Source organism: Phaseolus vulgaris, chromosome 2 (genome assembly GCF_000499845.2).
Source record: "Phaseolus vulgaris cultivar G19833 chromosome 2, P. vulgaris v2.0, whole genome shotgun sequence".
Taxonomy (NCBI): domain Eukaryota; kingdom Viridiplantae; phylum Streptophyta; class Magnoliopsida; order Fabales; family Fabaceae; genus Phaseolus; species Phaseolus vulgaris.
In genome coordinates, this window is record NC_023758.2 from 25,290,322 (window position 1) to 25,362,410 (window position 72,089).

The 72,089-nt window shown below is 33.3% G+C and overlaps 1 protein-coding gene and 1 long non-coding RNA gene across 2 annotated transcripts; one reads left to right on the forward strand and one right to left on the reverse strand.

The window, feature by feature from the left end:
• Nucleotides 1–5,764: 5,764 nt before the first annotated feature.
• On the reverse strand, nt 5,765–12,774 carry LOC137811055 (uncharacterized). The gene is made up of 2 exons (XR_011081019.1): nt 12,504–12,774; nt 5,765–10,731 (listed from the first exon to the last, which is right to left on the reverse strand). It is a non-coding gene; the product is annotated as an uncharacterized lncRNA (long non-coding RNA).
• Nucleotides 12,775–24,886: 12,112 nt separating this feature from the next.
• Nucleotides 24,887–26,104, forward strand: LOC137809258 (uncharacterized). The gene has a single exon (XM_068610393.1). The coding sequence runs from the start codon at nt 24,887–24,889 to the stop codon at nt 26,102–26,104; it is 1,218 nt and encodes a 405-aa protein (XP_068466494.1).
• Nucleotides 26,105–72,089: the final 45,985 nt, after the last annotated feature.

Genomic DNA, 72,089 nt, shown 5'->3' on the forward strand with positions numbered 1-72,089 from the left:
GTCCACTTTTCGTGGCCCATGATAACGTTCAGACCGTCGATGTCCGATCTCTCCCTCTGTTTGGCGAGGTCTGATGTCGATCTCCAACGTCGGGGTCTATGGTACCGATGTCCGAAGACTGACTATTCCTCTGATAGGTGCGTCTGGGGCCCACCTTACGTGACCCCCTTCCACTATCAGGCACCGGTGTGCGATGTCTGAGGTTAGTCACTGGGGTCAATGACCGAGGACTGATCGGGACACAAGCCCCCCAGTCTCGAGCTGTAACTTGTTTCAGCGAAGAGACTAAGTGGTTGCGCTGGGCGACCTTCGTGGCACTGGGTAACGGGACGTGAACAGTACACCGAAGTGACATCTCACCATACTTTTTAACTCAGCGTACACGTGGCAAGATCAACGGTTGGGACTTGTTGGCGCTTGAACTTCTTCGTGCACTGTTCAAACCTTTAAACCCTTACGCTCTCTTCACTGTTTCATTACTTTCACTTACGCGGACCTTCTCTTAAGAATTTATCCGAAACGTTCTCTCTTCTTCCTTTCGAAACTTCAAACCTTCAAACCTCAACTCATTCAAAAGTATGATTTTTACTCACCGATTGTTCTTGCCTATGATTCTGCTGCTCATAACATGCTATAACTGCCTGGGACGGTTTATGTTTTCTGCACTTTAGGTTTTATGCACATTCATTTCCCCTATTTTGCGCTTCGCGACTATATTTTTCTAGGTTTTCTAGGTCGCGTCTTCGTCTTCTTCTGAACCCTTGTTTTCTTCCTTTCTCTTTTCTCTTTAAGCTTTCCACGAGATGGCCAGAACGAAAACGAAACCAAACCCTCCTCCCCCCATTAACTACAAAGCCCTTTACCACTGGGCCCTTGAAGCCCTTCTGGCTGAGACTTCTCAGTTGAACTCCCATGAGGACATAGATAAGTACAAACAAAGCGAATCTCAGGACAAATTTCATGTCTTCGGGAAGGAGCTTGACACGTACCTGAAGGTCCTTCCTTGCAAGAGGGGAGTCCTTGTATGTGCGGATGATCGGGTGGACCCTATCGAGCCCTTCTTCTTCATGTACACCACAGTTTTTAAGCGGCTCAAACTCCGCCTTCCTTTCATGGGGCTTGAGCACGCCCTACTCACCGAGGTCAACGTGGCCCCGACCCAACTGCATCCCAACAGTTGGCCATTTGTGCGAACCTTCGCCATCCTCTGCAATTACCTGGGCCATCCTCCCTCAGTAGATGTCTTCCTCTACTTCTTCGAGGCCAAGAACCTAGGGAAGAAACTATGGCTAAGCTTCAACGGGCTGGCGGGGAGGCCCCTCTTGACCCTTTTCCAGTAGTCCTACAAGGGTTTCAAGAAGAAGTTCTTGAAGTTTTGTTGTAGCATCCATGACCCCACCCTCCTGGATGGTTTCCCCCTTTATTGGGTGGAGAAGCATGGGTTAAAGAAGCCAAGGAGTCTGGAGGACTTAACCCCGCCAGATCGCGAAATGTGCCAACTGCTCTTAGGCTTGGGGGTGGTGTTTGACACCGCCAAGTTGATTAAGCTTGAGTTCGCTGCCAAAGCTCTCAAGAGCTATATTGGTACTGTTTTTATTTCTGCTTTATTGCTTATACCTTTGCTTGCTTTATTGTTGTTAACTGCATGTCTTGACCCTTTACTTGTTGCTTTTGTGCAGACATGGCCATCGACGAAGACAAGAAAAAGAAACTGCCCGAGTTACTCGCCAAGCGGAGGGTCAGTGCTGCTGGCGAGGGAACTTCAAATGCACCTCCCCCTACCACTTCTGCCCCCGATTCAACTGAACCAGCCCCATCAACAAACGAAAGGGGGTGGTAGTGGAGACTGGCTGCGAGGACGAGGAGACCGGATCCGACCTTGTCTTCAAAAGGCACATGCCGGATGATGTCGCGGCACCCTCGCATTCTGCGTCTGGTGGTGCCACTCCCACCTTCAGACCGCCGATGTCCGATCTTTCCCTCTGTTTGGCGAGGTCTGATGTCGATCTCCAACGTCGGGGTCTATGGTATCGATGTCCGAAGACTGACTATTCCTCTGATAGGTGCATCTGAGGCCCACCTTACATGACCCCCCATTTCCACTATCAAGCACCGATGTGCGATGTTTGAGGTCAGTCACTGGGATCGATGACCTATAACTGATTGAGACACAACATTTTAATTATCATTTGAAAAAAATTATTTTCTCTTAAATCAAACACTCTTCCTATCTTAAAATAGACAAATATTTTTTATGTGTTTTGAATAAATAAAAATGATTTTTTATATTTTAATCAAATAACATACACTTATTTTATTTTATTTAAAAGTTTAATATTCACAAAACTTAACAAAACATTAAATAATTTAATAAAGTGAGATACAATTGTTTCTAACGAATCTGTTTTTATTCTATTAGGTCAAATACTAATTTTATTTGGTTTTATTTAGGATATTGTAGTTATTGTTATTCGGTGAGTTTTCACATAATAGTGCGATTTAAAAAATTAAATACAAAATTTTAATTACATATTAAAAATCAAAAACAGAATCTCAGTTACATATATGTTTGTTAAAACAATATAAAAAATTAATTTGCAACATAAATAATATTTAATAAAAAATAAAACAGTAAACTGGAAAAATATAAACATAAAAACAGTAAAATATCAAAAATTAATTTGCAACATAAATAATATTTAATAAAAAATAAAACAGTAAACTGGAAAAAAATAAACATGAAAACAGTAAATCCTAAATCAAAATAAATTGTTTTATGTATATTTTAAAAAAATTATCACGCGTAAACCTTAAACACAAACGTTTAATCAAACAGTGAACATGAAAAAAAAAAAAAAAACTGTAAATATGGATGAACCTACCTCTAGGAAAACCAATGAATAACAAGAAAGAAAAAGAGAAAGAGTAGCACTTAATCACAACCATTCAAAAAAAGCGAAGAAGAACAAGATAGAACTGTCACTAAAACTAGATAAAAATAATTATTATACCTAATTAATTTAATAATAATAAAATCTCATAATTAATTATACTGCATTAGCTTTTAATTTAAAAAATAAAATCTTCATACATTTTTATATATTTCCAAAAAAGTTATTGATGAATTACAAAAATCCTATAAAATACGCACAACATAAAATAACATTTAGCCATCTTACTTTTTCATCTCCAAAACTAAGTTCTTTAGAATGAAACAAATAACAAATATCTAAGAAAATGCATATAATATATGAATCTACATATTAAAATTGTTATATCCTATTGCAAGCTCTCCTCACATGTACAGCATATAAAAATATGTTACTTCAAATGTAGTTTTAATCTATACCTATATATAAAGGAGATTTCCCACTTTAACTGCTCTAAATTGTTTTCCTACTTTATCCTTGCTTAATATTTTGTTTTATCAATTTATTTTAATTATTTGGACATTTTGGATTCTCCACTTTAACTGCTCTAAATTGTTTTCCTATTTTATCCTTACTTAATATTTTGTTTTATCAATTTCCTACTTTATCCTTGTTTAATATTTTGTTTTATCAATTTATTTTGGTTATTTGGACATTTTGGATTCTTCACTTTAACTGCTCTAAATTGTTTTCCTATTTTATCCTTACTTAATATTTTGTTTTATCAATTTATTTTGGTTATTTAGACATTTTATAATTTTAGAAGTTAATAAAACAATTTTTTAATTTTATTTTATTTGTTCTCACTACTTAACTGACAGGAAAGTGGAGAGAAATGAGTTACTTTTCTGTTTTAAACTAATATTCTTCTTTATTAAATAAGCGTTTTTTAATTTTAAAATTTTATTTTATTTGTTCTCATGGGGGAGAAATTTGTTACTTTTCTGTTTTAAAACTAATATTCTTCTTTATTAAATAAGCGTTTTTTAATTTTAAAATTTTATTTTATTTGTTCTCACTTAATGGGCAGGAGAGTGGAGAGATTGATACGTTTTATTAGAGAAGAGTGGAGAGAGAGGGGTGAAATGTGGGTTTATGCACGGTTACTTTTTTTTTAGGCAAAAAAAATTATATATAAGAAAACTATGAGAGAGGAAGAATATAGAAACATCTTAAAAACTATTGTCTGATGCTATTTGATATTCTTTCTACAGCGCAAATTCAATTTTGGTATTCTCTCAACAAATTCAATTTTTCTGCGTTTTCTTTCATATTTCTCAAGCACAAGAGGAAGAAGGAGATAGAGAAGAAAAAATCGAGAAGTTCCAAGCTGTGATGCTCAGCGTGAGCAAACGCCTTCATTATTGACCCTACCAACATCTAAATGCAAGCACACACAATTTTCCTTGGCTGCCACTATGCCTCCCGCCTTCTCAAAATTCTAATTTTGAGATTATGAAACAGTGTATTACTGTTCCTGATTTTAAGTACTTGATTAAATGATACGCAATTAATTTAATAATAATCGAATTAAATGATTAGTGATCATTACATAAAAATAACGTTTTTTCCCATGTTTCACATAGTCATGCTTCATGCTTCTCATGTTTATCAATTTATGCATGCTTCTCATCATCATGCTCATCATGTTTTCAAATTTTTTTAGAATTTGTGAAGTTATTCAAAATGAAAAGGATTTGAAAATTAAATCTTCAATAAAAAAAAAATTCATGTGTCTAATATGATTATAATAAATTTGTATCATTCATATCATAATTATTATCATTCTCTTTCAAAAAAATTGCCTAATTTTTTTATGTGCATAGTATGATTATGATGTATATCATTCATATAATAATTATTGTCATCATCTTTTAAACCTAAAATTTAATATATATATATATATATATATTCTTGGTTTAGTATTATTGTATTGATTTAAATAAATAAAAAAGACACTTATCTATATAAGTCATTGTGTGATAAAAAGAAAACGTTTATTTACAAGTCATTATAAAAAAATAAAATAATATATATATATATATATATATATGGGATTTCAAATTAGGTAAGTTTAAATTTTGTGAAATGTTAATTTTTGTTTAAATAGTTTGTTTGAATTCTTTTGGTAAAATGTGATTTTAACAACTTAAAATATTAAACACAGTCCTATTAAGGAAATAATGATTATCAAATTTTACACACACAATTATTATACTTAATTATTGTACTTTATTATACGCAATTAATTTGATAATGATAGAATCTAGTGATTACATAAAAAGAACGTTTTGTCTCATGCTTAGTATTCATGTGTCATACATTTTTGTTTGAATAGTTTGTTTGAATTCTCTTGGTAAAATTTTATTTTAACTACATTAAATATAAACACAATCATATTAAGTAAATAATGATTATCAAATTATACGCAATAATTGTACGTAATTATTGTACTCAATTATACGCGATTATACGCAATTGATTTGATAATGATAGAATCAGTGATCACTACATAAAAAGAATGTTTTTTCATGTTTCGCATCATGCTTCACATAATCATGCTTCTCAATTTCATGCTCATCATGTTTTTAAAAAAATTTGGGAATTTTTGAAGTTATTCAAAATGAAAAGGATTTGAAAATTAAAGGATTTTTCATGTGTCTAGTATGATTATGATGTATTTATATCATCATATCATAATTATTATCATTCTCTTTCAAACTTAAAAATTAATATATATATATATATATATATATATATATATTGGTTTAGTATTATTTTAATCGTGTAAATAAATAAAAAAGACACTTATCTATATAAGTCATTGTGTGATAAAAAAAGGAAACGTTTATTTATAAGTCATTGTGAACATATATAAGGGTATCCTAAAGTCGGTTCCCAAGAATCCTAAGGTTCCTAACAATCAAATTAACATCCATGGACCCAAATTTATTAGGGGACCAGATCTTGCCACCTGATCTTAATTTTTCTAGGATTTTTTTATGAGAATATATTTTTAAAGAATCTGTGCATATATTTTTTTTTATGAAACTAACAATTCTGAGCAAGGTCCAACAAAGATCAGTACAAAAGAAGATGAGCAAAATATATCTTTTTGAAGAACCTGGAAAACTGTATAGAAAATCAACCGGTTGATTATGCGAAACTAACGATTGAAAATCTGCAGATCAATCAGGGTGTGTCTACTAGAAGGATTGTAGTAAACTTCTGCAATCATACAACGTTTGTCTTGAAGATTGAACCAAAGAAAATCAATGGTGCACTCAAAGATGAACATTGAACTACTGCTATGCATGAGGAGCTTAACCAAATTGTAAGGAATGATGTATGGTTTTTGGTTCCTAGAACAACTCAAATGAATGTCATAGTAACAAAATGGGTTTTCATAAACAAATCAGATGATTCAGGGGTCATCACAAGGAATAAGGCAAGACTTGTTGCTAAGGGATACAACCAAGAAGAAGGGAATGGTGAGACTTTAACACCAGTAACAAGGTTAGAAGCTGTGAGACTCTTACTAGCCTTTGCTTGCATGAATGGATTCAAGCTCTTTCAGATGACGTGAATAGCGCTTTCCTAAATGGAATAGTGAATGAAGAAATCTTTGTATCACAACCACCCGAGTTTGAAGCCCACCTACATCCTAATCATGCATACAAGCTGAAGAAAGCCTTGTATGGTCTTAAGCAAGCACCAAGGAAGTGGTATGAAAGGTTAAGTAGTTTTCTTCTATCTCACCACTATGAAAGAGGAAAGATTGACACAACTCTTTTCATTAAAAAGTCTAATTCTACTGTAATCTTAGTCCAAATATATGTTGATAACATTATTTTTTACTTTTCTAATGATAAACTATGTGAAGAATTTGTAACAACAACGCAAGGGGAGTTTGAGATGTCAATGATGGGGGAACTCTCCTTCTTTCTTGGCTTGCAGATCAAGCAATCCAAAGAAGGCATCTTCTTATGTCAATCTAAGTATTGTAAAGACATTCTCAAAAAGTTTGAGATGGAAAGCTGTAAAGGTGCAACAACACCAATGTCTACAAACTATTACTTGAGTGCTGATGAAGCTGGAACAACAATGGACCAAACTAAGTACAGGGGGTTGATTGGTTCCTTACTACATCTTACTGCAAGTAGACCTGATATTATGTTTGTTGTTTGCCTTTGTGCAAGGTTTCAATCCAGTCCAAGAGAATCTCATCTTAAAGCTGCCAAGAGAATCCAAAAATATCTTAAAGGAACAACATCTGTGGGTTTATGGTATCCTTCACACTCTCCTATTCATTTAGTTGGATACTCTGATTCTGATTTTGCAGGATGTAAATTGGATAGAAAGAGCACAAGTGGGACATGCCATCTACTTGGTTCAAGCCTTATATCATGGCACAACAAAAAGAAAGCTTGTGTAGCCTTGTCAACTACTGAAGCTGAGTACATAGTTGCAGGGAGCTGTTGTGCATAAATCTTATGAATTAAGCAACAGTCATAGGACTTTGGGTTGAAGTCAGCAAGGTCCCTTTATTTTGTGACAACACAAATGCAATAAATCTAAAAAAAAAAATCAGATTCAGCATTCTAGAACCAAATACATTGAGATTCGACATCACTTTATTCGTGATCATGTCAGTAATGGTGATAGTGAGATTCAATTTGTTGCCACTGAAAGACAACTTGCAGACATCTTCACAAAACCCTTATCCAAAGACATGTTTTATTCATTAAGAAATGAATTGGGAATAATTGATCTACAAGCCTTACCTTGAATCTATGTTTTTTTTAACTCTTTCTATCATTTTATTTGTGAAGACAAATAGGGGGAGAAGTGAGCTTTGGGTTGTAATGTTCCTATATCTGCATCTGTTTTGTTTTTCACATTTGATTGAACATTGCTCTAACTAGTTTTTTGACTTGTTATAAACTCTGATACATATTTTAACTGGTTATTCCTGTGAAATAAGCAATTGTTTTTCTGGTACTGCACCTATGCATGCTTGGCTGGTTTCTCACATTGATTTGACTGATGTTCCTCTTTGGAAATCACATAGTGAAAACTAGTTTATAGTGCCTGATTAATCTAGAATAGATTATCCCGTATTTCTATTTTTGCTTGTGAATGCAGGTTAAGCAAGATTCTAAACAGGACATTCCAAAACACATCTCAGGGATTTGTCTTCATCAAATATGGGAAGATTGTAGAACATGAAAGCTTTGATGAACCAAATCTGTGATGAGGGCTCAATGCTTTGTTGCTTTGATTGAAGCTTAGTTCTAGGGTGTTTAGAATTATTGTAAAGTTCATTCTTAATCCTATGCACAAACTGAATCAATATGTTTTAAAAGAGAAAAATGTTTTTAAGCAAAGAGAAAAACAACCGGTTGAATTCACGATATAATCGGTTGTTTTACACTTAGCTTGTTTGAAGGTTTTCAAAACTGTTTTTGACTTGGTTGACTAACTGTCGATTAAAATGACATTTCAACCGGTTGATTGTCACATTCCTTAACAACTTCTCAAAAACCTATTAAATTTGTTTTCAGTTGAATTAAAAACTGTTTTGGCTCGTGATTAACTGCCTAAAACGGCTAGATTTAAGAGTTATAAATATGGTTTCTCTTTGTATTAAAATATACACAAAAAGTGAGATTGAAAACGTTTTTGACAAGAGATTTGATTCAAAGTTTTGCAAGATTGCTTAGAGGCTGTGCATGTGCATTGGTTCAAGAACTGGTCTTAGGAACTCTATGATTCCTGAAATACCAGGTGTAATCTGTTCCTTTTTTATTCTTGTAATTGTTTTTTTTCTATACTTGTAAAGTTTGTTAACCTGTAAGGTCAGAGGGTGTTCTGACTGTGGTTGTGTGGAAAGCAAAGAGGGTGAGTGTTCTTATGTGGTCAAGATCACCTCTTTGTGGTGATTGAGTGTGTGTAATCTGTGATTGATTACTAGTGGAATACCCAATGGTTGTTCTGGGGACTGGATGTAGCTCAGGGTTGAGTGAACCAGTATAAATTGATTGTGTAATCTCTCACTCTCTCTCACTCATTATAAACTGTTTGATTTGATTTTTGTCTTTGTTGTTATAAACGAAATTTCAACCGATTGTTTTTCTGCAAACAATTTTAATTGCTTTGATTGTTTGGTTTCCTTGATTGCTCCTTCTGTGATTGTTGATAAAACTTCATTCTTATTCAATCTTTGCGAAAATCTTTTGTCAAACAATTCACTCCTCTTCTCAGCCTCCAGGGCCACCACTCTATCATTCGTATTGTCAGCTTCAAAACTGACTTGGCGTACTTTCTCTTCCAGCAACCCCATCGCCTCAAGGGTCGTCTTCAACGAGCTGGAGGACTTGTCCAGTTCTGCTTTTAACTTCGCCACCTCTCCAGCTCATCCCCAAGCATCTAACTCACCACGAGCGAGCGACTCAGCATCTCGATTAGTCCCGAAACAAGTCACTCATGGGAGCAACCATAAGGATACTTTCCTCCTCATACGTCATCGCCACTTGAACACCTCAGGCAAGTTGGAGGCGTTTTCATGGCACCGAGGCGAATACGAAGACGATCCCGCCTCCAAACGAGATCGGGGTCGAGGCCCTTTAGTTGGACGCCCCCTCTTCTTTGAATTTACGGGTTGTTCGACCGAGGGGACTAGGTCAATGATTGGCGCAAATGTTCCAACACCTATCAACTCAATAGACCCCTTTTGTCTTTAGGCGGTGTGTCGCTTCAATTGCTTCAGTACATTGTTAGATTTTGGGTACATGTGCGACATAATTTTTGCAAAGTCAGAGAAAATTAAGCACATGGTAAACATGGAGAAAGAAAATAAGTATATTAAAATGAAACATACCAGCTAAATCGACCCATCTTTGGGATGACTCGTATAAGGTCATAAGTTTCTGAGTAGGGAGCCTATTCGAAAGCTGATCAAGTATGTGAAAGACTTCTTTGTCTTGCAAAGTCATGGTGGACCTCGGCCAAGATGAATAATGAATTGACGATTGTGTCCAATGAAAGGGGATTTTGGGTTTCCCCTTTAAGTCATAAAAGTATGGCCTACCATCCGGCTTGATGAACATTTTAAAATACCTCTCCTTGAAATGTTTATAAGATGAGGTGAAGTGTGTGAAAAGAATACTGCCCGGACGGCTACATAAAGATAACCAATCCACAGGGTGAGTCGGTCGAAATTATAATAAAACAAAAAAGATTGAGGGGACAACTTCAACCTAAAGGCATCACAAATTAGCCTAAAGGCCTGGAGGGCCACCCATGCATTTGGGTGCAATTGGGTAAGAGCAACGTTAAAGATCCTAAGGACCCCCCATGCTAGAGAACCTAGAAAAGGAAGCAATTACTAACCTCTTGATGCAAAAGCCCAAAAAATACAATGGAAAGAAGGTTGACAAAGCACTCGACAGTTGGACAACTATTGATAAACTCAACAATACTGAAACTGAAAGCAAAAGCAAACGTAATAATGTTCAACAAACATCTCTATTTATAGAGAAGAAGAGAAGAGAGAATGAAATATCCTCTTTTTTGCAATCTTAAGATCCTCATCCATCCAAGGGTGTACAGTGCTCGACATTTGAAACAACATGGTCTCACCACCATTAGATCTAATTCATCAAACAGTAAAACGCTCAAACAACATGCTGACAAGATGTGCGTCAAGTTTCTGACAAAGCATTTAATTTGTCTGTCACTTCTCACCTCAAGATACCCAACAGTCATATCTCAACTCTTCAGAAGTAAACATTCCTTGAGTCTGGGGACAAGTGTATTGGTCAACACTAGATGAGCCACATCACTCGGTCTCGGTGACCGACCGACCAGTTCAAGACAAATTTAAAACACTTACAATAAATAACAGTTAAGACAATTGCAAGAACTCCTTGAAAATTAAGGATATATCCCACCAAATTCGAGTAACACTTCGAGAAATTAGGGAACCTCCCTAAAATAAAGCTAACATTGATACGATAGATTCGACCCATTACAACAGATAACGCATGACTAAACACTATAAATAAACCTTACAGAACTGTACAACCAATTCCAGATACTATCTAGCCTACTTTGTCTATACAAGTAAAAAAAAATGTTATCTTCCCATACATCAATTACACTTTCACACTTTTATTCGGATTTGAGTTTAATTTAAGATAGGAAGAAATTGACTAATAGTAACCTCTAATGTACATAATGTTTGATTATGGTGAAGACTATACCTAAAGTTTATTTTCCCTAGAACATAATTGATTTTGATCATTTACCCATTGTTATGGTTGATGCCCTAAAGAATTGATATTGACTCTAGGAACCCTTTTACAGTATTATAAAAGTATCATAATAAAATTTTACATAAATAATGTTTACGGATAAAAATAAATATAATATATTGATAGGTGAATATTCCATTTTCTGTATGCATCTTTCGCGTTATTTTTTTGCAATTAAATTTCTGCTGCCATTTGATGTTATCTTTTGCAGTGAAATTCATACTAGTATATACTTGAAGACTAATTTGGTGAAATCTTTGGCTGTGAAGGAAAAGTATATAGTTGCTTGTATGGATCTTTGGAAAAGATGGTTTGGAAAATGACTTACTTATTTGGAGTTCGAATTTAATCACTATTTGGTATGTATGGTTTGTTCGAAAATTAAATGCCTTATTTAGATATTGAATGAATTTTCTATATTAAGCACTTATTTGTCTTTTTAATAGGTCAAAATAATTCATAGACATTGGATCGTTTTGACAGATCTATCGCTGAGTATGCTTGGAAAAGATGTCATCATTCCCTCTCAAGCTAAACTATTTGTTATTTTTTACCTATGAAATATCAACACTAGATCTGATACTCTAAACTCCAAATCAAACAAGCAGTAACAAAGGAAAACAGTCTAGATTGAACCTTGAAAGAAAAGCGATATCTCTTTTCACAAGAGAAATTATAAGATCTAATATGTTGAATCTCAACAACAACAAAAAACAGAACACCCAGCTGTTTTAAGAAATAGCGAAAGAATAATACGCTTACAACGCCCTGAGCAATCCCCCAAATGATTTTAACTGGAATCCCTCACAGTATAGCGAAATCCCCCAAATGATTTTAACTGGAATCCCTCAAAGTATAATAAAAATCGCAGACATGTTAACCAAGGGTGCTGGCTCCAGCAATAATCCCCAAAGGGTTTTAATTTGAGGTGAAAATAAAAAATCCCTCTTACATAGACTAAACCTTAAATCAATAAACAAGATATCTTTAACTAATTCGCGATAAGCCTAAAGAATATTTGTAATGGAAACAAAAAGTTGTACATAAACTTTACAGCGAATTCAATTAGTTGAAAAAAGACCAATCACAGTTCCCTCTTCCATCCAAATTAAAGGAGACAAACCCTAAGACTGCAGACTATAATTTTCCTTTTTTAGCATAAACTCAAATGTCATGTCAGCAAAATTGAGATTCCACCGAAAACAAAGAAATATCTGATTGAATAAAAGATAAGGATAATAAGAATCGAAATTCATACCTCGTGATTTACGTTTTGTTTTGCAAGATGGATTAAACCCCGGTAAAATAAACCCACAAATTGACATCATTTTGCATGAATGATCAGAAACGTCTTCCACAAATTAAAACTAATAATGGTGGAGCAACAAAAACGGTTCAGATCATTGCACGCAAAATGATGATAATTGAATGGGTTGCAAAGGGGAGAGAACCCTCCGTTGAGTAATTAGGGCAAATGAAATTGAAAGAAACTGTGGAATAAGAAAGAATCAATCACTTGAAACAATATTATAGATCTGACAAACAGATAAAGGCTGCGTTTAGCTCTTTGTGGGCTCTCTAGAAACTGAATAAACGTTGTTTCTTCACGCAACTCCATCGATTCTATATACACCCAATAGATCAAGTGAAAAGACCATTTGTTCCTTAAAAAAAATACAATCATTAACTTTTTTTTTTTTAAGAAAATACATTCAAGATTACAAAATTTGGAAGGTATTTATGGATCCATAAATACTATGGATTCCATAATCCATATTTTTTTTAAAGAAACGCATTCTGATTATAGAATCTAGAATTTTCAATCCAATAATGCATTCTGAATTCTATAATTAAGAGTTTTTCGGATAACCCATTCTAAAATAAAATAAAAATTAATAAAATAAAGAATATTATTTATATTTTAAAAAATATGGAAGTGTTACAAGAAATTACGGAGGTGGGTGAAGAAACAATCCTGAATAAAAGTTTTGGAATTCTCTTTAGACAGGCCCAATGCTATCACAACATTAGATTCGTTTCAATATGGGTTAATCATTGGAGGCTTTTGCTTCCGTGCACTATATTATTTTACAACCTACATCATACCACAAAACTAAAATGACATAAATACTCTCATAAGTTCTTTAAAAACTCTTTTTAAAACTCAAATTCGTGATGGCAATCAGTCCGTCCCACATATGTTCATTTTGTATTTGGTCCGTCCCATATAAAAAAAATACGGGTTGGTTTTCTTGGTCTATCCCGCAGGTTGATTAGTTTGCGAACCAACATGCATAAGATTCTTTTTTTTAAATTAATAAAAATAAAACTTGTAAATATAAATTTTGAATAATTTTTTTTTAAGTTATTTTTTTCTTATTTAATGAATTAATTAAATTATCTTATAATATTATTCTCACGACACCTGTGTAACAAGATATGAGTAAAACGAAATTATAATGATATTTTGAATTTAAATGAAATTTGAGTTTCAACCGTACTAATAAATTGAATAATAAAATATTTCATTAAATATATAATTTTTTTTAAGGTAATACATGTAGACACATGATTACTATTCTAATTTAAAAAATAATATAAAATATTATATATATATATTATTATATATATATAATAATACAATATTTAAATTTTATTATAGAAAAGATTAAGGTATGAGTATTGCATTTAGCATTTGATGAGTATTGAAACCTAAATAATTTATGCATTTTAGAAAAAAAACAGGAAAACACTATTAAATATTAAAAAATCATTATCGAATTTCATGAAAGTATTATGAATTAGGATTGAGGGTAGTTTCTTCCTGTACCTCCATGCCTTTCTTTTTACACCCCATACTTAAAAAAAAAAACTCAAATTACCTTTTGATATTTTTCATTGAATGTTTTTTCTGTAATTCCAAAATATGGAATTTAGAGACTTCCTGGGTTATAAAATATAGAAGTTAAAATTTGAGTTTCGGATTCTATAATATTTTAGATTGCACAATCCAAAATACAAATTTGTATTCTATATTGTAAAATTTGGAATGAATAATTTTAGATTTTTCGAGAATATGAGACTACAAGAAGAAATTATGAAAGTGCAGAAAGAAATTTATAAATTTTTAAAATATGTTTGTGTGGACTAAGAATTATATAGAATAAGTCTAAACAAATTAACGAGTTGAAATAGACAAATTTTTTTTTTTTTTTAGTAAACTGTAGACCGCCCCCACATTGCTTTGTCATCTCTTCTTTGATAATTCATATTCTGAAATTTATAACTAACTTTTCGGATTTCACTTTCTAAAATACGTTTTCCATTTTAAAATCATCTCCAGATTCTCATTTCCAAAAATCAAAATACACACAAATATTTCAAGATTGTTTATTTTGGAAGGTCTTTCCAAAACTCAATTTTCAGAACTAAGCTTCATACTCATCTATTTCAAATAAAAAATTCCACCAAAGGTATTTTTGGAAAAAAATGTACAGTATAAATCTCAAAGGATATAATGCAGAAAACAAAAGCCATGAGTTGATTGCAACAATCTCATTCACATAGGTGAAGTATCTTCCTTAATATGCAAGAAAAATAAAAATAAAACACTTGAATACAGGCATGAAAATCATAACCTATTTTATGTATAAAGTGAATATATAAATAACATGACACAAATCCATCATCAACTTCTCTTACTATCATTTTAGCTACGAAATTGTTACTGAAGTTAAGCTCCAGAGAAAATGCTTAACCCAACTAATATAATTTAGTCTGAATGTAAGAAGTCATAAAAAGGTAGAATGTATGGTATTCGATCATCAATATTCAGAACCACACAAAACAACACCTCTTTCTTATATTTCTTTTGGACAGAAAATTATTTAGTTAATTCTATTGGTCATTCGTTTATTTCTAACTACCTAACTTTTGTTGTTATTTGATATCCCTGACTTCTTGGATAAACCAACCAAACATATGTATCTGTTTAGGGAATGAAGCCTTACGTCAGAACTAATCCAGAGTTCATGTATAAGACATGTTAGTTAAAGATTCCATTTAAAGAAAGCTAAGAAATTTTTCTTATAAACTATGTGATTTTAGTTAAGTTTTCTCTCTCTTTTTAAATGTGATGTTGTTAGTATTCAGATATTAGAAAAAAATATTTTAATTTAATATATAATTTGACACACTTTATTTTCACGGCAAGAAAATCATTAAATTAAATAGAAACTAATTTTAAAGACCAAAATAATTAATCACTATATTAATTACATTAGAAACCATTTTATAAACTAAAAAATTATCGGTATCTAAAATATTTTTTATTATTAATAAAAAATTATAAATAATTTTTAAATTGATATCTAACTATTAGCTACCAAGGTTTTAACTACTAACTACTTATGTTCTAAATTAGTCTTTATTAGTCTTTTAGAGACTAATTTAGAATATATGTAACATCCCTAATTTTTACCCATATATATAATAAAATAAAAGTAAAACAAACAATATCTAATTAACATATGAATATATACAACTATCTCATAATTGTATCTCAAAAAGATATCCCTCTTCATAGGGATTTTAATATATACACAAAAGTTTTAAAACAAAACAAATCACTCAAATTAAAAGCATCTTCTCCTCTGGTTGATGAACTCTATTACTTGCAACCTCATATGCTCCCGTGTAATTATACTATTAAAGAAAGCAAACACAAACAAAGGACACGGTAAGCTAGTTATATAAAAATTTCTATATAATTTCAATTTCAAATTAATGAACATATTTCATCAAGTGTTTATTAAAATTTATAATTCATCTTTCACATGTCAGACTTCTACTTACTTACAGCACATAGATACTTGACTCTACTTCCGGAAGACTCATGTATTGAAATTAACATTCAGAGACCTCCACCTATCATACTACTCGCTGTGAAATCCACACAGCCATGCGCATAAACATCTTAATATCTCATAATCTCATATGATAGGGTAAATCCATTTGATCTACTCTGATAAGTTTTTTCAAACCTCAGACTTAGCCAAATGAATATATACCCTAACAACAATCTCAACACAGTATTTCCTTTCCTAAAGATACTATGTCTTGATCACACTATCACGCCATTTCATATCTCATGCAACACATCAATGCACCATTCAATCACATCATATTTTAGACTTTTCAAAACAATCTAAATATATCTCAAAATTCACTGAAACACAGAACTAAGTTCCTTTAGTTATATTTTTAAATAAGATTCAGTCACTTAAAAAGAACAAACAATAATACATTAGGCTTTCAAAAGCAAAAATAAAAATTTATTTTTTTTTGTATAAAGATTCTAGCTTGAGCGAGAATGGGTCTCGCTCAAGTGAAAATTTTCTCGCTTGAGCAAAATTCAACCCGAGAGCACCCAAAATTTCATCCTAGGTCTCGCTTGAGCAAGAATTTACTCGCTTGAGCGAGAAGGGACCGAGAGCACCTCCTTTTTCCATTCTATTCTCGCTTGAGCGAGAATTAGCTCGCCTAAGCGAGATATGCAAAGAAATCTGCATAATACTATTATGCCTGTTAAATTCTAAACCAACAATTCATTCAATTCATAAATTTATAAATCTACACATTACATTGACAATTTTTGCTCAGAATGACACAAACACTCTCATTGAATCATTGAGCTATTATGTCCATCTATACATATATATGATTTCTAAATCCAAAATCATTTAAAATCAAACAACCAATTCTCAATCACAACACTTTCAATTTCAATCAAATTACAATCTACTCAAAACAAAAAATCCTACAAGAAAATTTGGAACTGGTCAACCCCACATCCAGATCTAATAGATAATAAATGTGTATAAAACTAAATATTAAAAAAAAAATCTAAAAGAGATCAAAATTACAATTTTTGACTTGTTTATATTAAACAACCGATGTATCATATTAATTCTAGTTGTTCAAATTAAAACAATTATGTATTTTTTCACAATTTTGAGTTTTCTATGTTTTTATTTTTACTATAATTGTTTATTTTAGTGGAAGGGGTTGTGTCGTATGAGATTCAAACACTCTTCTTAAATAGCGTGTCCGTGTCAGACACATGTATAGGATATCGACACTTGTACGACACTTGTAGGACACGTATCACATATCAATGAAGTGTCTAGTTCAAAAAATATTTGTTAAATTTATGACAATTCTAACACGGTTCTAACACAATTTTAAAAAGGAGAAATACATTAATTTTCTAAAAACTCAAACTTATTGTATAAAAATTTATTATGATTATAAAAATAAGGAACAAATCCTTTTGAATCAATCATGAAAAACATCTTTATGCTCCAAAAAGAATCTGAAACATACTTGTGCACATAAATCTTTATTGTCAATTTATATAATTCATAATTATATAATATATAGATATGTGTCTTCGTGTCCTACATTTTAGAAATTAGATGTATCTTTATGTCCATATCTGTATCGTATCAGTGTCTGTGCTACCTAGGTTGTGTCTCATAATATGAAGAGTCATAATTCAAAGTTGTATATCAAGATATATGCATGAGTTTTTTTAACAACTTCTGAATTATCTCATATTTTTGTCTTGTAAGAAGAAGATTTTGTGAGAGAAAAGATAACATCTCAATCAGAAACATATAAATACTTTCTGACTATAAAACTCCTAAATACTCTTTAGTTGCTGGTATCTCATAAAATTTCTCCATATATTATTTCAATGATAAAATACAATCTCTTAGAAATGTTAAAAGACTAGTACGATGACCTGTGCAACGCACGAGAATTTTTCTAATATTTTATATGTAAATATTAATATTAGAAATAATAATTTTATTTAGATATATAAATTATTAAGTTGATGAAATTAAATTAAATGTATTGCAATAGTATAAGTTTACATACTTTTATATTAATGAATTTAATATAACATAAATAATTAAAAATTTATGAATATATTTAACCCGTGCAACGCACAAAATTTTTTACAACATTTTATTATATATAAATATTAATATTATAATTAAAAAAATATTATTCTTTTACATATGAAAATTGTAAAATTAAGAAATGAAATTAAAATGTTAAAAAATTTAACTTAACTTATTATAAATTTGTAATATATATTAGTAGCTATGAAGCTCAGACACTCCTTTTAAATGGCGTGTCGGTGTCCGATATTCGTATCGGACACTAACACTCGTATGACACATGTAAGCCACGTATCCGTGAAGTGTCCAATTCAAAAAGTATTTGTTAGATTTCTGACAATTCTAGTACGATTTTAATACAATTTTAAAAAGGAAAAATACATTAATTTTCTAAAAATACAAACTTTATTGTATAAATTGTTATTATGATTATAAAAATAAGAAACAAATCCTTGTGAACCAGTCATGAAAAGCATCTTTCTGCTCCAAAAAATAATCTGGAACATAATATGTGCACATAAATCTTTATTGTCAATTTATATAATTCATAATTATATAATATATAGATTCGTGTCCCGTGTCCCCGTGTCCCTGTGTCCCCGTGTCAGTGTCTATGCTACATAGATTAGTAGTCCACAAATTAATTATAAATAAAAATGAATGAATAATTTTTTGCCATAACAAATACATTACAATAGAAAAAAATAATTTGAACAAATTTACATTATATAAATAATTATCTAATATTATTTTCGCATAAGATATTCACGAAGAAAATGAAGTACTGTTCACGGACTTCATGCTAAGTTAATATGCAAAAATCTTCCAGAATAATTATTGTAATTAAAAAATTAATTCATTATATTATACCAAGTACAGTTATAGTAAAAGTAATAAAAAATGTGTGGGTTTTTCCAGAAACATATTGTAGGCGAAAATCATATTAAATTATGAAGTCACATTTTGTCATATAAATTAATACTTGTGCACATAAATGTTTATTGTCAATTTATATAATTTATAATTATATAATATATAGATCCGTGTCCCCGTGTCCCCGTGTCCCGTGTTCCCGTGTCCCCGTGTCAGTGTCTATGCTACATAGATTAGTAGTCCATAAATTAATTATAAATAAAAAGGAATGAATAAATATTTGCCATAACAAATACATTACAATAGAAAAAAATAATTTGAATAAATTTACATTATATAAATAATTATCTAATATTATGTTCCCATAAGATATTTACGAAGAAAATGAAGTACTGTTCACCAACTTCATGCTATGTTAATATGCAAAAATCTCTCAGAATAATTATTGCAATTAAAAAATTAATTCATTATATTATACCAAGTACAATTATAGTAAAAAGTAATAAAAAATGTGTGTTTCTTCCAGAAACATATTGTAGGCGAAAATCATATTAAATTATGAAGTCACATTTTGTCATATAAATTAATACTTGTGCACATAAATGTTTATTGTCAATTTATATAATTTATAATTATATAATATATAGATCTGTGTCCCTGTGTTCCCGTGTCCTCGTGTCCAACAAATAAACTAATTTTATGTATCATATTTAAATTATAATAATAATATCATAAAATAAGTTTAATAAAAAATACCACATAAATTTGGTAAGTAAAAATAAACACTTATGTAAAAAAATGATTCATCCTAAAAGATGTATAGCTCGAATGTAATAATTTGGTATGTTAACACCTACTTCAAAAATAATCTTATCACATTCTTTTAAGTCATTTAACATATATATTTTCTTTCATCCCACTTTAAGTTTTGTTGACTTATTTAGCGCGATTTTGTATAAAAATATAATTATATAATTAAATATATATATATATATAAATGTAAATGTGAATAAGAAAATAAAAAAATACAAATCAAATATTAATATATAAGAAATAAACATTAGCATGTATGAACAAATAAAAAAACTAAACATACTAAAATTAATATAAACAATGTTTAAAGATATGTTATAAGAGGATTCATCCTAAAAGGTGAATAACTTGAATTTAATTATTTGGCATGTTAACCTGTGCTTCAAAAACAATTTTATTATTTTCTTTGAAATCATTTAACCTACAAAAATTGTTCCATCCCGCTCCAAATTTTGTTGATTTAATTGACACGTTTTCATTTACTATTATAAATAAAAATATAATATATATAATAAATATTATATATATATGCCTAATTGTAAATGAAAAAATAAAAAAAAATACAAATATATGAGAAATAATCATTAGCAAATAAAAAAAACTAAACATACTAACATTAATATAAACAATCCATGAAAATAAATAATACACATAAATAAATAATTTAAGTATAACAAACTGACAAAACTTTTGAGGAAAGTAACTAACAATAAACAGTTATGTAAAACAGGAGTCATCCTACAAGCCCAATAATCCAAATTTCATTATTTTGTATGTTAACCTTTGCCTAAAAACAATCTTATTGTCATTTAATATAAAATTATTTCATCCCGCTCAAAGTTTTGTTGATTTATTCAGTGTATTTTCTTTCAGTTTTTTTTATAAAAATATAATTTATATATACATATATACATATATATATATAATAAGAAAATAAGAATATAAAAATAAAATTAATGTAAATATTAATATTAATATATAAGAAACAAACCTGAGCAAATAGAATAATTAATTTTAGAAATTTTATTTATTTGAGATTATTATTTAAGTAGGGAATAAAATAATTTAGGATTCGTATTTATTTAATATCTTAGAAAACGTAAAAATTTATTGATTTTAGATTTTTATCAAAGAATGATGTCAAATAATGTAGAATGTGGATTTATTTAGAATTTTGATTAATTTAGAAATTTTATTCATTTTCGATTTTTATCTAAGAATAACATTACAAATTTTTGGATTTTTATTTATTTAGGATTTTGAAAACTTTAAAATTTTTATAATTTTTTTATTTATTTAGAATTTTGAAAACTTGAAAATTTTATTTATTTTATATTTTTATCTAAGTAAGAAATAAAATAATTTCTGATATTGTATTTATTTAGGATTTTTAAAATTTTTTGAAATTTTATTTATGACATAAAATAATTTGTGATTTGTATTTATTTAGGATTTTAGATATATAAGAAATTTTATTTATTTAAAATTTTCATTTAAATAGGAATTAAATAATTTAGAATTATTATTTATTAATATTTTGAATAATTTCATAATTTTATTTATTTTATATATTTTATTTAAGTAAGACATTAAATAATTTAGAATTTTTATTTATTTAAAATTTTAAATAATTTAGAAAATTTATTTATTGTAAATTTTTATTTAAGTATGACATTCAATAATTTAGGACTTGTATTTATTTCATATATATATATATATAAATGTCAATGACAAAATAAATTAAAAAAATAAAAAATATATAAGAAATAATCATTAGATATGTAAATAAAAATAAATAAACATATAATATATGAACATAAACAATACAGATAAATAAATAATTTAAGTTTAACAAACTGACAAATTTTTTTTAAAAAAGTAAGTAACAATAAACAGTTATGTAAAACCAGACTCATCCTAACCCAATTTCATTATTTGGTATGTTAACCTCTGGTTCAAAAACCATACTATTGTCTTCTTCGAAGTCATTTAGCATAAAATTATTTCATTCCGCTCCAAGTTTTGTTGATTTATTTGACGCTTTTTTTTCTTCACTTTCTTTTGTATAAAAATATAATTCACATAATTACATATTTGTAAATAAGAAAAAACTAAAATAAAAATAAAATTATAATGAAAATATTAATATATAAGAAACAAACATCAACCTATACGAATAAGTAATTTTAAAATTTTTATTTATTTGAGATTATTATTTAAATATGGAATAAAATAATTTAGGATTTGTATTTATTTAGGATTTAAGAAAGCGTAAAAATTTATTAATTTTTATTTAATAATGACATAAAATAGTGTAGGATATGGATTTATTTAGAATTTTTATGAATTTAGAAATTTTATTAATTTTCAATATCTATCTATGAATGACATAACAAATTTTTGGATTTTTATTTATTTAAGATTTTTGAAAACTTTTAAATTTTATTTATTTTATATTTTATTTAAGTAGAAAATAAAATAATTTACGATTTTGTATTTATTTAGGATTTGTAAAAAAATTTGAAATTTTATTTATGTATGACATAAAATAACTTATGATTTGTATTTATTTAGGATTTTAGATATTTTAAAAAATTTATTTAATTCAAATTTTTATTTAAGTAGGGTCTTAAATAATTTAGAATGATTATTTATTAATATTTTGAATAATTTTAGAATTTTATTTATTTTAGATATTTTATTTAAGTAGGACATTAAATAATTTAGGATTTTTATTTATTTAAAATTTTAAATAATTTAGAAATTTTATATGTTGTAAATTTTTATTTAAGTATCACATTCACTAATTTAGTATTTGTATTTATTATATATATATATATATATATAAATAAATATAAATGTAAATGACAAAAAAAATACAAATATATAAGAAATAATCATTAGCATATGCGAATAAAAAAAAATAAACTGACTAAACTAATATAAACAATACATGAACATAAATAATACACATAGATAAATAATTCATGTATAACAAATTGACAGAATTTCTTAAGAGAGTAAATAACAATGAACCGTTATATGTAAAGAAGGACTCATCTTAAAAAGCAAAATAACCCAAATTTCATTATTTGGTATGAAATAATCCTATTGTATTCTTTGAAATCATTTAACATAAAATTGTTTCATCCCGCTCCAAATTATTTAAGTAGGAGATAAAATAATTTAGGGTTTATATTTCTTTAGGATTTTAGAAAACGTAAAAATTTATTAATTTTAGATTTCTATCTAAGAATGAAATTAAATAATTTAGGATATGAATTTATTTAGAATTTTGATTAATTTATAAATTTTAATTATTTTTTAATTTTATCTAAGAATGATATTACAAATATTTGGATATTTATTTATTTATTTAAGATTTTCAACAACTTAAATTTTGATTTAAGTAGGAAGTAAAATAATTTATGATTTAGTATTTATTTAGGATATTTAAAAACTTTTGAAGTTTTATTTATGTATGACATAAAATAAGTTATGATTTGTGTTTATTTAGGATTTTGGATATTTAGAAATTTTATTTATTTCAAATTTTCATTTAAATAGGGATTAAATAATTTATAATAATTATTATTATTTTGATATTTAGAATTGAACTGGTAGGCTAAAACTGAGAGGTTAAGCCGAGAGCTAGATACAAGACATAATCGAGAGTTTATGTATAAAAGAATAAAACAAAATATAAATGTTATTATAATAAGGCCCAATTAAATAAAAACCTGCATTAGGGGGTGCGTAAATAATAAAACGGTGTATAAAGAAAGTCCAAAGGTAAAAGCATAAGTCCATTATGGAAATTGTATAAATAGGAGGTCAACATAAGAAGCAGGTAAGAATGATTTTTGTGTGATGAACATACATCTATTTCTGACTTTGGCATCAGAGCGCCTTGCAGGTACACCCCCCATCTGTGTGAAGGAGAAGCCGAGAGCACCCAACGTGAAGAGAAGCTGAGAGCACCCAGCGTGAGGAGAAGCCGAGAGGATCCAGCCCAAGAAGAAACCAAGAGAGTCCAGCCCAAGATTGGAAGATTTGTACAAGAGTTAATCTTTTCAACCTGATTCTAGTGTTCTTGGTCCTTGTTGTAAGAACATTTTGGCGCCCACCATGGGGCCGAGAAGTAGCTGAAAAAGGTTGAAAACAAGATGAATCAAAGAGAAGAACAAGGTGGAGAGCAGACAGACAATATTAACATGCTAATGGCAATGTTGGTACAACTACAAACAGAATTTGATATGTTAAAAAATAATAATGAGGAAGAATTAAGTATGTTGAGAGCCGAAAATGCACATATGAGGAGAAAGTTACAAGAGGAAACAGTTTTGAATTCATCCTTTGAAATCGTTCAGCCTAGAGCACAGGTGAATGAAAGGATTCATCACAATGAAAGTTCCCAAACCAAAAGAAGATTGCTTGAAAACTCTGAGGTTTTTGCAGGAACATCTTCCAGAAAGCATCCGTTCTATGATGTTATAGTTGATACTCCATTACCTGACAATTGGAAAAATTTGACCATTGACAAATATGATGGAAGTACAGACCTTGATGAACATATTGCAATATATACCACTCAGATCAGTTTATATACGTGGAATGATGCTGTTATGTGCAGGGTGTTCCCTACGACGCTGAAAGGAGCAACATTGAGTTGGTTCACGCGCCTCCCACCTTTGAGCGTTGATTGTTTCAATACATTGGTGGAAAAGTTTGGTGCTCAGTTTGCAACTAGTCGCCCTCATCATTTAACATCGATTGCCTTGGTAAATATAAGACAAGAGAAGGGGGAGTCGTTAAGAATGTTCATGGAACGCTTTGGAAAGGTCGCCTTAGGTATTCGAAATCTCAGCCCGTTACCATGCATCATATGATAACAACATTAAAACCGGGACCATTTGCCGACAACCTTTGCAAAAAACCCGCGACTAATTTGGATGAATTAAGGCAGCGAGCGTCAAAATTTATGCAAATGGAAGAACTAAGAGAGTTCCGAAGCCAGGTGAGGGTTGATGGAGGTGAAAAAAAGGTGATGGAAAGAGAAAGTGGACCTATGGTCAGAAGGGCCCGAGAAGAGTTTAGAAGTCGAAAATTCCAACAATACACACCTTTGAATACAAACAGAGCAAGAGTTTTACAGGAAGCCATGGTAGCAGAAATAATACCACCACCAAGAAAAGCAAGAACACTAGAGAGAGCAAATCACACTAGGCATTGTGAGTATCATAAAAATCATGGTCATCATACAAAAGAATGCATTGGGTTGAAAGATAGAATAGAAGAATTGATCCAAGCGGGGCAGTTGAAACGTTTCACCCGAGGAGGAAATACAAGAATGAGGTTAAGTTCGAAGAAAGGTTTGAAAGGGGGAGAGGTAGGAGAGAGAAGAGTGGAAAGATTTGAAAGAAGAGAAGATAGAAGAGTGGAAAAGAGAGATGATAAAAGGGGTGGAAGGCCAGAGAGAAGAGGTGATAGAGTTTATCAAAACACCCAATCAGTAAGGCGAAGTAGGGAACAAAGTCTGAGAAGGCCAGTCAGAGGGTTTATAAATACAATTTCAGGTGGGTTCTCTGGAAAAGAATCCTTGTCAACAAGAAAACAACATTGGAGAAGTATCAGAACCATTAATCATATTTTTAAAAGAAGAACTCTGCCACCGATGCTTTTCACAGATGAAGATTTTCAAGAAATTGATCCTGACCATTATGATCCTATGGTGATAACGGTAGAAATAGCCGAATATGCTGTCATGAAAACCTTGGTTGATCAGGGGAGTTCAGTTGATATTCTATTTTGGGATACTTTCAAAAGGTTACACTTGAGAGAAGAAGATATAGTACCCTTCCGAGAGCAAATCATTGGCTTCTCGAGTGAAAGAGTTAGCACCAAAGGATATGTTGATCTAATGACAACATTTGGAAGAGGCAGCAAAACTAAAAAGATTAAAATCAGGTATTTGGTGGTAGATGCCTCCACGTCATATAATGTGTTATTGGGACGGTCTTCTTTAAACAAGTTGGGGGCAATAGTATCAACACCACACCTAGCCATGAAGTTCCTGACAGAGAATGGGGAGATAACAACAGTTTATGTCAATAAAAAAGATGCTCGGGAATGTTATGCGACAGGTTTGAAGATGAATTTGAAGACGAATAAAGATACTGAAAGAATTGTGGCAATGGTGGATTAGGACCCCAGATTAAATGATGAGAGGTTAGAACCAAAAGAAGAGACAACAATTGTGGTATTGGGCCGGGACGAGAGGCAATGTACTTATATAGGTGGAAGTTTGCGTGAACAAACTCATCACGGTGTTATGTAACAAAAAAGATTTATTTGCTTGGAAACCATATGATATTTCTGGAATTGATCCGGAGGTAATTTGTCACAAGTTGTCTGTTTGCCGAGAAGCAAGATCGGTATCTCAAAAACGAAGAAAATTGGGAGAAGAAAGACGAAAGGAAGCAATTGAGGAAACCGAAAAGATGCAAGCTGGTTTCATTCGAGAGGCTCAGTATACGACATGGTTATCCAATGTGGTGCTTGTTAAGAAACCGAATGGAAAATGGAGAATGTGCACAAATTATACAGGCCTGAATAAAGCTTGCCCGAAAGACACATATCCATTATCCAACATAGACTGATTGGTAGATGAAGCGTCTGGTCAAGAGATAATGAGCTTTCTTGATGCCTATTCAGGGTATAATCAAATACAAATGTATGAACCGGATATCCCAAAAACAGCTTTCACCACAAATACTGCAAATTATTGTTATAAAGTCATGCCTTTCGGTTTGAAGAACGCTGGAGCAACATATCAAAGGTTGATGGACAAGGTGTTCAAAAAACAAATTGGAAAGAACATGGAAGTTTATGTTGATGATATGATTGTAAAATCAAGAGAAGTAGAGAAACATTTAGAAGACCTTGAGGAGATGTTTGCACGAATAAGAAAGTACAATATTCGTCTCAATCCAGAAAAGTGTGTTTTTGGTGTAAGAGGAGGAAAAATTTTGGGGTTCATGTTAACAAATAGATATTGAGGCAAACCCTGATAAATGTGAAGCAATAATGAAGATGGGAAGTCCAAAAAACTTGAAGGAAGTACAAAGACTAGTGGGAAAGCTGAACTCATTGTCAAGATTCTTACCAATATTGGTCGAGAGAACTAAACCGATAGTAAACTTGTTGAAAAAATCTGAAACCTTTGAGTGGAATGAGCGATGTGAACAAGCCTTTTCTCAAATCAAAAGTATAGTAGCCGAACCACCAATCTTAGTTAAACCTGTGTCAACCCAACCTATCATAGTTTACCTAGCAACTTCACATGAAGCTATAGGAGCTGCCTTAGTCCAAGAAAGCCCAGATCAAAAACCAATATATTTTGTGAGTAGGTCCCTTCAAAATGCCGAAACCAGATATCCCAAGGTTGAAAAAGTCGCCCTAACACTGGTGTATGCCGCAAAACGTCTTCGACCATATTTTCAGAATCATCAGATAATTTGTAAGAATAGACTATCCAATATCTAAAATTTTGAGAAAACCAGAACTTGTAGGTAGAATGGTGACATGGACGATGGAGCTCTCAGAATATGGAATCAAATACGAACCAAGAGGACCAATCAAAGCCCAATCCCTTGCGGATTTCATTATTCAAATGCCGACAACAACACAACAGGAGCAGTGGACATTATATGTAGATGGCGCGTCAAGCAAAAAAGGAAGTGGAGCAGGGATAGTACTTGAAGGACGAGATAACTTCCAAGTAGAGATGATGTTAAGATTTGAGTTCAGAACATCCAACAACCAAGCTGAATATGAAGCTCTTATTGCAGGATTGCTGTTAGCTAGGGACATGGGAGTCAAAAAATGTCATTTGCAAAAGTGACTCTCAGCTTTCGGTAGGACATGTGCAAGGGGAGTATCAGGTAAAAGATCCATTATTAATGAAATATTATCATAAAGTATTAAATATTATGTAGTGCTTTAATAAGGCCGAAATAAAATTTATTCCAAGAGAATTAAATATGAAAGCAGACTCATTGTCTAAGTTAGCAAGCCAACAACGACAAGTGCAACATAATTCAGTCATACAACAAACCCTCAGCCATCCGACAGTTAGTTTAGAAGAATGCCTCAATATTACAACATCAAAAGATGAATGGATAAACACATATATAGAAGTTATAAAGAGCCAAGAACAAGGTGTTGAACTAGATACAAAAATGGCAAAGAAAGTGGCTAGTTTTGTTTTAATTGGTGATGAACTTTACAAAAGAGGATATTCTATGCCTTTGCTAAAGTGTCTCTCAAGAGAGCAAGCTCAATAAGTAGTTAAAGAACTTCATGAAGGAATTTGTGGATTACACTGTGGAGCTCGAACAATGGCAACAAAAGTTTGCAGAGTCGGATACTACTGGCCAACAATTCGAGAAGATTGTGAGATCTATGTTAAAGCATGTAAAAATGTCAAGAGTTTGGAAGTTTAAACCATATACCAGCACAAGAGTTGCAAGGAATTATTTTTCCATGGCCATTTGCAAAGTGGGGAATTGATATACTTGGTCCATTTCCACTTGGACGAGGACAAACCAAGTTCATGATAGTAGCTGTGGACTACTTTACAAAATGGATAGAAGCAGAAACATTTACTAAGATAACGACTCAGCAAGTTCAAACGTTTGTATGGAAAAATATAATATGTCGATTTGGAATCGCACACACCATTATAACTGACAATGGCCGACAGTTCATTGACAAAAAACTTATGGAATTTTTTGCAGATTTGGGGATCAAGTCTACAAACACTTCAGTTGAACATCCGCAAACGAATGGACAAGCTGAAGTTGCAAACAAAGTTATTCTCGGACAATTAAAGAAGAGGTTAGGAAGCACTAAAGGTTTATGGGCAGAGAAGTTGCCAGAGGTATTATGGGCATATAGGTGCACACCACAAACTTCAACTGGTGAAACACCATTCAACCTCACATATGGAATAGACGCAATGCTACCAGTGGAAGTTAATGAACCAACATTACGAAGGAAAATGGAGGATTGGAATATCAACAATGAATGTTTGAGGATTGACCTTGATCTTATTGAAGAACTTAGAGAACAAGCAAAGATAAAGGAAGCAGCAGTAAAGAGAAGAGCAATGAAGAGGTTTAATGCAAAAGTAAAGTTAAGAGATTTTAAAGAAGGGGATTTGGTCTGGAGAATGCGAACTGATGCTCGAAAAGATCCACGACATGGAAAACTAGCATCCAATTGGGAAGGTCCTTTCAGGGTACTGGAAAATTTGAAAAATGGAGCCTACAAATTAGAGACTTTGGAAGAAAAAGTGATACCAAGAACCTGGAATGAAAGCCATTTGAAGTTTTATTTTAGTTAAGGCAGAAGATGTAAAAAAGAAGACTTTGATGTACATATTTGTCGTTTAATGAAGAAGAAGCAATATTGAATGACAAAAATAATCTCATTTACTTTCATTTTTCGGTCATGGATGATTTCATTCCAGGTGAAACCCAACTGAAAGAATTCTTTGGTCTTGGAAGATTTCATCATAATTAAAACCCTGCCAAAGAAGACAAATAAAAAAACAATTCGGGCTTGGATGCTTTCACTCTAAGTGAAAACCCTCCCGATATCACATATAGTGAAATGCAAAGCAAAAAACTCTTAAATTTTTGCATACTTAAAATATAAAATCATAAGGTCCAACCAAACGTTGGCATTACGAAACCGAGAGCTAAGTCGGTATTACTAAAAAACCGAAAGGTGGTTAATAATTGTCTACTTCAAAACCGAAAGGTCCAAGTTAACAAAGTGATTAATAGTTTTATGCCTTCAAAACCGCAAGGTCCAGAGCAACAATTTCATAATTCAAAACCGAAAGGTAGTTAATAATTTTTTACTTCAAAACTGAAAGATCCAGGTTGCGAAGTGATCAATAATTTTACTTAAAAATCGAAAGGTCCAAGTTGCAAAGTGGTCAATAATTTTATTTTTCATAACCGAAAAGTCTAATTAAAGATATATCAAACCAACTATTTTCCAAAGAATATTATGTATAGTTCTCATGTATGTTATATTAGATTCATTAAACTAATATATATTTTGAGCATACTATAAACCGAGAGGTCTCAAATTTTTTGCATAGCAGAAAGCAAAAATCGAGAGGTCTTATCGAAAAACCGAAAGGTTTTAATACAAAACCGAGAGGTCTTAAGGCAAAACCGAGAGGTCTAACCAAACATTGGCGTATCAGTATCAAGTCCAAAAGTTCAAACCTATAAAAATAGTCAAAATTGGTCTCTAACTAGAAAAACCGAGAACTTTAATTAGGAAGTTCATAAAACAACTGTTTATAGTTCAACCTCAAAAACCGAAAGGTCCAGGTTGCAAAGTAATTAAATAATTTTATACTTCAAAACCGAAAGGTTCAGGTTACAAGGTGATTAATAATTTTATGCTTTAACAATCGAAAGGTCTAATTGAAGATGTATTAAATCAACTCTTTTCCAAAGAATAGTGTAGATCTCATCGTCATTGAAGCCAAAAAGGTAAGATGAATTTATCTTAGGTTGGAAAAATAAATCAAAGTTAAACTCGAGAATGTTATTTTATTTTTATTTTGGTTAACTAAAACCGAATACTAAAATCGAAAAGGTGGAACCGGATAAGTTGATTATATTAGATCATCTAACTTTATCTTTCTTGCATACCTATGTTAAATAAGATTATTCACTAGCAAGCAATTATGTTACGTGCGAAGTAAGTAAAATATTATATATAGTTTGATTCTATACATCCAAAATAACCTCTTGATGATTTCATGTCAATAATAAATAAATAATAATTTATAATTGAAAGATAACATTTAAAGCATTTAAGTTAGATAACCGAAAGGTTAGCACCGAAAGATTAGCACCGAGAAATTAGGACCAAGAAGTCTATGATAGCATTTGCTCGTAACCGAAAAACAAAATTAATCAATTAGATCACATAACCGAAAGATCAAGATTGAGAATTCTGTGATAATATTTATGGATAACCGAAAAATAACATTAAATATTCCAAATAAATAACCAATTGGTTCGGCCGAGAGGTCTAAAATGATATTTAAATGGTAACAAAAAAATGGCTCAAATTAAAAGAAAACAATAAACTTTATAAATTCAAACCGGTAAGTTCCAAAAGCGATTACATTAAGAATGCAAGAATCAATACATTGCTCAGATATCATGACATTCCAAAACAAATTCACTTCTCGATAAGCAAACCGAGAGCTACAAACAAAAATTATAACCTATATTCATCTAGTTCACGACGTTCACATCTTCAGCATCCTCTTTGGGAATCTCACTAACAGAAATTAATTCACCATTGTAAAAATCCTTCTTAAGAACAAAATTGCCTTCATCGATAGGAATCTTATAAAAATACTTTGCTTGTAGAAGAGCCTTGTCAAAGCCTAATTTATGTTGCTCCAAGATAATTTTCTCGGCTTCAAAAACATTTACCTTCAACTGCTCTATCTCTTTCTTCATAACCGTGATGGTGCTTGTGTTAGATTCCTTTACAGAAGATAATTCCAATATCTTCTCATCCAAAAGTTGATTTTCACTACGAAGTCGAATGTTATCTTCATCAATCTTCAAGTTCTCGGCCTTTAACTCAGAGATATGCTTTACAATATTTCCTTTTCTATCTCTTGTTGATTTTTCTGCATGTTCATTTTTTCTAGTTGCAAAGTTAACGAACTCATTTTCTCATTAGTCTCGGCAAGTTCACTCTTCAACTTTTCAAACTCAGCAAGAGACACACAATTCCCATTCTTCGCTTTCATTATCTTCCCAATCAAAAGAGTTCTACTCGAAAGCTCGAAAATAGAATCAGCCAGAGAAGCAACATCAGTGGCTTTCAACATATTATAAGATGATTCACTAAAAGAGGTTTGAACGAACTTCACATATTTCGTTGAATAACCAAAAATTGTTTCAGGAAGAGGTTCAATTGAACCACCTTCAGCGTGACGATGGCGCCGAGAAGAAGAGTGAGATCTCTTGCTACTTCTATCTCGTTTCTTAGACTTCTTCGAAGGACCAACAACATGAGCATCATTTGTAGGTTCAGCTGCTTCAACGCGTGAAACAGGTTCTATAGTCTCCACTTCCACCACAAGATTGACCACATTCTCACGTCGAGGGGTTACATCGCCTGCTTTGTTGAAAAGTCTTGTGAAATAAGATTGAGCTTTTGGATTGGTGCTTGCCATCAAAGCTGAAAATCAATAAAAAATTTAGCAAAGTTAAAAATTTCATCCTATAAAGCGAGAAAATGTGAAACAACCACATACCAATAAGATATACTCGGGGTCTTGTTGAAGTGTACAATTATAGCAAGGCGCGAGTGGGAATCCGGTAAGAGAGGTGACTAAAAGCTTCAATAACATGACGATCGGCAACATCCATTGAGTGAAAAGACATTGAGTTAAACTTCAAAGGATCTTTCGTCCAATATAGAGGAAACTTTGGAGAATCTCCATTAAAAAAATACTCTCTTCCTCTTGGCTCTATTAGAATTTTGAAAAATCCTCCCTTAAAATCCTTATATGAAGAGGTAAAAGGTTTAAGAAAACAAATATCGGGTTTACTAATAAGGGACAACCAACCTGGTCGTTTACCAGGCCGAGAGCTATAATAATACAAGAAAGATGTGGGGCTAGGAGAAAGTGATAATAATTTACATAAAATACTAAAAGCTTGCATTGAAGCCCAACCATTGGGATGTAGTTGGGTATGAGCAATATTAAGAAAATTAAGAACGCCCATTTGAAAATTGTTCAAAGGCAATCGAATATGAAGGTCTCTAAAAAAACAAGCATAAAAATAAAAAAATTCATAGTTATCACCCTCTCGGCCATGGCAAACGTTATCAACATTCCCAACACGCCGAAAAGAAATTATGTCATTCTCAATATCAGAATAATAAATCTGAGAATGGGAAAGGAAACTACGAAGTTCACTGGCAGAACGGTACCGAGAAAAGAACTCTCGGACCTTAGGATTAACCCACTGATAACCTGGACGCAGATTTTTCGGAGGCATAATTCTTTCGAATATTGGAGGAGCGTCAACAGTAGGAGTTCCATTCGAATCCTTCATACAAGAAGGAGTAGCAGAAGAAGACTTTTATTCAAGATGCTCTTATTCTCGAACCACTCGGCCAGTAGATTCACCACCCGCGCTTGAAAAACCACTCAAATCATCAGTAGCAGAAGAAGAACTCGAAATAGACATATTACCTTTAAAGACACAAATGAAGCTTGAAAACGAAGTTCCTTTCAGAAAGCAACGAAACTCACATAAAACCATAATAGGTTGAATGAGAGACCTATTTATAACCCAAAACAAACCCTAGAACTTGAAACGTTACAACAACTTGAAACCGTTAAAAAATACATCATCTAACGGTTAAAACAACAAATTCACGTCAAATCACTTAGTCTGAACAAAATAAATCACGAGAAACGAGGCATTTAATATCAAATCAAATCACATTTCAAAACTATTATATTATATTCACACATAAAATACTTTTCTTAAAACTTAAATAAAAATCTTTATGTCTCGGGGGCCAGTGTACTGGTAGGCTAAAACTGAGAGGTTAAGCCGAGAGCTAGATACAAGACATAACCGAGAGGTTATGTATAAAAGAATAAAACAAAATATAAATGTTATTATAATAAGGCCCAATTAAATAAAAGCCTGTATTAGGGGGTGTGTAAATAATAAAACGGTGTAGAAAGAAAGTCCAAAGGTAAAAGCATAAGCCCATTAAGAAAATTGTATAAACAGGAGGTCAACATAAGAAGCAGGTAAAAGTGATTTTTGTCTGATGAACATAAATATATTTCTGACTTTGGCATCGGAGCGCCTTGCAGGTACACCCCCCCATCTGTGTTAAGGAGAAGCCGAGAGCACCCAGCGTGAGGAGAAGCCGAGAGTATCCAGCTTGAGGAGAAGCCGAGAGCATCCAGCCGTAGTTGAAACCAATAACATCTAGCCCTAGTTGAAGTCGAGAGGATCCAACCCAAGAGGAAACCAAGAGAGTCTAGCCTAAAATTGGAAGATTTGTACAAGAGTTAATCTTTTCAACCTGATTCTAGTGTTCTTGGTCCTTGTTGGAACAAGAATAATTAAAAAAATATATATTTATTTAAATATTTTATTTATATAGGACATTAAATAATTTAGAATTTTTATGTGTTTAAAATTTTAAATTATTTAAAAATCTTATTATTATAAATTTTTTATCCAAATATGACATTCAATAATTTAGGATTTGTATTTATTTATATTTGTAAATAATTTAAGAATTTTATTTATTATAAATTTTTATTTAAGTATGATATTCAATAATTAGAATTTGTATTTATTTCTAATTTTAAATAATTTATGTATTTTATTTATTGCAATTTTTTTAAGTACTACATTTATTAATTTAAGATTTGTATTTGTTTAGAATTTTAAATAATTTAGGATTTTTTTATTTCCTTTAAATTAAGTATGACATCTTTTATTTCCATTTAGGATTTTGCATAATTTAGGAATTTAATTTATCTAAAAAATATATTTTGTAACAACGTGCTTTTTTTTAAAAAACCAACATAAACATTCTTCCCACCACAATACCCTTTTTCTTTGATTTCTCTTCTTTCTCTCTCTCTCCATATTCTCTTCTCTCCCCCTCTCCTAATTTTTCTCTCCCAAACTTCATCTATTTTAGAATCTGATCATACCACGCTGTAGCTGAGGAGTTAAGGAACATTTCTACCTTATCATATTTTTAAACATTGTAAGTTCATTTTTACTCTAAATATCCTTTGTTCTCCGTTTTTCCTTAGGATTTAATCATCAATCTTGGTGGGGTCAGTTGAGAAGTTTAATCCTCTCAACTTATTCTACTATATACTGAATTTTTTTTTTATGTTTGGATAACTTGCATTAGGCCCGTAAATCTTGAAGCTTATCCAGACTGTGGGGAATAAAATTCTAAAATTTGCTTGGAAAGCAAGCAATTGAGGTAAGGGAAGCTAAATTTAATTTTTAATAGTACCCTAAGATAGAAGATCTGAATGCGGAAGGGACGTGGTCCCAATATTCAATTTTTCTTGCAGGGACGTTGTGTGTTATATATATTGGGTTGTTTGTTTATATTATTTAAATTTGTGGAAATATTAGGTTTTGATGATTTAGTATTAAAGTGTTATTTTTTTTTATGTCAAATAGACTTTTGAATATTGTGGATCACTTTTTGAATGATATTGTATGAAGGAATGGTATGGAATTAAATTCATACATTTGGGATAATGTATGGACTGATGTTTGCTGTGTATTAAGTATTGATGCCTATGTGGTAACAAAGATCTCCGAGCTTCACTGATGATCTAAGTCACGTAAACTAAGATATCAGGTGGTGAGAAGCTGATGGGGGAGTTCATGCACACCGTGACATATGAGATGCACGGCTTGGGTTGTATTGAGCTTACCCTGATCCTTTCTGTTGGATTCGCTGGTAATCTTTGGATCAGGTGTTAGTCTCTGGTAGGACTTACTTAATACGGGTCTTCCGAAAGATGTTGTTTGTTGAATATTCTGGATGTATAGATCCATGTGAGATCTATGTGATTGTTTTATTGTTGAGATTTGAAGAAAATTGAATAATTTGAGAAATTGATCATGTAATTTGGTTTTCTCTTTGGATTTAAGTGTGTATATTATAAAATTCTATTTTCACTAGCTTACCCTTGCTTTTCTTGCTGTGTTTGAACTACAATGATTGTACTATGTACACGAGCAGATGACCATACAGGTGCAGGAGAGCCTTAGAGGTTTCAGAGTCTTATTTTGAGTTGTGGATATGTAAATATTTGTATTTCTATAAATCCTAATTATGTATTAGGAATGTTTTTAGAAACTCCAAGTTTGTATAGAAGCTGGTAGAACTATTATTGTAATAGTTATATGTAAATTATGGGGCGTTACATTTAATGGTATAAGAGCGGTTCATCCTTATGATAACCTGAGGGTATTGGGTTTATTTTGTTTCTCCTGTGTGTAGATTTTTGTTTAAGTCTAGCCTCAAGACTTAGTTAAAAGTTTCTAATAAGATGTTTGAAAAAGTTGTTTTTCTTGAAATCTTGTTTGTGTTCGAGTCAAGTTAATTGTTATGAATAAAGATGAAAGTATTAAGAATGAAAAGAATCTTGATAGAGTGGTGAGGGTGCACACTCATGACTAGATCAAGATTATTTTCTATCTTAATTCTAAGTAGCTAGAATACATTTTAGAGATAAGTCTTGATTGGTCTTGTATCTATTTTGTGTGATTATTTCTTTTAAGTTAATTTGTCTTAAAGATGTAGCTGCAAATTTTTAGTAATTTCTAATCCAATTCTTTATGTGCTTAGTAGATGGCACGTAGACCACCTACTCCTCCTCCACTAGTAGATATGCCCAACTTAGCTCGGGCAATAGAGATGATGGCAACAACCTTGCAACAACAGAGTGCTACTATGGCACAACAGCATCAGGCCGCCCTTCATCAATTAGAAACTACAAGATTAACAGCTGAAGCATCTTAGCTTCATCAACAACCCCATACCTTTAGTCTGGAGGATTTTCTGAGACACAATCCACCCAAGTTTAATGGGAAGGTAAATCCAGATGAAGCAAACCAGTGGGTAAGAGACATAGAAAGAATCTTTGAAGCTACTCAATGCCCTGAAGAGAGAAAGTTATCTTATGCCATCTATATGCTTAATGAAGAAACTGAGTTTTGGTGGATAGGCATGAAGCAAATGATTGAAGACAAAGGAGAAGATGCCACTTGGGAGAACTTCAAAGTAAGATTCCTGGAGGAGTATTTTCCTGACAGTGTTAGGTATGCAAAAGAAATTGAATTCATGCAGCTGGAACAAAGAAATCTTTCAGTCACTGAATATGCTACTAGGTTCAAACACGTAGCTAGATTCTACACCCAAACCATGACTGAGGCTTGGAAATGTAGAAAATTTGAGTTTGGATTGAAGCAAGAACTTAAAGAAGTGGTGATTCCTATGTCCATTAGAGATTTCCTTGCTCTAGTGGAGAAAGCAAAAGTAGTGGAGAGTTTGAAAATTAGTAGCAGACTTGCTAAGCCTCAAGTGGGAGGGCATTCTAAAAGCATGCCTAAATATGAAGATAGAAAGAAACCTTATTTCAGACCAAAATCTTATAGCAGCGGAAGACCCAGTCCTCAATCACCACCTAGTTTCAGATGTTTTAGATGCGGTGGACCACATGTTGTTAGATTTTGCCCTCATCCAGTGTCAAATGTGACATGTGATAGATGTCACAGGTATGGTCATGCAACATAAGACTGTCGTGTCCAATTGGGAGCTCCAAATTCTGGCGGAGTGCAGCAAGTACAACAAAATAATAATAAAAAACCCAAAGCGGCTGCCAGAGTTTTTGCTATTAGTGGAGCTGAAGCTTCACACTCTGATAGCCTTGTTAGAGGTATTTGTTCTATCCTTGGAACACAGTTATCTATATTGTTTGATTCTGGGGCAACCCATTCTTTTATATCTTTTGATTGTGCTAAGAAACTTAAGTTGCCAGTTCGAGAATTAGAATTTGAGTTGGTGGTATCTACACCAACAAAAGGTATTATAGTAACTTCTTCCATGTGTACTGAGTGTCCAGTAATTATAGATGGGCAGAGATACAAGATCAACATGATTTGTATACCTCTAAAAGATTTGGAGGTTATTTTGGGAATGGATTGGTTGTCTGCTAATCATATCCTTATAGATTGTGCTCGGAAAAAGTTAATTTTCCCTAAATTAGAAGGAATGCAGGTTATCTCAGCTCATCAGTTTGAGAGAGAGATACAAGAAGGTGCAAAATGTTTTATGCTCTTGGCTTGTTCTATAGTTACTGATAAAGTACAAAAAGATATATTTGTAGTTCAGGAGTTTATGGATGTATTTCCTGATGAGATTCCTGGACTTCCACCTAAAAGAGAGGTAGAGTTTGCAATAGACTTGATTCCTGGAGCAGGCCCAGTGTCAATTTCTCCATACCGAATGGCACCAGCAACAGAGTTAGCTGAATTGAAGAAACAACTAGAAGACTTATTGGAGAAGCAATTCATTCGACCTAGTGTTTCTCCATGGGGAACTCCAGTGCTATTAGTGAAGAAGAAGGACGGTTCATCACGTCTATGCATAGATTATAGACAATTAAACAAGTTAACAATAAAGAATAAATATCATCTTCCTAGAATTGATGATCTGATGGATCAGTTGCATGGGGCAGTTGTCTTTTCTAAAATAGATCTGCGCTCAGGTTATCACCAAATTTCAGTGAAAGCAGAAGATGTTTAGAAGACTTCTTTTAGATCAAGGTATGGTCACTATGAATTTTTGGTCATGCCATTTGGTGTGACTAATGCTCCAGCTACTTTCATGGATTATATGAGTCGAATATTCAAATCTTTTCTTGATAAGTTTGTGGTAGTGTTCATAGATGACATCTTGATCTATTCTCGTACAAGGGAAGAACATGTAAAGCATCTTAGAACCGTCCTGAACATTTTGAGAGAAAAACAATTATATGCTAAACTTTCAAAATATGACTTATGGATGTCAGAAATACAATTTTTAGGACATGTCATCTCTGCACAGGGAATATCAGTAGATCCTTCTAAAGTGGAGGTTGTACTTCAGTGGGAGCGTCCTAAAACAGTTACAGAAATTAGAAGCTTTGTCGGATTAGCAGGATATTACAAGAGATTTATAGAAGGCTTTTCTAAAATAGTGGCTCCTTTGACCAATTGACTAGAAAGGATCATCCTTTTGCATGGACTGAACAATGTGAGAGAAGCTTTGAAGAGTTGAAAAGAAGGTTGACTAATGCTCCTGTATTGACAATCCCTAATACCAATCAATCTTTGGAAGTTTTTTGTGATGCTTCCTATTAGGGATTGGGTTGTGTTTTGATGCAGAATAAGAAAGTTGTTGCCTACACTTCTCGTCAGTTAAAGGTGCATGAAAGAAATTATCCAACTCATGATCTAGAATTGGCAGCAGTTGTCTTTGCTTTAAAAATATGGAGACATTTTCTTTACGGAGTTAGTTTTAATGTGTTCAATGATCATAAAAGCTTGAAGTATTTGATTGAACAGAAGGAGTTAAATATGAGGCAGAGGAGATGGATTGAATTTTTAAAAGACTATGATTTCCAGCTAATATATCATCGTGGGAAGGTAAATGTTGTTGCAAATGCGTTGAGTCGTAAAAAGATACAAATGTCGTCGCTTATGATTAGAGAGCTAGCATTGATTGAAGATTTCAGGAGTATGAATTTGGAGGTTTCCATGTCTTCAAATTGCATTAGTTGTAATACAGTTGTTATAACTATTGAATTTCTGGAGAAGGTGAAGGAGAAGCAATTGGAAGATTCAAAATTGAAGAACTTCATGGACTTATTAAATACTGACAAAGCTAAAGACTTCTCTTTAGGAGTGGATGGTATTTTGAGATTCAAAAATAGAATATGTATACCAGAGGATAATGAACTAAAGCAAACAGTGTTATCTGAAGGTCATAAAAGCAAACTCAGTTTACATCAAGGAATGACCAAGATGTATCAAGATCTCAAGAAGTCTTATTGGTGGCATGGCATGAAGAATGATGTAGCTAAGTTTGTAGCTGCTTGCTTGACTTTTAAGAAATCAAAGATTGAACGTCAACGGCCTGGAGGCATGTTAACTCAGTTAGACATTCCAGTGTGGAAGTGGGATAGTATCTCAATGGATTTTGTTACCCACTTACCACATACTTTGAGGAAACATGACTCTGTTTGGGTCATAGTGGACAGGTTGACAAAGACGACACACTTCCTACCTATAGACTTGAGAATCTCTATGCGGAAATTGGCCCAGATTTACATAGATGAAATAGTCAGATTGCATGGTGTACCCTCCAGCATAGTTTCAGATAGAGATCCCAAATTTACCTCCAGATTTTGGCAAACACTTCAAGAAGCCTTGGGGACTAAACTCAGACTTAGTTCAGCATATCATCCTCACACTGATGGACAATTAGAGAGAACTATTAAGACCTTAGAGGATTTGCTTAGGACTTGTGTGTTAGATCATTTGGGCAGTTGGGATGAAATTCTACCACTGGTAGAGTTCACTTACAATAATAGTTACCAAGCTAGCATAGGAATGGCTCTTTTTGAGGAATTGTATGGAAGAAAGTGCAGGACACCTCTGTGCTGGTTTCAAGATGGTGAGAGTGTGTTAATTGGACCTGAATTAATACAACAAACCAATGAGAAAGTAAAAATGATTCAGGAAAGATTGAAAACATCTCTCAGCAGGCAAAAATCTTATGCAGATCAAAGAAGAAGACCTTTAGAATTCTCTGCGGGTGAGCATGTCTTTTTGAGAGTTACACCATTCACTGGTGTAGGAAGAGCACTCAAATCCGAGAAATTGACTCCTAAGTTCATAAGACCTTATCAAATTCTCCGAAGAATAGGCCCCGTGGCTTATGAAATTGCTTTGCCTCCTCCTTTAGCTAACCTTCACAATATTTTCCATGTGTCCCAGCGAAGAAAGTACGTACCTGATCCAAGTCACATTCTAGAGTCTAATTCCTTCCTGGTGAAAGAAAATTTGTCGTTTGAAGTGAAGTCAATCAGAATTTTAGATTCACAAGTGAAACAACTTCGTGGAAGGAGTATTCCCATGGTGAAAGTATTGTGGGATCTCATATCTGAAGACTCCACTTGGGAAATTGAAGAGGAGATACGAGCATCATACCCTAATCTCTATATTGGTAAGTTCATTTTCGAGGACGAAATTTTTTGTAGTTGGAGATAATGTAACAACGTGCCTTTTTTAAAAAAACCAATAGAAACATTCTTCCCACAACAGTACCATTTTTCTTTGATTTCTCTTCTTTTTTTTTCTCTCTCTCTCTCCATATTCTCTTTTTTCCCTCTCTCCTAATTTTTCTCTCCCAAACTTCATCTATTTTAGAATCTGATCATACCACGCTGTAGCTGAGGAGTTAAGGAACATTTCTACCCGATCTGACTTTTAAACAGAGTAAGTTCATTTTTATTCTAAATATCTTTTGTTCTATGTTTTTCCTTAGGATTTAATCATCAATCTTGGTGGGGTTAGTTGAAAAGTTTAATCCTCTCAACTTATTCTACTATATACTGAATTTTTGTTATGTTTGGATAACTTGCATTAGGCCCGTAAATCTTGAAGCTTATCCAGACTGTGGGGAATAAAATTCTAAAAGTTGCTTGGAAAGCAAGCAATTGAGGTAAGGGAAGCTAAATTTAATTTTTAATAGCACCCTAGGATAGAAGATCTGAATGCGGAAGGGACGTGGTCCCAATATTCAATTTTTCTTGCTGGGATGTTGTGTGTTATATATATTGGGTTGTTTGTTTATATTATTTAAATTTGTGGAAATATTAGGTTTTGATGATTTAGTATTAAAGTGTTATTTTTTTTTATGTCAAATAGACTTTTGAATATTGTGGATCACTTTTTGAATGATATTGTATGACGGAATGGTATGGAATTGAATTCATACATTTGGGATAATGTATGGACTGATGTTTGTTGTGTATTAAGTATTGATGCCTATGTGGTAATAGAGATCTCCGAGCTTCACTGATGATCTAAGTCACATAAACTAATATATCAGATGATGAGAAGTTGATGGGGGAGTTCATGCACACCGTGACATATGAGATGCACGACTTGGGTTGTATTGAGCTTATCCTAATCCTTTCTGTTGGATTCGCTGGTAATCTTTGGATCAGGTGTTAGTCTCTGGTAGGACTTACTTAATTCGGGTCTTCCGGAAGATGTTGTTTGTTGAATATTCTGGATGTGTAGATCCATGTGAGATCTATGTGATTGCTTTATTGTTGAGATTTGAAGAAAATTGAATAATTTGATAAATTGATCATGTAATTTGGTTTTCTCTTTGGATTTAATTGTGTATATTATAAAATTCTATTTTCACTAGCTTACCCTTGCTTTTCTTGTTGTGTTTGAACTGCGATGACTGTACTACGTATACGAGCACCATACAGGTGCAGGAGAGCCTTAGAGGTTTCAGAGTCTTATTTTGAGTTGTGGATATGTAAGTATTTGTATTTCTATAAATCCTAATCATGTATTAGGAATGTTTTGAGAAACTCCAAGTTTGTATAGAATCTGGTAGAACATTTATTGTAATAGTTATACGTAAATTATGGGGTGTTACATATTTGTTTAAAACATTAAATCATTTAGATTTTGTATTTATTTACGATTTTAAAAAATTTATAAATGTTATTTATTATTTAGGATTTGTATTCATTTAGAAATTTGAATAACATAGAAATTTAATTAATTTAGATTTTCATTTAAGAATGACATTAAATAATTTAGAAATTTTATTGATTTTCAATTTTTTTTAAGAATGAGATTAAATGATTTAGGAATTGTATTGATTTTGAATTTTTATTTAAGAATGACATTAAATATTTTTGGACTTATATTTATTTATGATTTTGAAAAACCTATAAATTTCCTTTATTTTTGTTTTTTATTTAAGTTGAAAATAAAATAATTTAATATTTTTTTTATTATTGAGGATTTTGAAAACTTAGAAATGTTTTATTTATTTCAGAATTTTATTTAAGAATCACATTAAATTATTTAGGATATGTATTTATTTAGAATTTTGAATAATTTAGTAACTTTATTGATATTCGATTTTTATTTAAGAATAACATTAAAATTGAGTGAATTTATATTTATTTAGGATGTTGAAAAATTTATAAATTTTATATTTTTATTTAAGTAGAAAATAAATAATAGGACGAGAAATAGTAAGAAAACATAATGAAAGTATTATCCGACAAATAAACTATTCCAATTTTGTAATTAGAATTAGTTTTATCTAAGCATAAACATGACTTTAGTTAAAAAAAAATTCCATAACACAAAAAAATATAGAAATTAAACTGGATGAAGAATAATTGATGTTTGATTTACATAAAATATACATGCATTATACAAAATATACATAAAAACAAAAGATCCATCACTTAAGGTTCCTGAAAAAGAAAACATTTTTTAAAGAATCAAAACCTAAAAGGGTCTAATACAGTTTTGGGAAAATACATTAAGCGTAAGAGTGTCAGAAAAAGAAGATAAAACATAACCAATATTGAGTTTTGCAATTTTGATTGAATGAGAAACCACATTGAGTTAAAAAAACATATAAAAGTAAACATTAATAATGTAAAAAAATCTTAACTTTTAAACCGTGCAAATAAATTTGTTTTTCCATTCCAAAGAACATGGTTTTACTTTAAGCATTACCATTAATGAAATTTTTGTTTGACTTTAGACATAGAAACCTAACTTTAGAAAGAGAAACCTACAGGGAAATATAGTTGTCAGGTTGTAAACATAAGAGATTTGAACAAACATCTCTCTATAAACAATCACCTTAAACAATTGAAGGTCCAAACAATGTGTCAAAAAGATGAAATAAAGCATTTTAAAAATTGATAGAATGATCAACCTCAGTATGTCAGAAAATTGGAACTTTACGTAGACAAACATCTCTCTATAAACAATCACCTTAAATAATTGAAGGTCCAAACAATGTGTCAAAAAGATGAAATAAAGCATTTTAAAAATTGATAGAATGATCAACCTCAGTATGTCAGAAAATTGGAACTTTACGTAGGTTTGTTTTGCAGAATTGCAAAAGAGCCTTTTTGTTTAACAAAAAAAAAAGGAACCCTTGCATTGGAAAGTTATGGAATAATACAGAGATTGCAAGAATACAAGTTTTACCTAATAAGATTGACTTTTCAAATTTAGAATCAATGACAAACCCTGATGACTACGAAAATGTATTAAAACAAACACTACCCATACCAAAAATACAAATAGAAATAAGAATAAACATAAGTTTAATTTAGTGTAAAAAATGTGGAACACAGATTTCCAGAATACACAGATGCAGAACATAGACAGAAAAAGGTGGAAATCCTAACAGAGAAATCTTACCAATTTCATATAACCATAGACTCTTGTTTTTCCATGCGGACGAAAGAAGGAAAAAATCTTTCCTTGGTGCTTGATATACTGGGAATCAGTTTGAAAACCTGAAAATCAAGAAACAAAGCTATAAAAGTAGCGGTGCCGTTCACAGATTACTAAAACCGTAAAGAAATCAAAGAGGAGAAAAAGTGAGATAATGACTTAACATTATAAGATAATCAGGTAATAAAAACAAAAGAACCAAATGAAAGAAAGTCGGTAGAAGTATAAAATCAAATCTCTACAAAATGATATTTGAAAAAATGAAAACTTTTTAATACTTACTTTGCAAAACAGGAAAATGAATATACAAACCTCTGAAAGTAGCTGTGGGGTTGACAGATTCATGAAAAAGGAAAAGAAATAAAAGAAGAGAAAAAGTTGGATACAAAGAGCACAAAACAACATTAATGACTTAAGGCAAGAAGGTAATAGAAACAAAAAAAACCTAATGCAACGCACGCGGGTAAAGGTTTAAAATCATATCTAAGTTTATTGAAAATGAAAACTTTATCAACACATCCTATGCAAACATGAGAATGAAGAAACAAATGAATGTTTGACTTGAATCTATCTATAATACAAACTTTCTGAACACTTTCTCTGGAAAAAGACAAAAAGATGAAAACTTTATCCCCTTTCAGCCTCATTGTTAACCAGACACCTGTGATCCAACCTTGACTATTAAGAAAACAAACCAAAACAAAAATAAAGGTCTTATGGTGTAGAGGATGAACATAAAAACTGGTTCTTTATCCAACAAAAAGAATCACTTCCATTCAATGTACTCTTTTAGGGTTTAGGATTTACTATTTTGAGGAAATAAAAATTAGAATTAATGAACTTCACATGGAGCTGAAAGAAACAATCAAAGGAGTATAGGGAAACCACAATCATGAGTTGAAAAATCTAAATGACTGAAAACTTCCTTTATTTAATGGTATTTGATATTTATAAATTTTCAATTAACTTTTATAAACTAAAATAACTTTTATTTGTGTAAAATATTAATTCATTTAATTTTTGTATTTATTTAAGAATTTGATTGAAATGCTAAATAATAGTAATCTTGGACATTTTATATGAATCAGAAAGGTAATTAATGTTGTTAAAATTTTAAAATTTGAAATTCTGAAAAATTAAATATTTTGAACATTTGTAATAATAATAATAATCTTGGAATTGGAAATAGTGTGTAGCAGAAGAAGTCAGAAAAAAAGATATCAATCATAAAGGTAATTAATGTTATTAATGTTGTTGAAATTTTAAAATTTGAAAATCTGAAAAATTAAATATTTGAAGATTACTAGTAATAATAATAATCTTGGAATTATAAGTGTGCAAAAGAAGTTAGAAAAAGAAGATATGAATCAAAAAGGTAATTAATGATCTTGGAATTGTAAAATTTGAAAATATGAAAAATTAAATATTTGAAGATTAATAATAATAATAATAATAATAATAATAATAATAATAATAATAATAATAATAATAATAATAATCTGGGAATTGGAAATAAGTGTGTAGCAGCAGAGAAGTCAGAAAAAGAAGACATGAATCAGAAAGGTAATTAATGATCTTGGAATTAAAAAATTTGAAAATATGAAAAATTAAATATTTGAAGATTAATAATAATAGTAATAATAATAATAATCTTGGAATTCGAAATAAGTGGGCAACGTTAAAGTTTGTCTGAAGAATACATTAACGCGAATAATAGAATTAAATACATTAATGAGAAAAAAAAATAACACACATTCATGTCTCTTTTCAAAGTAAACTATACAAAATAACATTTCATAAGAATATTTAATATTAGCTTACAAAATTTGACCGTGTATTTAAACAAAATTTGATAACTAAAATAACGTAAACAATTAATTTAATTTTCTATACTGGACATTACAACAATTTGCAAATTACATCTATCTATAATAGTAATTGAATCTCTATAATCAGAACATTGTCCTTGAAAAATTAAATTCAGAATACAATCTTGAATTTTCACAGCACTAAAAACACTATCATATGAATTGAGGTTAGTCCACTATCAAAGATCAATTTGTGGTCTTGAGAGAGTGCATGGACATAACAAAATTCCCTCCATCCACAACCAAATTTAACAAAAGCTTTGGTGGCCTTATCAGAATTTTGCAATTTACTTCACTATTATGTCGATGAAAGACAACATACTTTAACCTGTTTTCCGGAATATAATTTGCAAAAGCAAAATGAAGATCCTAAAAGAAAATAAACACATGTATGAGAGTTATCAAATAAACTAACTAAACTTAAAAGAGTCATCAAATAAGGGACATAATAAGTAGCCATTCCACTACCGGTTTCTGCACATCTTTGAGAGGAAGTCCAAACCCGAAGTAGCACAAAAAATCTCCATTAACGATTTTATCAGCAAAAAAAATGAATAATGAAAACAACAATGAGAACAAAGGAAGGAAAAGATTTCACCTTGATGCTGAAACAAAAGATGGATATGAACGAAAATCTCATTCCACTTGCACTACAGGTTGCTGCAGAAACTGAAATGTAGATGAAAAAAGGTGTTCAAAATTTAACAAAGAAAGTTTAACAACAAAAAAGAGATCTCTTTGAGTGGAAGTCCAAACCCTAAGTAGCTCAAAAAAAATCCATTAACGATTAATCACCAAAAAAATGAACAATGAAAACAACCATGAGGACAGACGAATAGAAGAAGGAAAAGATCTCACCTTGGTGCTTGAACATAAGATGGATATGAACGAAAATCCATTTCACTTCCACTACCGATTGCTGCAGAAATTGAAATGTAGATGGAAAAACTCCAAAATAGATTAAATCAGCAAAAAAGTGAAAAATGAAAAAAAAAAACCATGAGGACAGACGAAAAGAAGAAGAAAAAGATCTCACCTTGGTGCTTGAACATAAGATGGATATGAACGAAAATCCATTCCACTTCCACTACTGGTTGCTGCAGAAACTGAAATGTAGATGAATATCATTTTTATGCTGTCAAAAGTAACAAAAAAACACAAAATCAACCATGTGAACAACAAAGAAGCAAAGAAACGGTGGAAACATGAAAAGAACGAAACTTTGATAAGAAAAACCAAAAAAGTTTTCATTTTTATATTGTGGAACAAAGAAATCGTAAATGAGATGAACATAATCCACATAACAGAAGCAATAATCACCTCGAGAAGGAGAAGGCAGAAATGAAATGAAGAAGCCAAAAATGAAGAACCATACAAGAAACCTAGAGAAGAAGAAACCAAAAGGCAACGGAAAAGAAAGAGAAACCGGGGAAGTTGAGTAATAAGAGAAAGAAACGCTGAAAGTGTATATAAAGAAATTGAGTATTTAAAGAAATGGGGTTTTGCACACGTGTAAGTCATACAGAGTGTCACTTGTCACTCCCAGAATGAGTTTCAGCTTGCTATTTTTAGTTAAAATTTCAAAAAATTTATTTTTGAATTATTTTTAGAACTTACCTTTTATTTTGAATTATTTATAGACTTCCTACAATACGGAAAGCTAACTTGTGCAATAATTTATATAAATATAATTATTTAATATTTGCTTAGGGCATGTCTAAATAAATAATTTTTAAACTTTTGAAAATAGAAAAATAGAAAAATAAATTAAATTTTACCATTAGTTAAATTAATTTGAGTATAATTTAAAAAATTAAAAAATTAAAAATGATATAAGTATTTTTTACAAATTAGTAGTTTGTGTATAAGTTAATTTTAATATTTAAAAAAAATTATCTTCTAAAAGTTAATATGAAGAAATGTATGAGTGAATTATAATAGACATATAATTATTGTTTTTAATATAAATTATTAGACGTCACTGTACCATAAAACTTATAATCTTTAAGATAAAAAAAACTAGTATAAAAAATTATATATTTAGAAAAATCTCTACATTCATAAAATGTTCCTAAGATATTTTAATGACATGTTTATGAATTATATCTGTGTTAATTATTAACATATTTAATTAACTATTTCTTAAAAAAATACTATAAACTATAATAAATAATATTTTAAACAAACCACAAATTTTCCTAGAGACCAACATTAAACTAATAAAGAGAGAAGAGGGACACATGTAAACAAATAAGCCATGTAAATGTTAATATACACATTTATACCACTTGTTCTAAGTTAACTTACTTTAAAAAATACAAAAATATTATTCACACTTTATTTAATGTAATTTAATTTCATAATAATTTGTATAATATGAACTCATAAAATAAGGATGTATAGACTTATATATTTTTCTATAATAAATAAAGTGATTTATATTAGTTTGAGTTCATTGCTATTGCTAAGATAATGCTATAATTACTAAATAAATTTGAATCAAATTGAGGATGAGGACTTCCTTAAATAATTTTGGGATATTATTTATAAAATAAATATAAACAATAAAATTCTTCATTAACACAGCTAACACAATCCAACTTTACATGAGTTAAATCTAAAATATTATTATGCATATTTAAATAACAATAATATTTCTATTATTATTATTATTGTTATTATTGAGGAAAGCAAAGAAGTTATAATGACTGTATATCTGTTCATTTTTTTACTGTAATAAAAAATAGTTATAAAATATAAGAACAATTATTATAATTAAAAATAGTTCTTACTATATTAAGATAAAATAGTGATAAATATTAGAAAAACAACTCTAAAAATATGCTGTCTTTTAGTTTTTAAATTATTATTATTTGTAATTCAGATAGTTTATATTGTTTTCTTTTTCAAATGTGTATATGTGTTTTAAAATGTTTTCTTTGTAATTTCATAATGTAAGGTAACAATTTTCTCTCATTATAAACTTAAAAATTGACAAAAACAATAAGTGATTCCTACATTTTATTGGTTATATGCTAAGCATGGTTGAACATCTTCATAAAAAGATAAAGTTCAAAAGTTCCCAGGATAACAAGAATTATTTTAAGACACTTAAATGAGTCTACTTATTCTCACAGATTAAGATACGTAAAGTCATCACAAGTCATTTTCACCGTTTAAAATTATTTAATATCTATATAATTACGAGTCGTTTTCACCGATTAAAATTATTTAATCATCAATTAGAATTATTTTATTTAGGATTTAGGTATATATATGTAGGACTAACAAAGTAGGTTGAATATTTTAGTTCACCAATTTGTTTAGATTTATCTTGTATAATTTATAATCTGTGTGGATAAACTCATGAGGTGTGCCATAAATATGTGAAACATTAAAACACAATTATTATTGTAACATTTGGATGTAGATTTTTTTTTAAAGATTTTTATATATGTGGATTGACCTGCAAGTCAATCATTATGCGAGGAAAGTCAATATAAAGCAAGATTAGAATCTTGGAGTGTCATTTTGCTAACATGGGCATGTTGTAGATATCACCTTATTTAGAAGCAACTTTTACTTACCTTATTAGTATAAAAGAAAAACTTACTTACCTTGATTTTTAAGATATTAAAAATTAAATTTCACCATTCCTTTTTATAGTGAAAGAATAAAGTTAATGTTACGATGATAAACATGTTGTAATCTAGAAAGTTGATACCTATAATCAATTTAGTGTATGATGGAGACAAGTTGATACTTTAAGAGTACTTAAATAGCAAATTCTGTAACTTATATAATGAGATTCAAAGATAATCATAAAATATTTTAATTTACAAGAGATTATTCAAATGAAGATTAAAAGTGCTTTCTTTACATTGGAACATCTCAGTACCATATTTAGTTTTCCTTTATATATTTCAGCTTGTTTTGAAAAAGACCAATAAATCATTGTAATTAAAAGAAAGTAAGAATCTTCCTATTTTAATCCCGATTTGTTAAAAAAGTTTTTGTTCACTATACATAATGTCTGATGAATCATTTTGTACTTTGGAATTATAGTTTAATTGTGTGATTTGGATTTTTGAATTATACTTTAAATGTGTGGTTTAGATTTCGTTCTTATAAGATTGGGTTTCTCATATAATGACTTCTATATCTTCTGTTTCTGGTTTTCTTTATCTTCAGGTTTAGTGATCTTTTAAATTTTTTAGTCTTTAATCCTTCTGTTTTTACCGAATGATTGTGGAAAGAACCTGCAAAGATCCTTGATGTTTAAGTTAGTATGAGTAGAATTTGTAAGTGTGAGAATTAAAAAGTTATTTATGACACTTGATTGTCTATGCTATTTATACATTTTGTTTCGATTCTTACTCTTATGAGCCCACTCGGAAAGATTTTTAAGAATTTTGTTTGGATTTAAGTGGATTGAGTGTTGATCATTCGGTCATTCCTAAGCACATATTTAAATACTGTGATTCACAACATAATTCTGTTTTCATGACACACTATTCATCCAGATAAAAAAGAAAATCACGAAAAGATCAATAAAAAAGAAGCTTAGGAAACAAAAATTCAACAAAGAAAAAGCTCAACAGAGAAAACGAGCCGGGAAAAAACTAAAGGAAAAATAAACATGAAAAAAATGAATAATAGAAAAGAGAAACAATAAAAGAATACACAAAACAAAAAATAAGAAAACTTAGAAGAACCGTAAATACTTTTGCACTTTAGGATAATATTTTACATATAATTCTTTTTCATATTTTACATCTTTTATATTGAAAGCATTAATGTTGGGAACCTGTTTTTATATTTTTTTATTAATACTAATATTTTATATATGCTATTCTTTATTTATTCACTTTTCTATAAAAATCTATATTATTTAAGGTTTGTTATTTGATTTCTTAATAAAAAAATAATTATTTTTGTACTGGACCAGGCTTAGTTCTCGGTGATCAGACATCGACACCTGTGTCAAACAGGTAAACTCGGTGGTCTGGTCGTGATAATGAGCCACGTAAGTGGGCCTAAGGTAAGTGTGAGTTGAGGTTCCTTCGTATACTCAACGTGTATAAGGCCTGGTCAGCAAAAAAGTGTGAGTGGTGTGTTTAGTACATTCGAGTCTAGCATAAGTAAAATATTCTCTAAAAACGCCTGAGTCCAAGAGCGCTAGGGTTTTGGGGATAAGCTGCATGCATGATACTTAAAGGCTTGTACGCCTAAAGTGGACAAATGAGTCCCCTGATGCTGGTACATGAGTTGGTACCCTGGCGGCCATGCTGTTAAGATTATGCATTCCAAGGAGGAAAGATTCTGACGGTTGTCGTACTAAGATTGTGCGCATTGTAATAGACTCCCCTCCCATCAAACCTACTTTTACTCGAGATAAGGTTCTCGGGAGAGAAGGGTTGTTACAAGAAGTAACCTAAAAGTAGTCTATAAAAGGGACTTGAGATCCCTGGTAAAGGTACACCATTTCTAAGACTGAAACTACTTGCTTACTTACTCATTGTTTCTATAAACCCTGTACTGACTTGATCATCGGAGTGCAATAAACAGGTAGGGCCCCCTCTGTTTTAAACGGAGTCGCGTTCCAACATCAAAAGGAAATAGCAAATTCTCGCAGAGGCAGACGGAGTCACAATCCGTTCCCAGAGTCAACCGACAACTAGGTCAACCGACAAGAACATTTAGCGCCCACCGTGGGGCCCGATAAAACTAGGTCTCATCCACAGTTGTGATCAAGCTACCAAGCGATATGAGGAATACTCGACAAGGTCCATCTGGACAGGAGGAAGGTGACAATGCCACCCTACAACAACTCAAGGAATCGTCAACACTCTCTAGCAGATAGAGGCGACGTCCAAGGCTGACCAGGAGAGGGTTTTGGGTGAGGTACAGGTCGAGCAAGCAATGAAAAGTTACGCAGGGCCAATGAGGAGATGTGGAGAGATTTACAACGCATGGGGGAACGCGCATCAGGGAAGCAAAGTCGGCCTATTCCAGTTAGGGCTGGCCCCATGTCGTTCTCCCAAGCGATCATGAATGTCATGATACCAACAAATTTCATGACACCCGGAATTACTTTCACAGGTACTGATGGAAACCAAGTAGAGGATGCTCAAGCCCATGAAGCCCAAGCCCAACGAATTACTAGGAGCATGGCAAGAGCTTTGGGACAAGAGTATAATAAGATGGCTCTTCTTATTTCTTTTATAGAATAGGGGTGCGGATGTAATAAATAGGTGTAAGTAGTAAGGGAGGTTAGGGGGGAGTGTAGATAGGAGTTAGGAGGTGCCAAACTAGGAAGGAAAGTCACACTTCCTTCATTGTCTAGTTGGCGCCGAATTTCATTAGCATTTGAGGCTCATTTAGCTTTGCATTTCAGCACCTCATAGGCTATAAATAAGGTGCTTCTCTTTGTATTTTTCAGATTTGGATTTTATGGTAGAGAGACTATACTCAAATTTAGAGAGAAATTGTGCGTCTTGAGTCTTCTTCTTCCTTTGCCTTATCTTGTGAGCAATGGTGAGCTTCAAGTGGCGGCATTCCATCACTTATCTTGGATCAAGGCTCCAAGTGGCGTGAATGGCTCCTCCAAGTCTCAAAAATCCAGCAAGTTCATTCTATAAGTGCTCCTTCTTCCTTTTCTTCAATTTCCATTCGGTAGTTTTAATTCCTAGTGTTTTTCCTTCATTTGTACCGTTTGAATTGTAGTTCCAGCTTTGTTTCCTTGATTCTGTTCGGTTCAGTAGCATGCTTTCCATTTTCTGTTCGGTTTATCTTCCTTGTTCTTCATCTTTGTTGTTTGATTCCATTTGACAATATATGGACTTCCATATGAGTCTTGGTTGGTGCTAAGTCTTGGTGAGTTCTTGAATTAGAACATTGATCCAATTCTAAAGTAAAGTGCCTTTTCAAAACCAGCTCAAGTTGCTCCTAAGAATGTCAAAGAATCATGTTTTCTTGTTGTTGCATTCACATCAGGTACCGAAGACCCGGAGCCCCCATCACGACTTTCCATACTTAGATGATGATCTCCCGAGGAACAGACGCCATGCATTGCAAGCTGTTCATTGGTTCATTGGTCTCCCTGACCGACACAAAACCTCATTCGATCAGTTCTCTACTTTGTTCAGGGAGCAGTTCATAGTCAACCGAGCTCCACTCCCCGTCTCTTTCGACCTCTTCGGGGTGAAGCAGTACCAGGGGGAGCCCTTGAAGGACTTCCTGAACAGGTTCGGGGCATTGGTTGTAAAGCTCCACACCAAGGATGAAGCTCTGATGGTGCACGCCTTTGGGCACGAAATTCTATCAAGGTCGTTCAACGATTCTTTGATAAGGAATCGGGCGAAGACGTTTAGCGAGATCCGGCGACGAGCTATTGCCCACATCGACACCGAAGAACAGGTAACGGTAGAACGTGGAAGCGTTGGGCCGACGAAGCCCCAAGAGAGAAGCCGAGCTCAACCCATGAGAGTACACGAAGTTGCGATGGAGAAGAGATTTGATGGAAACTGTCCAGCCACACACAACCCCATAATAAGGAGGATGAAGACCTATAGGTTGTTTATTGATTTAATTGCAAATATGGGTCTAATTGGGCTTTTGTTTATTTTTGTAGGCCCAATCAAGAGGACAACTCTAGGGAAAACATATCCAAGAAGCCTCCAAGTCATCAAAACATAAACTAGAGCTTTGGTCAGAGGAACACAAGAAGACTGAGTTTCTGCTGACTAGTCAACATTATTTTTGGGCCAAGCTTTAGCTTAAATAAATTGTATAAAGTTGTTTAGGATTTTATGGGCCATGTATTGGGCCTAGTAGCATAAAATAATTGGACCAAATATTTTGGCCAAGTAGTATAGGTTTTTGGGCTTGTATTTGGGCCAATAGTAAAATATGACTAGTTAGGGTAACAATTGGACTTCTTTGAGCCCAATGTAACCCTAAAACGTCTAGGGCATATTAGAGAACGAAAATACCTTGGCATGGAGCACATGGACGTCCACATGGCAACATAGAAGTGGAGAGGATTTAGCATAAAAGGTGTGAGCTAAACATGGAAAACATGACTCCATATGGTACCTTCTCATTGGAGAGTTTTATTTTGAATTTTCAAATTTTGGCTCCAAAATGTTCAACCCTCTCTGATGTGAGTTGATTTTAGAGTTGTTCATTAGGTGACACTTTTTAGAATTAGGATCTGAATTCTTAAGCAATTAAGGAGAGTAATCTAAGAAAAATCCCCACTGGACATTAACTTAACAAGTGTTAAGTACATGTGAAGGTTCATTTCCAAAGACCCAAGGATAAACACAAGTATAAGTGATTATGAATGTCAATTGATGGTGCGAATCAAGAACACAAGGCAATTAACATGAACCGAATAGAAACACAATTTAAAGACAATGAACCAAATAGAATCATCATATAAAGCATATGAACCGATTAGATTCAAGAAATAACACAATTCTACCGATTGAAATCAAGAAAAAATGAACAAGACATGTTTAAAATTTGATATGGAATGGAAATGGAATTAGAAGATGAATGATAGGAAAACTTATGTGGTTGAAGCAAGGGAAGAGGTACACGCCACTTGGAAGGTGAATAGACTGCAAGATGAGTGAAGGTTGCTGCCACTTGAGAGCTCCCAAAGACTCACAAGATAAGACTAGGAAAGAAGAAACAAGTCTCACAAATTCTCACTCAATTTGAGTATAGTAACTTTACTTCAATTTCAATGTATATTTACATGAGCCAAGCACCTCTATTTATAGTGTGAGAGGGCTGAAATTTAGTGGGAAAATTCAAATGAAAACTATTTGAAAATGGCACCTAAAAACATGTCACATGGAAGGTGTGACTTTGTTTCTTATTCTCATAAGCCCTAAACTCCTATCCACACCTTCCTTTTATGTTCTTTTTAAATCTAATCTAAAGAATTTACAAAAAGAGACATCAATTGATGCTCATCTACTAATGCTTGTGCCCTTGCTCTTTAGTAATCTTCTGAGGCATGATGGATGATGAAATCATGTTTTGGGCTTGGGCCTCAATTTGGGCTTGGGATTTTGTTGGGCTTGGTCCTCAATGTTAAAAACACTAATAAGAAGAACTTTAAGTGTTTTGGTCCTTGACCATTCCTCCTATTGATGGAATCTTCTTTTGCTTGTTGAAATGACCCTTCAAGGTTGGCATTCATGGTAATCTTTTTATGGATTTGGGTCGTATCACTCTCTCCTATAAATTGAGGTGCTTGGTTCATGTATTTTCAAGATTAATGAATGAGTGAATTGCTGCCCAAATTGCTAGCCAATTTCACTCTTGTCTCTACCTCTTTAGGATAGACACTTAGTCTTCAAATTTCCACTAGATCAAGTGATTAGGCCTCACCTATCACTCTCTATAATTAGCCTTCACCTTCAAGGAATCCACAAGCTCTACGTGATCTCCCTTTCCATTTCAATCCATGAAGCTTCCTTATCTCTCCACCAAGAAAATCCAATTGGAATGAAGGCACAACTCCATCAAGTGGTATCTAGAGTCAAGGTTCTTCAAGAGCTAAGTGTGCCTTCTTCTTTTCATTTTAATTTTTGTGTTTGATTTTGGATTCCGTGTTGTTCTTAATCTCCATATTTGTCTTGCTGTTTTTGAATTTCTAATTTGATTTGGTGTGCTGTTTGGAAATTCCAATCGGTGCCTTGTGCTTAATTGTTCTTGAGCATTCCTTGTGCAATTTTGTGTAGGATTCCTTTTAGTTTTTGTGTTGCTGTTTTAATTTTGCTTTAGTTGAGTCTTCTTGATGTTTTAATCGGTTCATATTGTGTTGATTTGAGTCATTTTGATTTTTAAATCCAATTCTTTTTTGTCAAGTCATGTGCATCCTAAAATGTCATGAATTCTATGTAGTCCTTTTATTGATAATTTTGGTTGTTTGATTTTAAAATTGAATACAATTTATAATACTGTTTTTGAGCCTTTGGTGCATTTTAATTTTTAGATTTGAATTCATACTTGTGTGCTAGATCCATACAAGTTCATATACATCCATTTTATTGTGTCTTTGAAGTTTATTAGTACTGCTTTTTAATTCCATATTAGGTTTCCTGAAATTGTGCTGACTGAGTTTTTTATGAAAACTAATTTTGTTGAAGAAAAATTGTGAAACTCTGGATCTGAATAGATTGAAGTGTTAGAAGAAAAGTGAAACAAAATTCAAAATACAGAGAAAATGATAAATAAAAAACAAACAGCGTGCAATCTGGTGCAAACAAAAACGGTGAAGTGGCAACAAATTTGAAAAATTTATCACAACTAATTGCCGCATTGTTTTGGTGTGATTCCAATGCCAAAATTGATCTAATATCTTGAATTGTCTGTGATTTATATTTCACATTCAAAATTGAATTGTCCAACTCAACATAAATTGTTTAAGTCACGCATTTTATACCTCAAAATCCCAGTAGTACTGTTTTGGTTTTATTAATCCAATTCTAGTGTCATTCTTTAGGGTCAATTTGTGTGCCACCTTTTGTTGAGTGCCTTATTTTTTGTTTGTTTGTCATATTCATTCAATTACTCTTCAAGTTATGTCATATACCTACTCTCTTTACTGTAGTCCAATTACAAGTTGAATTTTTGTTGCTTTAAATTTTGTTGACCTCTTTCTTGGTGGGAGGATTTTAAAGGTGCCTTGATAAGTTTGGAGCTAACATCTTTGGTGATAGCTTTATCACTTAAATAGGTGAAAATTTGAATACCAAGTTGAATATCCTTAAGTGGTATAGCAAGAGGACAACAACAATCTTTACAAAGTCTACACATAGAGGGAGTGCAAATAGAAAGATTACCAAAAAGAAAGAAGTGCATAGAATAGGATTTGCTAAAAGTTGTGATCCAATTTTTCATTGTATTTTCTTTGAGTTGTAATTGTATTAAACCTTGAACAATTAGTGGATTAATTGTGCATTAGATGGTGAGTGCGTCTTCAATGGTTCTAAGTGCCTAGAAGCCTCACCATAGGATACATCTCGTTTAAAGCTTTTTAGTTAGCAATCTTCAATTGTGTTTTTGTTTATTGCTTTGGATTTTGTTTTCTTGCATAAAATAGTGTTTTCATTTTTTATTGTGCTCTAAGTGAATTACTTAGAGAAAGGTTTGTGAAAGTTTTGAGGAATAGAATCTGGCTTGGTACTTAAGCGATCCAAGTGATCCACCTCCCTTTCCTGGGAATCTACCTACATTGCTCAACCTATCTTTCTTATAGTAATAACTTTTAACACATAACTTTAACATGTCTTCTCATTCTTCAAGTCCAAATGAAAGTGATCGAAAGTCTACCAAAACTCTTTTAAAACAATTAGCTAGAGACTTTCAAGCAATTTCATATAGACAACTGCAACATGAGACCCTACTAAAAGAAAGGGATGCTCACTTTGCTAAAATGGAAGAAGAGTTACAACTTGTTAAAGAAAAGGGTGAATACATCACAAAATCAACAAGATCTTCAAAGCATCTAGCTCTAGGTTGAGTGATTCATATGATGAAAAAAATCTTAGAATGCATGAATATTATCAACCTCAATCTAGGAGAGTTAGAAGGGAAGAAAAAGAAAATAGTGAGAGAGCATATCCATGTGAAGACGAGTTAATGATGATCCGAAGAACCCTCAACAACCAATCTAGTGTGAACCAAGAGACACAAAGAGAGAACATTTTCCAAACAAGATGTAAAGTTTTAGAAAATTTTTGTTCTCTCATTATGGATAGTGGCTCTTGCTACAATTGTTGTAGCGCTAGGGTGGTTGAGAAGCTAAATTTACAATTAATACCTGATCCTAAACCTTACAAACTTCAATGGAAAAATGAAGATGGGGAATTAACTGTAGACAAGCAAGTGAAAGTCAAATTTTCTATGGGAAACTATAAAGACAAAGTTTTATGTGATGTAGTTCCCATGGAAGCTTGTCATATTTTGTTGGGTAGACCATGACAAATTGATAAGAAAACTATGCACAATGGTCTTACCAATGAGATCTTTTTCACTCATAGGGAAAAAAAGTTTGTACTCTATCCCTTATCACCTTCAGAAGTGATACAAGACCAAGTACAAATGAAAAAAAAAAGAAGAAGTAGAAAACCAAGAAAAAGCCCTTAAGGAAAAAGAGGCGTGGGAGAAAAGTGTTCCTTCCCACAAGGTCATTCAAAAAGAAGAAAATAAAATTGAAAAGATACTTCTTTCTGAACAACCTTCAGGCCTCCTACTTTGTAAAGGAACACATAGAAAACTTCTTAAAGAGTCTCATGAAGGAGAACTCATGGGCATTTTGGAGTTGATAAAACTCTAGAGCTTTTAAAAAGAAAATTATTTTGGCCACACATGAGGAAAAATGTCCAAAAATATTGCCGTGGATTCATTTGTTGTTTAAAAGCTAAATCTAAAGCAATGTCTCATGGACTCTATACTCCTTTATCTTTTGCAAGTGCTCCATGGGAAGACATAAGCATGGATTTTATATTAGAACTTCCTAGGACAACAAGAGGTTTTGATTCCCTTTTTATGGTTGTGGATAGGCTTAGCAAGATAACACATCTTATTTCATGCCATAAAGTGGATGATGTTAACAATATCTCTAGGATCTTCTTTATAGAAGTGGTAAGACTTCATGGTTTACCTAAAAGCATAATTTCGGATAGAGATCCAAAATTTGTAGGCCATTTCTTGAGGACTCATTTGGAAACACTTGGAACTAAGTTGAAATTTTCAATTTCTTATCATCCTCAAACGAATGGTCAAAATGAAGTTGAAAATATATCTCTTTCTACTATGCCTAGGGCAATCATGAGAGACAACCACAAATCTAGGGGTGAGTTCCTTCCCCATATTGAATTTGTATATAATAGGGTAGTTCATAAAACTACTAATATTTCTCGATTTGAAGCTGTGTATAGATTCAATCCTCGTACTCTTTTGGATTTGTTACCTCTACCTAAATCACAAGAATTTGTGCATAAGGAAGGAGTAACAAAGGCGGAATTTGTTAAGAAAATGCATGAGAGGATTAAGGATCAACTACAACAAAAAATAGAGAAATACTTGAAACATAGCAATAAGGGAAAGAGAGAGATAATTTTATAGGAAGAAGATTGGGTTTGGCTTCACCTTAGGAAGGATGGATTCCCTACTAAGAGGAAATCCAAACTTAGTCCCCAAGGAGATGGTCCTTTCCAAGTCCTCAAAAGAAACAATAATAATGCATATCAAATAGACCTGCCTGAAAAATATAGTACATACTACTTCCAATATTATGGATTTAACCCCTTTTGTAGGTAGTAAAGATGAAGAGGCAGAAGCATTCGATTTGAGGACAAATCCTCTTTAAAAGGGAGGGGATGATGGAAGAGGCCTAAGCACAAGCCCAAGTACAAGCCCAACAAATAGAAGATCAGGGTCAACTACTAGAGCTATGACAAAGAAGATACAAGAGGAATGGCAACTTACTGATTTTTATACAACTGCTGAAACTAACTAATTTGATTTGTTTGATGACTCCAATAGATGGACATTTGATCATGGACGATGAGCATAGTTTTCAAAGCAGGAATAAGGTTGTTGTTCGAGATCAACCCTGTAGATTTGAGGATAGATCCTCTAAAGAAGGAAGGGATGATGGAAACCGTCCAGCCACACACAACCCCATAATAAGGAGGATGAAGACCTAGAGGTTGTTTATTGATTTAATTGCAAATATGGGTCTAATTGGGCTTTTGTTTATTTTTGTAGGCCCAATAAAGAGGACAACTCTAGGGTGAAGGAATGTACAAACATATCCAAGAAGTCTACCAAGTCATCAAAACATAAACTAGAGCTTTGGTCAGAAAAACACAAGAAGACTGAGTTTTTGCTGACTAGTCAACATTATTTTTGGGCCAAGCTTTAACTTAAATAAATTGTATGAAGTTGTTTAGGATTTCATGAGCCATGTATTGGACCTTGTAGCATAAAATAATTGGACCAAATATTTGGGCCAAGTAGTATAGGTTTTTGGGCTTGTATTTGGGCCAATATTAAAATATGACTAGTTTGGGTTAAAAGTGACTAGTTAGGATAACAATTGGGCTTCTTTGAGCCCAATGTAACCCTAAAACGTCTAGGGCATATTGGAGAACGAAAATACTTTGGCATGGAGCACATGGACGTCCACATGGCAACATAGGAGTGAAGAGGATTTAGCATGGAAGGTGTGAGCTAAACATGGAAAACATGACTCCACATGGGGAGAGTTTTATTTTGAATTTTCAAATTTTGGCTCCAAAATGTTCAAGCCTTTCTCCTATAAATTGAGGTGCTTGGTTTATGTATTTTCAAGATTAAAGAATGAGTGAATTGCTGCCAAATTGCTAGCCAATTTCACTCTTCTCTCTACCTACCTCTTTAGGATAGACACTTAGTCTTCAAATTTCCACTAGATCGAGTGATTAGGCCTCACTTATCACTCTCCATACTTAGCCTTCACCTTCAAGGAATCCACAAGCTCTACATGAGCTCCTTGTCCATTTCAATCCATGAAGCTTCCGCATCTCTCCACCAAGAAAATCCAATTGGAATGAAGGCACAACTTTATCAAGATGACTGACCAGACATGTACCCTACGAACAGAAAAAGCATCAGACTAGGGCGAAAGTGAAGGGAGACTTGCCCTGTCGACACAAGTTCAAAATGAGCCAGAAGGAGTTGATCGCCATCCCAGACGTGGCTAACAAGTTGAAGTTCCCCCCAAAGAGTGACAAGAATTTGGGGCCAAGTAAGGGCACCTGGTGCAAGTACCATAAGGCCTTTGGGCACAACGTGTGAAACTGTATAGCACTGGGATACCAATTGGCTGATCTGGTGAAGGGTGGCCTCCTTAAGGAATATCTAGAGAAAGGTCAAGAAGCCTCGATGGTGGTGACCCCAGCAGTGGATCGGGGACACAAAGTTCCATTCCATGGCGAGGTCAACACGATCTCTAGGGGATTCTTAGGGGGAGGATGCAATGCCTCCCAGCGAAAGAAGTACGCTAGAGAAGTGATGACAGTAGAGGCGTGGGAGCTTGACCAGTCGCCCGAACCCGACCTTTACTTCACTAAGGCTGATTTGAAGGATGTGGTCCCACATGACAATGAACCAGTGATAATTTCGGTGGTCACCGTCGGGAGAAGGGTACACTGAGTCCTCATCAACCAAGGGAGCTCGACCGATGTAATGTTTTGGTCAACCTTCAACAAATTGCAGTTGTCGCCCGACCAGCTGAAATCATACGACGACTGTTTGTACGGTTTCGCTGGAGACCAAGTGGAAGTAAGGGGGCACGTGGAGTTAAGGACGACCATCACAGACGGCACCACATCTCGAACCGTCAATATCATATACCTCGTCGTTAACGCTCCTTCAGCTTACAACATCCTCCTGCCCTAAACAGGTTAGGAGTAGTGGTCTCGACGAGGCAAATGAAAATGAAGTTGCCTTCCCACGAGGGAGGGGTAATTACCATCAAGTTTGACCAGAAGGTGACAAAGAAATGTTACGAGAATAGCTTGAAGACTAGAAGAGGAGTATGCGCAATATCCGCCCAGCTCCAAGAGGTAGAAGGGGTCACTCGTGCGGAGATCGCCTGGGAAAGGCGACCTGAGCCTGTAGGTGAGGTTCAGGAAAGAGAGATGAGAGGAAAGAAGTTCAAGCTTGGCAAGTCCCTAAGCCAAGAAATGAAGAACCAAATCGCCGAAGTCATAACACAACATCTGATCGCCTTTGCATGGTCTACCTTAGACATGCTCAACATCAACCCTGACTTTCTGTGTCATCGACTCATGATGGACCCAAAGGTCAGGCCTGTCTTACAAAGGCGAAGGAAGTTCAATGAGGAAAGACACCTGATCATCAGGCAAGAAACTCAAAAGTTGTTAAGTGCTAGTCACATAAGGGAAATCCAATACCCTGAGTGGTTGGAAAACGTGGTGTTGGTCAAGAAGGCCAACGGGAAGTGTAGAATGTGCGTCGATTTTACGAATTTGAACAAGGCCTGTCCGAAGGATTCATATCCGTTGTCCAGCATCGACGCCTTAGTGGATAGCGCGTTAGGCTGCCGACTTCTCAGCTTTCTGGATGCCTTCTTGGGGTATAACTAAATCCGGTGCACCCCCAAGATGAACCCAAGACAACATTCATGACAGAGCTCTCTAGCTATTGTTATAAGGTGATGCCCTTCGGGCTTAAGAATGCTGACGCAACCTACCAGAAGCTGATGGATAGGGTTCTCGCCTCCATGATAAGACGAAACGTCCAGGCATATGTGGATGACATGGTCGTCACCTCCAAGGAGAAGGACCAACACATTGCTGATCTAGAGGAGCTATTCACCACAATAGCCAGGTACAATTTGAAGTTGAATCCCGAAAAGTGCGTATTCGGGGTGGAAGCAGGGAAGTTCTTGGGGTTTCTCCTCACTGAGCGGGGAATAGAGGCGAACCCCGAGAAGTGTGCGACGATCATCGCAATGAGGAGCCCGACCTCGATGAAGGAGGTACACCAGCTGACAGGACGAATGACCGTCCTATCTCGATTTTTATCAGCTGGAGGAGACTGGGGGCATCCCTATTTCCAATGCTTGAGGAGGAACAACCAAGCTAAGTACAAAGCATTGGTTGCAGGAATGTTGCTAGCCAAAGATATGGGCGCTCGAAGTTTGTTGGTAAAAAGTGACTCGCTGCTAGTAACTGGACAAGTTACGGGTGAGTACCAGGCCAATGATCCCCAGATGACCTCATATTTAAAGTATGTGATGCTCTTAAAGGAGACCTTCGCTACGTTCGAGCTGGCACACGTTCCTAGGGAGCACAATGCCCGAGTCGACTTACTGGCCAAGCTCGCCAGCTCGGGCAAGGGGGGCCGACAAAGGTCAGTTATCTAGGAAACCCTAAAAGTGCCCAAGATCATCACAGGCTACACGGAGGAGGTCCAACAGGTGAGTATCTTAGAGGGTGGAAGAAGAGAGCACCGATCGTTGACACAAGAAATGCAAAGGGTGCCCAAGGTAAGTGTTTATGACTTGTCAGTGGGAGAATCGTCGGACGTTTGCTTAGTCGACGTGGGTGAAACCTGGATGACACCTTATAAGTGTGACCTGGCTGATGGCCTACTCTCGCAAGAGCCGACAGAGGCCAAAATCGTCAAGAAGAATGCATGCAAATACACTTTGGTGGATGGAAAATTGTTCAGGCATGGCTACACTCACCCTATCTTGTCCTGTGTGAGCGGTTAGCAGTGCACACGTATCACGGTTGAGCTCCATGAAGGTATCTGTGGGAGTCATATCGGTGGATGAGCTCTCTCATCAAAAGCTGTTCGAGCAGGGTATTACTGGCCGACCATGAAGGAGGATTGCACGAGGTACGCACAGCGGTGCAAACAATGCCAACAATACGCCGATTGGCATCATGCACCCCCGAAGGAGTTGCGATCGATCCACAGCCCGTGGCCTTTCCACACATGGGGAATTGATATCCTGGGCTTGTTTCCCCTAGCAGTTCGCCAGATGAATTACCTGGTGGTGGCCATTGAGTACTTCACCAAGTGGATAGAGACCGAGCCTGTCGCACATATAACAACCCACAAGGTTCAGCACTTTGTGTGGAAGAACATCGTTTGTTGTTTTGGAATCCCAAAGCGTTTGGTGTCTGACAATGACAACTAGTTTGCAAGTCAGCAGCTAGGCAAGCTATGCACGGAGCTAGGCATCAGGTAGGTGTTCACCTTGGTAGAGCACCCTTAGACTAATGGGCAGGTCAAATATGCTAACCGAGTCCTGCTCAAAGGCCTAAAGAGGAGGTTGGAGAAAGCTAAGGGGACTTGGGCACACGAGGTCCCTCGAATTGTGTGGGCTTACCACACCACTCCCCAATCCACCACCAAGGAGACACCTTTTAGCCTGGTGTATGGGTCGGATGCTATGATCCCCGTTGAGATCCAGGAAAGTTCACTGCGGTTGCAGAACTTTGTGTCAGAGGAATCTAACGAGGAAAGGAAGGTAAATTTAGACCTGCTAGACGAGGTGAGAGAGCAGGTGCGCATCAAGGTTGGAGCCTTGAAAAAAAGGGTGGAGTACAAGCAAAAGTCTAAGCTGAGACCCCGACAGTTCCATGTCGCCGATCTGGTAATGCGAAAAGCTCACCCCTATCAGCTGGAGCACAAGTTATCTCCTAAATAGACTGGCCCATTCCGCGTGGTAGAGGTACTTAGGAACGGAGCTTATAGACTCGAGACCTTGGAGGGCGAGACTATTCCCCGAACATGGAATGAGGCTAATCTTAAGTTTTATTTCAGTTAATTCATTATGCTATCTGGGTACAGTGTGAACATTTAAGGGGACACTTTTTTTCCCTTATTAGTGTTTCTTAATGAGGTCGCTCAATAAAATATTATTTGTGAAACATGTTTGCACTATACTTTGATAACACAAGGAGGGCGACTCGACCAACATGTTGCCTGAGCAAGCGCACTGCGTGTACGAGTAACTGATGATAGGAGGACGCTTATCCCTTTGCTTGCCATTGTAATGGCCACCTGCCTTTAGGGAATATAAAGGTTCATAGAGATTCAGGCGTGAATACCTCTTTCTTAGAGAGGCTCTGAGCTTAGGTACCCCTAATCACCGCTCGCCATTGTATTGGCACGAACCACGGTGGAACCTCCCTTTAGGGAGTATGAAGGTTCATAGCAATTCAGGCGTGAATTCCTCTTGCTCAGAGAGGCTCTGAGCTCAGGTAACCCTAATCACCGCTCGCCATTGTATTGGCACGAACCACGGTGGAACCTCCCTTTAGGGAGTATGAAGGTTCATAGCGATTTAGGCGTGAATACCTCTTATTTAGAGAGGCTCTGAGCTCAGGTACCCCTAATCGTTGCTCGCCATTGTATTGGCACGAACCACGGTAACCTCCCTTTAGGGAGTATGAAGGTTCATAGCGATTTAGGTGTGAATACCTCTTGCTCAGATAGGCTCTGAGCTCAGGTACCCCTAATCGCCGCTCTTCATTGTATTGGCTTGAACCACGTTAGAACCTCCCTTTAGGGAGTATAAACATTTATAGTGATTCACATAAGAGGACCTGTTGCCTAGAGATGCTCTGAGCTCAGGTACCCTGAATCATAGTTCACCATTGGTTGATTTTCCATGATGACCACGTTATTTAAGCGTGAGGCGATTAATTATTAAGTTATGGTAGTTGTGTTAGTTTGAAACATACATTGTTACTATACTACTCGAAGTAAAGCAAAGAAACATTCATATATATGCAAAAATTATAAGTTGTTCATAAGGTTACAAAAGGGAGGTGATAGCCAGGTGACCCCACATTGCTATTCCTCATCTACTAGTTGCCCATCCACAACAACTTTGCCTAAGCCTATTTTGGAGAGGTCCAGCTCAAGGTAGACGCAGGTGACTTGGGCAACAACATCATCAAACCCCATCATGTAGGAGTTGGCAGCATCTTTGGTCAACTCCTCCTTGGTCTTCTCCAGCGAGGCATCCTTCTGCACTAATTCCTCTTCCCGCTGGGCCAGCTCTCCTCTCAACCTCTCCACTTCAGCATGGAGCTCAACATTCCTTGCGGATAATCCCAAGGCCTTTTTAGACTTTTCAGTCAAGAGGACCTTGGTCTCTTGGCATGTCAACTGGAGCTCCCCAACATGCTCAGCAGCTTTGAAAACCTCCTCCTCAGCCGCCTCTCATAAGCTTGGAGAGGGCGAGGAAGTTTGCGACTAAGGCCTGCCCTAGTTGCCTCACAGTCTGACCAATCAGTTGGTCTTCTCTCAAGTTGTTCAGCTATTCCCTGGCCTCGGCAGGAAGTACGGTCTTCTCAAGGAAAGAAGTGGCATCCAAGGATGGATCCCACAGTCCTCCCTTTCAAAGGTTCTCTCCCCCACTCTCCTGCACCCTAATGTCTCGAGCAGGGGAAGGAGTAGGTAGAGGGAGGCGTTGTGAAGGAGCCCGACCATTAAAGGCTGAGTGCTCAGTGGGCTGAGGGGCAGTTTTCCGTCTTCTCTTAAAGACAGGCCCCAAGCACGTGTGATGGAGATCAAGATCAAGATGAAATAGAAGCCAACAATCAAGGACAAGAGGAGGTAGAGGCCCAAGTAGAAGACGCTCAAAGAGTCAATAGCCCACCTTATAGGCTTACAAGAAGCAAATTTAAGGAATTAGGAAATAGTGGAAGATTGTTTTCTCTTTTGATAGTTTCTTGTGTAGTAAAAGGTGCTTAGAGGGAAACATTAGACACCTCTTTTGTAAAAGCATCTTTAGGCTTTAGTTTAGGAAATTCTAGAAGCTTGGGAGTGAGCTTAGTAAGGGGGGCGTGAGCTTAGGAGCTTTTTGGGTAGCTTAGGGAATAAGCTATGTAAATAACCAGCCCTTGCTCCTATAAAAGGAGGGCTTAGGTCCTTCATAAATCAGATTTGAGAATTGATATAGCAAAACTCTCCCAAATTGGTGATAAAGTGTGTGAGAACTTGTCTTCTCCTCTTCCTTGTCTCATATTGAGTGCCTTGGTTCTCTCAAGTGGCAGCATTAGCTCACTTATCTTGGAGCCTTCACACTTCAAGTGGCGTGACCATCAACCAAGCTCTTCATTCTCATAAGTTCCTCTCTTCTCCATCTTTTCATTTCATTTCCAAGTTCATTCGAATTCAAAAACATGTATAGGTTCTTTCTATTCGGTGTTTTGAGCTTAAGTTCATGTAGTGTTCGGTTCTTATGCTCTTTTACTGGATTCAATTGTTTCTTCTTCATTTCTTCTTAATTTGTTTGGTGCATTTCAGTTCTTAAGCTTTTTAAACGGTGCATTTGCTTTCTTGTTCAATTTAATCGGTTCAATTGGCAAGAAATGGGTCTTCCATGTGAGTTTGGTGTTTGGTGAAAGTTTTGGTGAGTTCTTGAAACATAGAACATTGATCCAATTCTATTAAAAGTGCTTATTCATTCTCCAACTCAAGTTGATTCCATAAAATGTCAAAGAATCATCTATATCTTGCTATTGGAATCATATCAACGTGTCTTCATCATCCGAAGCGGCCACCTCAACCATCGCTTTCATTTTCAGCTCCTTGGCAGGGGAGGAGTGCGAGGCAACTTTCATCTTCTTGGCCATGACTGCCAAGTCCTTCTTGTTGAGCCTGAGCATGCTGTCTGCATTAAAAACAAAGAAGGATTCAACAAACACACACACATACAAGATATCTCTAGCGGGACTAAAGAGAAGGGGGATATCAATGTATGCCTTAAGACTCGTAGGGCAATATTCATGCTTTATCAAGATGGGGGTGTCAAACACCACCTCGAGCTTGGGGGGCTTGTGTACTGGACCAAAGCGTTGGGCTCAGTGCTCGATGATCGGACATCGACACCTGTGTCAAGCAGGTCAGCTCGGTGGTCTGGTCGTGATAATGGGCAACGTAAGTGGGCCTCAGGTATGTGTGCGTTGAGGTATATTCATATACTCAACGTGTATAAGGCCTAGTCAGCAAAAAAGTGCGAGTGATGTGTTTAATACATTTGGGTCTAGCATAAGTAAAATATTCTCTAAAAATGCCTAAGCCCAAGAGCGCTAGGGTTTTGGGGATAAGCTGCATGCATGATACGTAAAGGCTTGTACGCCTACAGTTGACAGATGGGCTCCTTGATGCTGGTACATGAGTTGGTACCCTGGCGACCATGTTGTTAAGATTATGCACTCCAAGGAGGAAAGATTCTGACAGTTGTCGTACTAAGATTGTGCTCATTATAATAAACTCTCCTCCCATCAAACCTACTTTCACTCGAGATAAGGTTCTCGTGAAAGAAGGGTTGTTACAAGAAGTAACCTAAAAGTAGTCTATAAAAGGAACTTGAGATTCCTGGTAAAGGTACACCGTTTATAAGACTGAAACTACTTGCTTACTTACTCATTGCTTCTATAAACCTTGTATTAATCGTCGGAGTGCAATAAACAGGTAGGGCCCCCCTCTGTTTCAAACGGAGTCGCGTTCCAACATCCAAAGGAAAGAACAAATTTCCGCAGAGGCAAACAGAGTCACAATCTGTTCCTAGAGTCAACCGACGATCAGGTCAACCGGCAAGAACAATTTTTGTTATAAAAAATAATATTATTTAGGTCTTTGTTTATTTTGTTAGTTAATAATAATAATAATAATAATAATAATAATTGTTTAAATTGATAGATAAGTGTTATTATGTATTTTTATTTTTTTAATATAAATTTAGTTGTTTTTTTTAATGATTTTTATTGCTTTATAAGTGTTAATTATATATTTTTTTATAAAAGTATTTTTCGTTTAAAGATTTTTTATTTATTTTTTCTAAAAGAAAATCAGTTTAAATTAGTATATATTTTTTATTATATGCTTTACTTTTTAATTTAAAAAAAAATAGTAGTTGTTGAAGAATTCTATTTGTTTTTTCTCTTAAATTATACATGTTTATAAAAAAAAATTCAGTGTTGAAATCTCCATTTGATTACCATTCATTAAAATACAAGAAAAGAGTGCAACACGATATGAGAATGAGTGAAAGGAGTGTCTTTTTGTCAACTCAATGAGCACTTCCAAGACTTTAAGTAGTGAAATCATTTTCTGTTAGACATAAAAAAATCAGATTTATATAACATAGCCAAGACCAATCACATGTTTGTGATCGGGTTGGTAGAAGTTCACCACACATGACTTAGACCATGGACTTCTATGTGGGTATGAGACTAAGAACCTTTCTCACTTTTATCAACTAAGAATTCTTCATCTTACAATTCTCAAATTCTATTTTTAGAGTGTTACTGATTATCTTGTTATGCCTCAATTTCAATTTTTAATTCAAATTTCCAATTGTAAGAAGGGATATACAATCTCTTAATATTGTATATACATGGGGAGAATAGATAAAAGCAAACAAGCAATAATGAAAGAAAATTTTGAATTTATAATAAAGTTCAATGATTCCAAGAGGTCGATTATTCTATAACTATACTTTTAATAATTCTACTAAAAATATTGAAATATTTTTATTTATATATCATTTTTAAAATTAAACATAATAGTAATTTTGCAACCAGTTTTAATTAGGTGGGACTTATTTATTTATTATGAAGTAAAAATAAAAAGAGGCAAATAAGAAACATACTTATTAGAACTAGTTGAAATATAAACTTTATAACCCTTATATATTAGTTTCTATTACAATATTTTATTTTAATGAATTAACATTTAATATTTATATTAATTTTAATTTTATATTTTCTTTAAGAAAATATTTACGTTTTAAATTTTTTAATTAAAAAAATCATCACGAACGAGCATATAGTGTATTTCTAAAACTTCAACTTCAGCGTAATTGTCAGTATATGAAAATGTATTACTAAACAAGAAAAAAAAGTACAAGTAAGTATAGGGGATTATGTCAAAACTCATACCTAAGAAAGAACTTCAACCTAGATCAATCGTAACATAGGATTTTAAAACAATTTTTAAGAAAGAACCCCAAATAGAAACTATGAGACAAATAAAAGAACCAAACCGACACCTATAGATGAAGATCCCATAAAATACCTACACAAAGCAAGGACTCAAAGAAACTAATTATCATTTCTTCTTAGTGGACTTTTTTTCACCTTTTATAAATGTTGGAGATCTTGAAGACTACCCAACTATTGTGTTTGATGAAGAAGTGTTTGATGAAGAAAATATCCTTGAAGAGATGTGGGTGTTGTTATTTATCTTGATGGGAGGTGCATGTTGCCATAAACATTCAAAGAGCAACTTTGGTGTCTAATAGATTGTCTTAGTAGCTAAGATAAAGTAGTCTTAGAGTTTTTAGTATCTTGATCTAACTCCATATCTCAAAGATATGATCGTGAGCTTAAGCACAAAGCCTTTTTTAGAAATATTAAAAATGTTTTACACTCTAACAGATTTTTCAACTTGTTAAAAGTTTTTTCAACCAGATTTCTTTCCTAGTTTACACACTCTACTAGTTTTTCAATTGGTATTTTGGAAAAACAATTCATGATTTAAAGCTTTTTTTTATCTAAACCAGTTTTGTTTTCAAAATTTTGTTTTGTTTCCAAAGTTACTTTTGTTTCCACAATTTGGTTTTCAACTTCTCAAAGTTAGTTTTGTTTCCACCTAGTGTATTTTGAAAATTTAATATGTTATTTTAACTTTCAATATGTTATTTTCTTAACAGATTTAGAATTGTTTTAAAAAAATTGTTTCTGTTTTTTAATCCTATAAAATGATGGCTAGTTTTCAGAGTAAAACATTACTTGAAAACACATTTGTCTACTGTTTTCAAGAAGTTTTGAGAAGTTCTTTAAGTGATTTCGTTTTTTTGAAGGTTCTTTGAAAATCATTGTGAGGTACTTGTGATGTCACTTTCACCATTGGCTTATGTAAGAGCTTCATCAAGGTGTGCAGTTTGGAGGTCCAGTTTATGCCTCCTTAGTCTGCAAATAAGGTTTGTTCGTTCCCTACTTCTTTTACTTTGTCAAGTTGTATTAGTGTGCTTCTAATATAGAGTTTCTTGAAGAAAAGCTTGGCCGGAATAGGGTTTTTCAGTGTGTGCTTATAGTTCTTGTAGGGTTCAAGAGTTGTTCTTATGACATAGCGAAATTTGTCTTAGTATGAGATGGGACTGGATGTAGCTCATTTTATAGTGAACTAGTATACATTTTTGTGTGTTTTTCTGCCTTCATATTCATTGTCTTTAAAATCTGGAAAAAATAGTAAAACTGACATAAAAAGTAATATGTTGTTTTAATCAATTTGTTAATTCCTTTTGCATTTCAAATTTTTTTATCCGAATTAACCTCAAATAGCTAGCTTTGGTTGTGTAACTATGTAATTGGAATTTTTTTTAAGATTAGAATATTGTTTACCATATTGAAACTGTATGTGAATTTGCTAAAAATCTTCTTTTAAATGTTTGGAATCTTAAACTGGGTTTGTTTAAGTAAAGCGGCGGTGAAAATTACAATCAATTGTTTTTAATTTTAATTTTTTTGTTTAAGAAATTTGAATATTTTATGTCTAAAAACAGTTTGTAATTTTACTCTCAGGATTGCTTAAAAGTTCATTTGCAAAAATTATCCTAATTCCAATTCACCTTCTCTCTTGAACTTAGACTTCGAACTTGCTAATAGTTTAAACAACATCGTTTTCATGATCACTAAGAGAGTCTTTCCTATCGGCTTTATCCTTCCAATACTTAGCAATAATGTCACATTCATTCAGGAAATTGCTTTACAAAGGATCAACAACATCCTTTACCAAAATAGCAACTAAAGAAAGGACAACATCATGCTCTAGAGCAATATTTGCATTCAGTGCAGTAGTGAAAAGAGGAATAAACTTCTGAGCGACAGTTGCGTCATACTTAACAAGAACAACACAATCATAAAATACATATGTTTTAGGACTAGTAGCAGCACCAAGTGTAACATCATTTAGACTATGAGATGCAACATTTTATCCAAAGTCACCTCAACTTGAGTAGTGTAATTGGTCACAGCCACTATAATCTCCAAACCTAAAGGGATTCAAAAGAATTTTGCAAGGTCAGATCATTAGAAACAATTTTAGAAGAAACTTGTTTGTCAGCAACAAAATTAGTATGCATTTGTTGCATATTTAAGTTAAGTGGATCCTGCAATAGGTCGCAAATTATTAATAAACAATTAGTCATTTTCTTGTAGCAAATCTTTTGATTCATGAACACTCTCCAACGAGGGCATATCAACAAAGGTGTCATTTTGAGATCCGAACCTAATCTCTATATCATCAATAGGATTATCAACAACAGATAAATCTTTTATTGACTTTCTGAACAACAACGTCAACAGAAGCAACAAGAGCTATAACAACATTATTAAAATATACAACAACATAAAAAATTAGAACATTATTAGCATATTGTAAAATCGGCTTATCTCCTACTTCCTTCTTTTGAGAAACTTCTTGTTGTTGGCTATTAGAAATGCTACATTTCTTGGACTAAACAACAACATAAATAACCACAAAT

What these genes read in the sequence shown, in the direction of transcription:
- LOC137809258 (XM_068610393.1), top strand. Translation starts at nt 24,887, where the DNA reads ATGGAAGAACTAAGAGAGTTCCGAAGCCAGGTGAGGGTTGATGGAGGT.